Source organism: Camellia sinensis, chromosome 5, assembly GCF_055761805.1.
Source record: "Camellia sinensis isolate YWXY chromosome 5, ASM5576180v1, whole genome shotgun sequence".
Classification (NCBI taxonomy): Eukaryota; Viridiplantae; Streptophyta; class Magnoliopsida; order Ericales; family Theaceae; genus Camellia; species Camellia sinensis.
This window is the reverse complement of record NC_138965.1, coordinates 38,657,253-38,729,341: the sequence shown is the minus strand read 5'-3', so window position 1 is coordinate 38,729,341 and position 72,089 is coordinate 38,657,253. Positions and strand designations below refer to the sequence as shown.

At 38.2% G+C, this 72,089-nt stretch overlaps 4 protein-coding genes and 1 long non-coding RNA gene across 5 annotated transcripts; 2 read left to right on the top strand and 3 right to left on the bottom strand.

The window, feature by feature from the left end:
* The first annotated feature begins 14,358 nt into the window (after nt 1-14,358).
* LOC145791340 (uncharacterized) lies at nt 14,359-15,369 on the top strand. Its single transcript, XM_082871697.1, has one exon. The coding sequence runs from the start codon at nt 14,359-14,361 to the stop codon at nt 15,367-15,369; it is 1,011 nt and encodes a 336-aa protein (XP_082727823.1).
* LOC114305055 (uncharacterized) lies at nt 15,284-16,904 on the top strand. The gene is made up of 4 exons (XM_082867932.1): nt 15,284-15,502; nt 15,598-15,875; nt 15,987-16,391; nt 16,481-16,904. The coding sequence occupies exons 1-4, from the start codon at nt 15,429-15,431 to the stop codon at nt 16,726-16,728; spliced, it is 1,005 nt and encodes a 334-aa protein (XP_082724058.1). The 5' UTR covers nt 15,284-15,428; the 3' UTR covers nt 16,729-16,904.
* A 3,564-nt stretch (nt 16,905-20,468) lies between these two features.
* Nucleotides 20,469-23,891, bottom strand: LOC114284258 (disease resistance protein ADR2-like). Its single transcript, XM_082871696.1, has 5 exons — nt 23,808-23,891; nt 23,408-23,707; nt 22,391-23,311; nt 21,209-21,376; nt 20,469-20,705 (listed from the first exon to the last, which is right to left on the bottom strand). The coding sequence occupies exons 1-5, from the start codon at nt 23,889-23,891 to the stop codon at nt 20,469-20,471; spliced, it is 1,710 nt and encodes a 569-aa protein (XP_082727822.1).
* An 11,736-nt stretch (nt 23,892-35,627) lies between these two features.
* On the bottom strand, nt 35,628-45,017 carry LOC145791339 (disease resistance protein RUN1-like). The gene is made up of 2 exons (XM_082871695.1): nt 44,562-45,017; nt 35,628-35,705 (listed from the first exon to the last, which is right to left on the bottom strand). The coding sequence occupies exons 1-2, from the start codon at nt 45,015-45,017 to the stop codon at nt 35,628-35,630; spliced, it is 534 nt and encodes a 177-aa protein (XP_082727821.1).
* A 3,396-nt stretch (nt 45,018-48,413) lies between these two features.
* On the bottom strand, nt 48,414-55,443 carry LOC145790082 (uncharacterized). Its single transcript, XR_014328722.1, has 2 exons — nt 54,757-55,443; nt 48,414-48,697 (listed from the first exon to the last, which is right to left on the bottom strand). It is a non-coding gene; the product is annotated as an uncharacterized LOC145790082 (long non-coding RNA).
* Nucleotides 55,444-72,089: the final 16,646 nt, after the last annotated feature.

Here is a 72,089-nt window from a genome sequence, read left to right as displayed (position 1 = left end):
TAAGTAAGTAACATCGCTCGAGCAACCAAAACACAGCTCGAGTGCACAATGACCCCATCACAGAAGTTTTGCAAACTGTAGAAGACTGCTTGAGCGAATAAAGGATTGCTCGAGCGTAGATCACCCCACTCCCAGTAGTTTTGTAAACCTGTAAAAGTACTGAAAGAACTTAAAGGCGGCTCGAGCGACCAAACCACCACTCGAGCGAATAAGACAAGAAACAAACAACAATTCTTTTGAAAAACTAACTCCTAACTTGTTCAAGACACAACCAACAACTCCAAACAACAAAACCCCAATAATAACAAGACAAGAAATAGTATAAACAATGATAAGGAGTATCGGATCTCAAATCCAAGAACATAAAAGGGGTCAGGTCTAACCTGAGCCATTATAGAAAGAGAGAGATTGCCAAAGGAGGAGCCAAAGGTGGGAGGTGGTGGCGATGGTGGCCCTGCTACCGTTAGAGGTTCGATGACCACTACGAGCTCGGTAGAATGGCCATGAAAGAAGAAGAAAATAGAGAGAATAATTGTGGACATGAATGAGTAAGGAAGAAGCATTGAGATGAAGATAAAGAAAGAAAAAGGAAAAAGTAAAAAAAATAGAAAAAGGAAAAATCTTTATTTTTGCCAACTTTTGGAGTTCTGACGACACGCAAAAAGACGTAGAACAAGATGTATGAGGGATGGAATGAAAATTAGGCCATAAAGTGAATCCTACAATGCAAAAAATGAGGTGAAACGGAGTTACGACGAGGGAGATATAAAAGCTTGAGCATGTGGGTTTGAATCTGAAAATTTTGCTGCTGAAAATTCTGGGGCTTCTTTTGCTGGACTTGGTAGAAATGCTGCAAATGCCTTACCCTCTGCGTCTCTCCTCAAATCTCGTTCTCATTGACCTTTGTGTGGATTACGCTGATAACCCGTGGTCCATCTACCTATGGTGGCGGGGGTGGTGGTACTACTCCTGGTGCCTGGGCCAGCTTCGCTTGTTCTTCTCACGTCTTCACTTTGTCTATCAAGTCTCTTAGGTGTCCCTATTTGACCAGATCTTCCTGGTGTTGCTTCGGAGCCCCACATCCCTGAGTCATATGCCCATTCTCATCATGGTTTCCTTCCTATGTATGCCCTCAGGGTCTTCTGAAATGTCCTGAAGTATGGCTGATTTCTTATCATTTCTAAGACCTTGTAGATGGGGATTTTGAAAACCGTGCTCACGGCCTGCATAGCCTTCAATCCTGGTTTCGGTTTGTCGGCACCATTAATTTTTTGGCTACGTTTTGGCGAGCCATTTCTCTTCTCCTGCTTTACTGTACCTGTCTTCTTTGTTTTCCTGTCTTTCTCTGTCCTTGCGTACTTCTCAATCCTTACCATGAGATCCTTTATGTTCCTTAGAAGGGTCTTTACAAGGGATTGCTGAAGCAGTCAGTCATCTTCCAAGCCGTTCTTAAAAGACACAATTGTAATTTTTTGGTTACAAGCCGAGATCCGGTTGTAAACCTCGTAATACCTTTTGGCGTAAGCCCTAAGGCCTTCGCTATCGTTTATCTTTAAAACCAATAGGGAATCTACCCTTAGTAGCTATAATCTGTTTGTAACAAACCTGGCCACAAACATCTTGACCAGGCCTTCCTAGCTCTTTACACATCTCTTTGGCAATTTATGGGAACATCTTGCACAGTAACTATTCATTCTCATTCCACAAAGCCATCGCATTCAAATATAAACCATCATGGAAGTTTGGTTTAACTTACCATCATAGATTTGGAATCTCGGTATGCTAAATCTCTTCGGTGCCTCGAACGCATATAGCTCCACCGAGAATGGTGTCTTCGACAAGACGATAAATGTGTTTTCGGCATTCTACCACTTCCTCTAGAGGTAATCTTTCAAATCTTCCTTTGACTGTTTAGGAGCTCGACTATCGATCGACTTCAGCCTCTTCAGCGTGCTGATTCCTGTGTTGGGATGCGTCCTTTTAGATTTCTCCACATCTATCACGTCTTCAAAGAAGAGGCCTTGCCCATTGACCTGCCAAGATCCCCTGATCTGGGTTCCTTTGGTCCTTCGCCGTGATTCTGTTCACCCGGCGTTCTAGGATCAACGATGTGAATTCCCAAGTCTCTTCTCATATTGGGGGACTATTGGTACTGTAGCCAATCCTTCCTTCTAGGTGTTGGCATTTCCCGATGGAGTCGCCGTTTCCGATAAAGGCAATGCCGATTGCATCACCTTACTCTACATCATAAAGTTCACCACGATCTGCAGATTCGTAAACTTGTTTCCCAAGTCTTTCAGTTCATCATCTCTCTTCAAGCATCTTTCTTTCCATACCTGCCAATTGCTTTCGTTGTAGTATTCTTCCCTGTTGCCTCTTCTCGAGCCATTACGACCCCCTGTAGCATTGTCGGCCTCAAAAATCACTTCTTGCACTTCTTCTTCGTCATTTCTTACTCCAACGTTGGGATCTGTGTACTCATTTTCCTCACTGTACATGTCGTCTCCAACTCTCACCTCTCATTCGGCGTTGGTCATCTATTCTATACTAAGTTTCCACAGACGGAGCCAAATTGTGAGTATTGATTTTTGACCTCACAACAAAACTTGGAACTTAGCTGGAGAGCACGTGGCAAAATAGATTAAGCCAAGCACCTGCCAACACGAAGATAAGAATACCACAATGGCTCATCCACCCAGGGGCACTCCGATGATCAAGTTAGTCAACTTATCTCTCAAAGATATCAAACAAGTATTTAGTGCACAAGTAAAAACATACCTTAGACTCACGAGGGTGCCTTACTTTTATAGCCAATAGTGCCCTTGTCCCCTAGAAGCATTACTTCATAGGACTCAAGCACAATACTTATCTCGGACTCATAGTCAGATATGGATGAACTCGTCAAAAGTCTTATCCTTATCCAAACTAAGAGCATCCTTTATCTAGGACTCTTGTTCTCTATCCAAATATCTCAGATTCTATTATTATTGCACCATATCTCACCACTACCGCTATCAACTCAACAATCTGGCTCATCCACGTGGCATCTCGATCAACACCTCAGCCATATCTCAGCCACGTGGCACGACCTCGAAAATACATCCCCACAATATATATTGGTTTTTAGATTTAATTTTAAAGAAAATAAAGAATCAATCTATATCCCTCTTCTAATTAATGGTGTATCGAGTTTCATGAGAGAAGAAAGAGAAACATTTAAAGCATATATATAATTTTAAAGGGAGAAAATTGACAACATCAAACAATATACTAAAAAATATTTTTTTAAAAGCCACATGCCCCCCTACGTCTCATAGTGGCTCTGCTCCTCTACTAGATATACATAATGGAGTTTGCTCCTTTTCAGTTCGTCATTGGACTAGAGGGTTTTATTTGGACCATTTTGGGTCCTAATCGGGACCGTTAATGTTTAACGCCCGTGGAGTACTTTATTCTTGCCAACAATCACGGTAATCGGATATCGACAGCCACTTGATAAGATCACATTTATGTCACTATTTATTTTGAAAATTATACTTTTTGTTAATAGAAATGTTATTTATTGAAATCTCTATCAATATCCGATCAAATTAATCTTTTCCAGGGATAATATACACAGCGAGCTCTACATATTGAATGGTTTGAATTATAAAGATGTGCCCATATTAGGGCCCACAACAGCCTAATAAAACCTTCCAGTCTGATTATCGGACTGGAGAGGAGACAGATTCTATATATTAATGACACATGAGAGAGAGAAAGAGCTTTTGTTGGAAGTGTTAGGCAATGGGACAGTTCCACCTCAAGATTAATGCTACCATAATTTAAGCTGTTGATTTATGATTTATCCCAACTAGCAAATGCATACCTTGGGGTGATGAATCATAGGACGTAAGCCCTATTTCGGAAGGTTTGTTCGGACTGTAAGAACTTAGTCTGGTGCGCGTAAGCTGGTCCAAGATATCCTACATAACAAAAAAAAAATGGATGTTTTGAGTAAATATGATTGTTAGCTAATTAACAACGCTTGTTTGTACATAAAATTATATTTTGCAACAAATGTAAATGAGATTTCGTGGTAGACATTTTGGTCATGAAAGAAGATGCTAGGAATAGTTGGGGGAAATCAAAAAATAAATAATAAATAATAAATGAAAGGGAGTAGAAAAATGAGGGAAAAGTGCTGGGATGAGCATGGGAACAAAGATGCTGAGAAATGGGGGATTTTTATTTTTATTTTTTTACTAAAATCATAATATTTTACATAATTTTAAAATTTAATTGGGTCATTTTATAATATACACTTTTTTAGGTGGGATAACAAAATTACCCTATCCATTTATATTGATTCCAACTCGATTTTAATAAAATTTATTTGGGAAAGCATTAATAAGATAAAGTAAAGTATAGAGGTAAGTAGCTTAAAACTGTTAAGATTAAGGTAAAGTACGAAATAGCATTATTAAAATAATTAAAGTGAAAAATTCGTCCACAAAACCTGAAAAAATCCGGCCCTTTGCAAGTTATGAGCATTTGTGTTAATATCATAAATATCATAACTAAACCACTTTAAGTCATAATTAAAAAAAAAAAATTACAATGAATCATAACTAACGTCACTTGAGACATAATATTTTTTTCTCAATCATAATTAAAATAAGGGGAAATTATTAGAAAGTCCTATTTGCCAATCTATTACTCCATATGGTCTTACGTTCATTCTTTTGGATAGGCAAGTCCTGTTTGGCATGTTTTGTGGACAACTAGGTCCCGTTTTGAATTTATGTGATGTGTGTGTGGACAGGTTTGCCCCTTTTTTATTTTTTCTGTAGAGGTGTATATTGGGATTGAATGCAAATTTTGTAGGATACGTTTGCTGATCCACATTTGGTAATTTGGATCCCATGTTTTGGGGTGTGATACATTGGAGGGATGTGGGTGGAAGGAGTTTTGTGAGGTAGCAAACTAAGGTTTCGTTGTTCGGGTGATGCTGCTGAAAGTTGTTGCATACATCAACATTGGTCATCGATTGCAGGTCTGTAATACGCTTATATGTTTCGGGTATGTAATATGACGTTTCCCTATCAGGGACGTGTTGTAATGCCCCAAAAATTATAACGCCATTAAAATACATCAATCAACGCCCATTATCAGAAAAGAGTATTTCACCAATATTTGTGTTATATAGTTCATGAGATTTATACAAAATGATCCTACATGCGGGTATACATTCAATGATCCTTAATACATGAATCTATAGCATGTAGGATGCTCAATCCAAAAATAAATAATTAAATGCCCTCAAGGGCTTACAGATTCCAAGGCTTAAGCCCGGTTACACAAAAGATGGTTTCTTGAACCCATACACAATTAGCCCTTGGCTTGCAAAAAATACAATCACAACAAAAGGTAGAGCTTTGTGCTCTCATAACATACTTCCACACCCTAGTTCCGCAGGTTCACCACGTCTTTTCCTGCACCAAAATCCTATAGGGGTGAGCATAAAGCCCAATAGAGAAATCTTAACAAAGTATATACATTTATGCAAGATCTCCGATATGAAATGCACATGTCATGCTATGCCTTTTAAAATAAGATTACATTTACATCTTTTGAAAACCACCATACTCAATGTTAACTTGAAATTTCAACGATTCAGAAATTTACAATTTAATTCAATGGGGCAGTAAATACGACTCAGGTAATCCCTAGGTTGGTGTCTGTAAGTAGGCATAACTAGCACTACCAAAACCCCACTTTACCAGTTGCTAACCGGAAATGAAGTGGTACCTCCTCCGCGTGTGTTTTCGGTCTTTCACCCCGGACACTCAGACCAACTTAATCAATTTCATCTACACCTCCTATCCGGACTTACCAACGTATTTACCCCAAAACATTTCAATCAATTTATTTCACAACATTTCTTTCTCAATGTAAATGTTTTCAAATCTCAATCCAACCTTGCAACAATGCAATGTTAGAAATGCCAATACAAAATATGCCAAAGCTAAACAATAATCTTGTAATAATCAATTGAATGAATGTGCAACACATTAATCGTCATCACTACATAACATTTCTCCATTTTCAAGTATCTCAACAATGATACCATAACAATCACATTTCCCATTCTTCCTCCCTTCAATGTAATTACGCATAATAGCCACCTATGCATTTAATTTTTTCACTTAAATAGCAACGTTCCTGTAGCGATCCCAGTTTTGATCCTTCTTTCATGTTTTGCCACTTTGACTGGGCTGGTCGGGGGTCGAGCTGCCCGGTTAGCTCGCGGGAGTCCAGCGAGCAGCGCCCCTTGGTGGGTCCAAGGGCAGCGCCCTGGTGGGGGTCGAGCTGCCTGGTCAGTTCGCGGGGGTCCAGGGGGCAGCGCCCCTTGGTGGCTCCTAGGGCAGCGCCCTGGCGGGGTTGAGGGGCAGTGCCCAAAAAAAAAATACAAAATGCATTCGAAGTTGCTTGTCCGCTCGAGCGGAGAATGTTTGGTTTTAGAAGTTTGACCTACCTGCAAAAGTACTGGGTTAGTGTATTTGACGCTCGAGTGGGGGCATTCCACGCTCAGGCGGACCATGTTATATCACTTCGTGAATCTGATATTTCATATCACTTTTTTAGCCCTCTCTCTCTCTCTCTAAAACGCTTAATAATTCCAGATTGGGAGCTTCTCTCTCTAGAAGTCATCTTCTCTCTTTGATTTCTCCAAATCCATTGGGATTTAGACCTAAGTTCTTCACCAAAGTTGGTTATCATCTTGAGGGCTTCGTTGTGTGCGGTGAAGATCGAGTTTCGACACCGTTGATTTTGGGGGTTTCATCTCATTTCTTCTACAAAACTTGAGGTAGGGATTTTCTTATAGTTATATATATGTTTTTACAAGATCTAGATGATTTTCGAAATCATCCTTTGATTAGCTTTGAGAAATTGATTGTTGATTTCAAGAAGATGAGTGATTTTGAAAGAGTGTTTAATTTCTTTTCCTTTTAAAATAGAAATTGAAGGTTTTGAACCATATTGATTGAAGAAAGATGATTTTGGGGAGATTCTTCTAAATATTTTGGAGATGAATGTTTTTGGTGAGAAAACCTAGAAATTGGGTCTTTTCTTTGAAAGATGTTGAAAATCCTTCGAAGATGTTGTCATATTTATTTTGTGTACCAAAATAAATGGATGTTTTGAAAATTGTTTATTTATATATAAATGACGAATATTGTGAAAAAAATGAGAAATGTTGTTTATTTTGGAAATTGTTGTCAAAATGTTGATTTAGTCTTGAATTGACTAAATTGTTGAGATTGCTCGAAATGTGGGAATTACGTTATTCTCTTGAATGAATTGGATATAAAAGTATATATATATATATATTCATCTTGTGGAATTGTGTTGAAAAGAGGATCAGGAATTTTGATCACAATGGTATATTGTGTGGAACAATTGAATATGGAAGTAATGTTGCATTGCATTATTAAGCATACATTGGCATTTCAATTCATTGGACTATGTTAATCTTTGGAAATTTACATTGAGAAAAGAATGTTGGGAAATGAGTTTTCATGAAATGGTTTTGGAATAAATATAGTGGTAAGGCTTGATAGGCGGTGTAGATGAAATTGTTTAAGGTATCGAGCCTTCCTGTTAATACCGGTAAAAATGACAATTGGTAGTACTCGTATAGTCTACTTGCAGACACTGACCTAGGGATTACCAGAGTTGTATTCACCACCCCCTTTAATTAAATTGATAAATTTTGAACAGTTGAAGTTGCATAACATCATTGAGCATGATGGTTTTTAAAAGATAAAGATGTGTTTTATTTTCAAAAAGGCATGGCATGGCATGGCATGGCATGTGCATTCATCTCTTGAGACTTGTATGAAATGTATATACTTTGTTAAGGATTTCCTACTGGGCTTTATGCTCACCCTACCGGATTTTTGTGCAGGAAAAGATGTGGTGAATTCGCCTAATTGAGGGCGTGGAAATGTGTGTGTTGAGAGCACTAAAGTTCTCATTCGCTGTGATCCTATTTGTAAGCCAAGGGCTATGTATGTGTGTGTGTTTGAATAACCATTTTGTATACCGAGCTTAAGCCTTGGAAGATTGTAAACCCTTGGGGGTGCTTATTTGGTTATTTACTTGTTGTTGAATCAATGTAATATTGCATGAGGAACTATTATTATTATGTAATGCAAGCATGGAAATTTATATTTGGTTTTCCTTTAAGAGAGCCATGATTGTTGCATTATCATTTGGGCTAGAAATTTGGGCGTTACAGTTCCATATTCCGAACTTTTCCCAACAATTTATTCATTTCACAACCATATCAATATCTTGGCACAACAATTTCCAAAATTTTCACTTCTCATATTTCATGAAATCCATCATTTGTATATCAATTAATACACACACACACACACACACACACACACATATATATATATCGATGAGAAATTTTCCAATCATTAAGCATTTTGGCACAAATGGGATAATATAATGACAATGTTGTCTATGAGTTCTCAATAACCCTTCAAACCCTAAATCCCTAGATTTCCTCACCAAAACCAAGCACATTCAAAACTCTAGAAAGGGGTTTTCTTCAAAAGTTTCTTTTTCTCAAGCAATGTAGTTCAAATTTTCAAGAGATTGTTTTTAAAAGAAACTAGGAGGAAAACTATTCACAAAACACCCATATTCTTGAGCCAAAATCAAGTTTCAACATTTACAATGGAAAATTTTGAAATCTTCGCAAGATCTAGCAAAAATATATATATAACTCCAAGATTAAACCCTACCTCAAGTTTTTGGAGAAGAGAGATGAGAAATCCCCAAATTCGACGGTGTTGAAACGCGATCTTCACCATACACAACGAAGCCCTCGAGAAGTTATCCCACTTTGATGAAGGAACTCGGGTCAAAATATCAATGGGTTTGGAAGGATCAAAGATTTTGTGAGGTTTGGTGTAGGAAATGTAGAGAGATGGAAGAGAAAACGGTTTTTAGAGAGAGAGAGAGAGAGAGAGAGATGTGTATAATGATATACACTCAACCCAAGAAAAGAAGAAAATGCAACTTTTTGGACTACACACAGGCCCGCACGTGCGGCACCCTCTCCCGCACGTGTGGAGCGTCTCCCCGCGCATGCAGCAGTCCCTCCCTCGCATCTCACTCCGCACCTGCATATAATGCAGTGTGCAAGCTCAAAATTCCTCACTTCCCTGCATGTGTGGCCTCATCTCGCGCACGTGCGGCCCTCTCCTGCACGTGCGGTCCTAGTCCTTCGGCCCAAAATTTTCTCAGCTCAATTCTAGACATTTCGGACTTGATCTCACACCCTCTGGAATAAGTGGAATTCAACACCTGAATAAACACGAACAAAAATCCTACAGAAAAACTCCCGAACACAATAAACCCAAACGATTAACAAAGTCCTAAGTTAAGCCAACACCCCAACAAGACAAATCCAAAATTAAACGAGGGGAAAACAAACGAGTAGCACACCCAGTCATCACACATGTGTCCATGGTCACATGTGGGATTGATGTGATTCGACAATCACAACTCAATTTTTTTTGGTGTGTATGGTTCGTTCTGTTTGTCAAGGCCATCAACATAACGTTCTTGTGGGTGTTATACCTACATGTTTTGAATTTTTTTTTTTCCCTATTTTGTGTGGGGGGTGGGGGGGGGGATTCATTGTGTTTAATTTCATTATCATCCCGATTATGTTTGTTACGACTTTTGTTGTATTGTACAACATATGTTTTCCAGTGAATGTGCATGTGGTTGCAGGTATTGAGGGGAGTTTGATGTTGTTGTGTGCTTATGGTAATGTGAACGCATCATACAATATGCAAGATCATTGCACATTTACAGAATTAGTCGCATTTGTATGTTCAAAGTTTAGTGGGGTGGAGATTGAGAACTGGGACGAGAAGCGGCGGGATTGGCTGAAGCATCACCCGTCGTACACCGCCGGAGCAAGCGATCGGATTCTGCGTCAACCCAACAATGAACAACTTACGTTTGTGGGATTCGGTCACACCACAAGCATCACCCCAACCAACCCCAACACACCCACACCAAATTGATCTGAAAATTATTTCGAATGCAATCCCATAAATCACGTTTGTGGGATTCGGTCACAGGTATTTGAATTTCAAAACCCACGGCAACGGCAATCAAAAAAAAAAAGGATCAAGTTATGAGAAATCCGAAACAAAAATCCAAAACCAGTTCAGTGTGCCTTATTGCGCGTGTTCATGTTACGCGTGAAACAACACTTACGACGTAACCCACATCCCATTCTACGCGTGTTACAAACCTACTAAATTAAAAAATGTATTAGTGCGCTTTTCCAATCAACGTGACACAAAAAACACCCATTAACCTTCCCTATACAAACCCACGCCAACTGTCAACCAATAATACTAGCAGTGGCAAAACAGTCAACAAACAAATTAAAGGACCACCCAGCCACCAAGAAAACATTTAGGACCTTATGGATTACAAGTCCACAAAATGGGATTTACTAGTTAATTCCCCTTAAAATAATAATCACAATAGGTCATAATCAAAATGACAATGAGTCATAACCAATATCAAAATGGGTCATAACTAAATACCACTTTAGGAACCAAAGTGTTCGCCCATAGCAAAAATAACAGTAAGAATATGTCACAACTAAGTTATAACTAGGGATGCAAAATTGACCCACCGGCCCACGACCTACCAGAAACCTGTTCGTGGTTTGGAGCAGCCCGATCCGTCCAGGCCCCGGGCTCGAGCCTAGTCCGTGAACCTGGGCCTGGGCCATATGTTTTAGGGCCCAATTTGGCCTGAAGCCTGGCCACCAGCCAAACCCACTCGTCTCGCTCAAGGCCCAATATCATTTTCAAGCTATTTTGTGAAGGGGGGAAAAAAATGGTGAAAACAAATAAAAAAATAGTCAGACCCGACCCAAGCCCGCCAAAGTTCGAGCTCAGGCCCAGTAGCTCGACTCAAGGCATGAGTACCATATAAGCCTGGACTTGGGCTTAGGCCGATATTTTGTGCGAGTGGGCCGGCCTAGCCCGGCCTGATTTTTGGCGAAAGCTTGCTAATCCCAACAATGGGTCGGGCCAAATTTACACCTCTAATTATAACCAATGAAGTACAAATCATAACAAAAAAAAAACTATAAAAATTATAATTGCACATATGGTACGTTTCCCTTTTAAGATGCACGTATTGGTATTATAGAGTTTTTCCACTTAAAGTCATTTTGAATTTATTTTTATATATATTTTATTTTGTAAAATCATATTTTAAGAATATAATTTTAAATTTAAAGTAGTGTCTTTTACTTAAATTACTTTAGGAAAATTTTCAAAGAATGACATGGCGAATATGTTGATTTATGATTTATAAGAAAGTGGGAATTTTTATTTTTATTTTTTACCGAATTCATAATATTTTATGTATTTTTAAACCTTAAAATTGTTTTGAATTTATTTTTTAAACTCATACTATTTCATAAAATTGTAGTTCAAAAAAAAAAAACAACTTTAGAACTTGTGTTTTTTACTTCAATTAGTTTATTAAAAATATTTTGAAATTTTGTTTTATTGAATTTTGTTTTATTATTTTTTTAAATAGTGTTTTGAAATCAAATTAATTTTATATGGAATTGAAAATAAGTTAATTTTTTTTGTAAATTTTAAAAAAGAATTTTGAAATGTATTAGACTAATGATTCATCTCCCTAATTTTGCTTCGCCAATTCCACCCCCAATAATGTGGAATTAGAAACGTTAAAAATGAAAGGGAGAGAAGTGTGGGAGCGCTTCATATGAGGGTGAACCACGTTGAAATTAAGAGATAAAATTAAGAGATGTCACTCAAAGTATTAATATGATAAAAAAAATAAAAAATAAAAAATAAAAAAAGGTCAAAAGTGAGATTGGACAAAAGAGGTCGAGTGGAATATCATGACAACCAAAGGAAAATGAAAGGGAAATGGTCCCGGTTGCAATATATATCTTATGTAATTTTATTATAAAATTATATAAATTTTTACAAACTTACATAAATGATCTTATAAAAATACCTAAGTTAAATACAAATTCATATGAGTCTATTTATAAGAGTGAGTTTTCGCGAATTTACGTAAATTTGCATTCAATTTACATATTTTTTTGAGATTATTTAGGTGTATTCATAAAAATTTATATAATTTTATGATAAAATTATATATACGGTGCATTACACGCGGGAGAATTTTCCAAATGAAAGAAGTGCAAAGGGGGTTAAAGGGGTGGGCGCACATGATGCTGCTGAGAAAGTTGGAATGCACAAACACAAAAAGATAATAATAATAATAATATTAATAATAATAAAATTGGGTCAAGTCAAGTAACTATTTTTATTGTTGTTTCTTTAGGATAAATTATACTGTACCTGTACTGATAAATGAGATAAATATAACTGGTTCTGTTAAATTTGAAATTAAAAAAAAAAATTTGTTTGAGACTACTAAAATTTTTCACTTAATTTGATCCACAAAATATGTAGTATGAGATGTGTTAATCATATAATACCCAATTCCATTGCCATAGCATTGTGAGATGAATTTATGGGTTTAAACTATAGGTGTTTAATTTATTCCAAAAAAATAAAATAAAATAAAATAAGTGTCTAACATTTCTCATAAGAAAAATATATGTTAATGTACTGATTGCATATTATGAAGCAAAACTAATGCTGTACAAACTAATAATTTTTAGAAATTTTTTTTATTGATTACCGTGAAATTTAAGATATAATTAAATTGAGTCATGTTTTAGATTTAATTTTTTTTTTTTATTGCATGACATTTTAAGAAAAGTTGTACGGACATGGCAGTTGGCCTATTAATCTAAGTATCTGTCTTTTGGAACAATGAGAAGGTAGCAACTGCAACTCACACAAAATTAACAAAATATTTAACACACAAAATGATATCTTATTTTTATCATTTTTTGTTAATTAACACACGTTGAGATACAATGTTAATCATGCCATTAAAAATGCTCTAACAAGCAAGGTTGTTAAGATAGCGATCCGGATCGTAGGATCGTACGATCCTACGATCCATTTTTGGAGAATCGATCTGGATCGTATGATGAATCGCATTTTGTTCAGGATCGTAACAGGATCGGTGGGATCGTATGTGGGATCGTAGGATCGTATTTGGATCGCGATTCTATACGATCCTACTTTTGGCCCTTTTTTCTCTTATTTTAATACAGGTTTGATGCCTTCTCTCTTTTCTAAAGACCCACGACATAAGATTAGGGCAAAAGATTGGGGAAAGTTGGTCACGACGAGAGCTGATAGCAGACGAAAGCAGCAGTGAAGTGAGAAGAATCCATCCAGCCTCCGTATCCAGGTATGCTTCTACTTCTTCTTTTTCTTCTCTTCTTCCTCTTCTTCTTTGTTCGACTCATTCTTCTCTTCTTCTCTCTGGTTCGACGACTTCTCTTCTCCTCTGTTCGACTTCTTTTTATTCTTCTTCTTCTTCTTCTTCTTCTTCTTCTTCTTCTTCTTTCTTCTTTTTCTTGTCTTCCATTTTTTTCCCCTTTTCTGCTACTGCTTTTTTTTTCCCTCTTCTTCCATTTTTCTGTTTTCATTCCCCTTTTGTTTTTCTCCCTTTTCCCCTTCTTCTTTCGTTTTCCCCGTTTTTCCATTTTTCCATTTTTTTCCCCTTTTCTGTTACTGCTCTTGTTCCTATTTTTTTTTTTTTGTTATTTTTCTTTTTTGTTTTTTATTTTGTTCTATTTTTCATTTGGTTGCTTCCATTTTTTTCCCTCCTCTTCTTCTATGTGTTCTTTTTGTCTCACAAGTTTGTAAGGATGGATAAGAAGATGTTATGTACTAACCCTTTTGCTTTGCTAAAAGTTTATCCATGAATTTATTATGCCAGCATCTTGACTGTATCTGTAACTTGACTTTTTTCTCTCTGATATTTCACAACTATCAAATTGTAAATTGTGATCAATTGATTCAATGATATTCAATATATGATTGTAGGTTTGTGAATTTAGTTAACAACGTCTGCCTCTGGTTCTGGAGAGGGAGGAAGAGGAAAAATGTTGCGGGTAACTGAACGGATCCTGGTTGGGAACATGGAATTGAAATAGATGCAGCAACCAAAAAGGTACAATGCAAGTATTATAACGTGACTCGATCGGGAGGTATATTTAGATTAAAACATCATTTAGCTTGTACTCATCAAAATGTTGAGCCATGTCCTCAAGTCCCAGAAGATGTTAGAGAAAAGTTCATGAGTCTTTTAAGAACTCAAACATTAGAGTCTCAAAATAAAAAGAGAAAGATGTTTGATGTTGGTGATGATTCTGAAGAGGAGGTGGAACTATTATCATGTCATCATCAAAACAAACAACGGGTGGGTGCCATGGATAAATTTGTGATGAAGAAATCTGGACGTCAAAATCAAAAAACTCTCAATCAAATGTTTAACAAAGAAGAGAGAGATGATGTTTGTCAAACTATAGCTCGTTTTTTTTACACTAGAGCAATTCCTTTTAATTGTGTCAAGAACCCTATATTTCCACTCATGGTTAAGAAGATTGGGGATTATGGAAAAGGACTTGTGCCACCATCGTACCATGAAATTAGGGTGACATTTTTAAAAAAAGAAGTGCATGAGACAATACAATTGGTTGATGAGTTTAAGGAACAATGGAAGAAGACCGGATGTACAATTATGTCGGATGGATGGTCAGATAGAAAGAGAAGATCCATATGTAATTTTCTTGTGAATAGCCCTAATGGAACTATTTTTTTGTCATCACTAGATACATCCGACATTTCAAAAACGGGTGAAAAGGTTTTTGAGATGTTAGATGAGGTTGTTGAGAAGGTTGGAGAAGAAAATGTTATGCAAGTTGTAACTGACAATGCTTCTAATTATAAATTGGCGGGACGAATGTTAATGGATAAGAGAAAGGGCTTGTTTTGGACTCCTTGTGCCGCCCATTGGATAGATTTGATGTTAGAAGATTTTGAGAAGGAAATACAAGTTCATCGTGTTACAATTGGTAAAGGAAAAAAGATTGTGCCATACATTTATTCAAGGACAAATCTTATTCATTGGATGAAGGAGTTTACAAAAGACATTGAACTTATAAGGCCTGCGGTAACTCGGTTTGCTACCTCTTACTTGACATTGAGACGTCTTCATGAGCAAAAAGGTGCATTGTTCTCTCTATTTCATCAAAGAAGTGGAGGAATAGTAGATTTGCGAAGTCTGAAAAGGGGGAAAAAATTGAAAATATTGTTTTGGAAAATCGACATTTTTGGAAGGGTGTTTCTACCAGCTTGAAGGCTGCAGTACCTCTCATTAAGGTACTTAGGTTGGTGGATTCGGATGAGCATCCGGCAATGGGATTCATTTATGAAGCAATGGATCGTGCGAAAGAAGAAATTCAAAAGAATTTCAATAATGTCCTAACATGGTAAACGTTTTATTTAGTGTTGGCTATTTACTCTTTAATACTATTTCCCTAAACTTTTTATTTATTCATTAATAATGTTTATTAAATTGTGTCAGCTATGACCCTATATGGGCCATCATTGATAGAAGATGGGAAACCCAACTCCATCACCCATTGCATGCTGCAGCATACTTCTTGAACCCTCAGTTTCATTATAGTCCCAATTTTCAAGCTGATGCAGAGATTAAAATTGGGTTGTACAAATGTCTTGAAAAAATGGTCCCTGGCACTAATGAGAGGGTGAAGATAGATTTGCAAATTGATGCATTCAAGAATGCAAGAGGACTCTTTGGTATACAAAATGCAATCTTGACTAGAAAAAAGAAATCCCCACGTTATTTATTTTTACCCTAAGTTGATTTGTAAGTTGTATCAATCTTATGTTATGATTATTTGTTTTGAAGAACTTTAAATTTTGAACTACTTAATTAAAATTTCGATGTAGGGGATTGGTGGGACTCTTTTGGTGATGAATGTCCTGAGTTGAAGAGGTTTGCAATTAGGGTATTAAGTCTAACAGGCAGTTCATCGGCGTGTGAGCGCAATTGGAGTGCTTTTGAGATGGTACACTCAAAGCGGAGGAATCGTTTACACCAAAAGAGAATGAATGCCTTGGTCTTTGTCATGTACAATTTGAAACTGAGACAAAGGCACAAGAATAGACAAGCAATCATGAATCCATTATGTTTGGATGATGTTCCATCAGACGGTGAGTGGATAACAGAGAGAGAGAAGCCGACTCTTCCAAGAGAAGGAAATTGGTTGACTGTGCTTGATAGGAATGCTCGACATGGATGTCATTCAGAAGATGAGGAGGTAGATGCTCTTGCAAAGGATTTGGAACAAGCATGTAAGTCTAGGTACATGATACATCTTTTAGGTTTAATTAGAAGTTGCAATTTGGATTTAATTTGGATTTTTTTTTTCCCTCTAACTTAGGCCGTGACCATATTGGAGAAAATGTCGATGAAATTCATGAAGTAAGTGATGATGATGATATGGATGACAACATGAATGCTCCAAGGGATTTTGATCATGACTTTGATGATGCTACTATTGGTGATGATGACATTGAGGAGTTAGGTGACACTGTGGGTGATGATGAAGATGAGGGAGACAGTGAGATCAACAATGTTGTTGATTGTGGCAATGATGATTTCGGCGATGAAGATGATGACTTATTTTAGTCTCTTATTTATTTATTCTTCTCTTATTTTAGTTTGTTTTCTTAAGGATATCAATGTTGTGCAAGTGTTGTTAACTTGAAGACTTGAAGTTGAATTGCTATTTTCTTTTAGTATGTTCTTTTGTTAAGATTTGAGGAAAATGTTTGAATGACAACTTGAATTGCCACCTTCTTTTATTATGTTTTCTTTGTTTAAAAAAATGTGCAAAATGTATATTTGAATTGATTATTGTTAGTGAGCAAGGCACACAAGTGAGAATGCGAGGATTTGAACATCGATCTACTCATAAGTATGAGAGCTCTACCATTTGCGCTACATTCTCAAGTTTTGTTGGGTCATTTTATATGTATTTTTATCGTATTAGTTAGACATATAAGAATTGTTGCATTTTTTCATTGTTGTAGTAGGATCTTACGATCCCCGATCCGATCCTACGATCCGATCCTCCAGACCCCAAAAACGATCCTATGTAGGATCCCGATCTTAACAACCTTGCTAACAAGCACCGCCAGAAATGGTGAAAGCAACTACATAGAAACCCCAAACAAAAAATGCAAAATGTAAGGAGACTCCACTGATGTGTTCAGGCTCTTTCCAAATCCTTGAATAAATTCCACAATCACCACTGATGATCAGTAGTACCTACCTACATACCATTAATTTACAAGATGAGGACTTTAAGACTCTGCTTAACAAAATAGTCCCCTTTTGTCTTAGACATCTAACTCTGCAAACATCAATTTCTCATTCCTAAGGAATTATGAATGAATCTATCATGCGACTTGATCATATGAATCTATCATGCGACTTGATCATGTGATAGAATAGAATTTGAGATAGGGGAACAGTCCAAACAACCTTTAACATAAAATAAAGGATAAATTACACTCACCCTCCTGAGTAGGGATGGCCATTTTAATCCGATCTGCGTGGCCTGCCCATACCTGCCTAAATGTGGCGGATTTTACCTGCCCCAACACTTCTATGGGGCAGGGGTGGATTGTGTTTTGGTCACTTGCAATAGAGCGAGGGCCAAGACAGGTATCACCTCCATCGATCTAATGACATTGGCTTTTTTTTTTATAAGGTCAAATCAATTGAAACTAATGCAGATACTAGATAAACATTTAAATAAACGAAGATATATATACATTTTAGTACAGAAAAGATGAAACATCATTATTTTTACATTTTAGTAGAGAAGAGATGAAGCATCATTATTATTTTTTTATATGACTAGTGAATTATTAATAAAAAATAAGTTAACTGTTCTATAAATTAAAATCATAAGAAATGTTAGAATAATTATATCCAAAGTATAGGATTATTTGTATTTTTTATGAACTTTAAAGAAAGTGAGTGTTAAGTTACCTAAAATAAAAGGCATCATCATCAGAACATTTTCAGTTCCAAACTCCTCACTCTGTCTGCCCAACTTTGATGCATAATTAAATCCCTCGAAAATGTACATGAGGAAAGAACCACACTGAAAGTGCAAAAAAAAAAAAAAAAAAAAAAACAACCCAAGGACAGCTTCATATGGGAGGAAACTGATCCCAAGAGCTATCCTTAATTATTTCAAAAAAGCAAGTCCCCTTTTTTTCATTTTAACAATGCATCGTGACTTCCAACCTTCTAATCCCTTCTAAACTTCTCAATGGATCAACCGCTCAAAATTTGAAATTTGAAATTTTGGATTTCAAAATAAATATATAAGGATCAAAATAAAAAATAAAAAAAATAACCAAACGTAAAACGGTCAAGGCGTATTTTACTCAAATATCACCTAATAATATTAATTTTCCTCGGCACATATATGGACTTGATATTTAGGTAATGAAATGGGATACCCTATGTGCATGTTTGATTGATAAGATTAGAGTATGAGATTGGAATTATTAATTCATGAGCCAAATAATCCTGTGCTTATTTTGAAATTTTATTTCAGGATTATTAATCAAATGGATAATTAATCCAACAAATTTGAAGCATTATTAGTAATGGGTAGAAGTGGGATTATATATCCTGAGTTGGGAAATAAAATAAAAAGACTCCTTTACTTTTGACTAAAAATTAAAACACTTATTATTTTTATATAATTTTATATTTTAGAAGGCTAAAAATAACTTTTAAAAATTTAAAAATATTTTTTGATATTTATTTTATCAAATTAGTTTATATTTTTTAAAAATAAAAATAAAAAACAAACCAAACATGGCCTTTGTATTTTGTATTTTTATTTTGCTTTTATTTATTTATTTATTTATAATTTTTTTCAAAACCACGTTTATGAAGAAATTTTGATAAAGTAAAAATTGTGAAGAAACATTAATGGAGGAGAAGATTGGAGAAGAAGATAAATATAGTTGTAATCCTACATTCATATGTTTTCTTATCCACTGCAAATCAAACAATGGACAAGGAGATAATTTATCATACTAATCTAATTGGATAGTGAATACTACACTAATTTAATGGGATTATTAATACATTCACTATTAATCTTGTGAATCAAGCATAGCTTATAGGTGTACAACACATATATGGATTTGATATTGCCTTTGACAACTAAGTTAAAAGTCAGCTTATTAGCTTTTTAGTTCACATTATTTCTTTATTTTTTTTGCACATTTTTTAAAAGAGTCCAAAAAAAAAAAAAAAAAAAAAAAAACTTTTAATCTACTTCTCAAAATAAGCCAAAAAATGGGATCTTGTCCACTTGAAATGGCATCTGGTACTTTAGGACATATAGAATAAAAGTTGTTAATCCCTAGCACAGTGCCGTTTTTTTCACTAATACGGTACATAATGGTATCAAAAAATATTTTCGAATAGGTTTTAAATTTTTTACTATAAATAATTACATTTATTAAAAATATTGTCCAGTACCAAATAATTATCGTATAATATAAACAGTGCTAATAAAAAAAAGTGCTCATATTTCAAAAAGACTTATAAAATAACTAAAAACTTAAAACACAGATTCCAAATACCTTAAAATGACTTAAAATACAAACCCATAGAATGGGATTCTAAACTTAAAAGAACTAAATTCTTAAAACACAAAATCCAGATATCTTAAAATACAATATCGACAATATTGTCTAAAATGGGATCTTGAACGTGAGATCCTGACTTCCTCTGTAGGTGTACAACACTTGAACTTGAGATCTCCACCCAACAACCAACTAGGCTAGGCACCAAGTTGTCTTTCAATTTGTCATCTTGTTTCCACAACTTCTAAGATACCTAACAAACACACAAATAAATAAAATATAAAATAGTTTAACAAAGTATAAATTTAATATACAAAATATGTACTATAATGACCACATTAGAATGCATTGTAATTTCTCCAAATCTGAAAAAAAAAAAAAAAAATCAGTATGTTGTTTACCCTTTTACTAATTATATTTATCAAATGGAAAGATACTACTACCTGTTGTTTATAATTAGCAACATGGATGATGACGCTGATGATGGCATGGGAAATTATCATCTCGCATGTCCGAAAAATATTCTGATAAATCTCCAACATTCTCCTAAATATTGTGGTGTTGGCTACATATCGCAGGGTGCTCATCATACACAATTTGGAACCCAACTTCCTTTACCTTAAAACTCTCAACTAAATGCACTGAGAGATTCACATCATCGCCAACTTCCATTAACTGATGCGCAATCATCCAATGGCTTAACCATACTGGGCTATGATGCCATGTGTGACCCTTGGTCTTATTTCAAATAACCATACAATCGAAATCATAAACCCCCTCAGAATCTTCATCGGCCTCAGAATCTTCATCGACATATGCATAGAGAACATATACGTTCAAGGCTTGGATCTTGAGATCAGGCAATGAAGTCACTGAAGGCACAATGAAGGATATGGAAGGCGCACTTCTCTTATTGCTTGACCATCCAGGTACCTCACTCCCAGGAAGAAATATGTTGTATATACCACATTCATACAGCCCCTATGCCATGTTATTCATAACAATTTCAACTATGAATTATATTTTTTTTTTTTTTTGATCGGCAAAGAAAAATTTCATTTAACAACATGAAATTAAAGGTACAGGAAGACGACATGCATCGAGAGAGATTCGGAAAGTACAAAAGTACCCCTACTACTGCTACTCGCATCCATACAACCAACCCCTTGGCCTCTCAATTTTTTAAAAAAAGTTAAGAAGGACTTAACTAGAAAATAAAATACAAGAAATCCCACAAATTCAACCCACCAAAACAACCCACCAAAACTTGATTTTTCCAACACCGAAACAGCCCAAACCGCCCAAACTAAAATCTAATCAAACAACCCACACAGTCCCTACACGCCTGTGCAGCTACAACTCACAGGCCTCTGCAGCTACAACTCCCAAAGTCCTCACCACCCATGCCTATGCTGCTGCCCACGCCTCCCCTACGCTGCTGCAACTCCCTACTCCCAAAGCCTACACCAACCATTGCTGCCCACACCACACCTATTCTGCTGCAACTCCCAATACCCACCCTTATGCTGCTTATCCGGCCTAGAAGACTCCCCACAGCCACCACCAGAAAACTTCACTGCAGCTCCAACATAGCCAAACATTATCTGCCGAATACACCCACTGCAGTTCCAACTCCCCTGCATTTCCACCCACTGCAGATCAACACCCGCTACCACCACTAACTCACCCACAGATCCTCACCCAACAGTTCTTCTTACTCACTGCCACCGCTATCTTATTCACAGGTGAACACCCAAGAAAATGACCCACTTCAGTTCTTCTTCACCCCTCAAACTCTCACTCGGAGAGGAGTGCACGAACGAAAACCAGACAGAACTGGATCGCCTACGAAGCGAAGCATCGATACTTGTCCACCAAATCTGAACCAGAGTTCATCCCTCAAGCTCCTACTCGCAGAAGAGTGCTCGAATGAAGATCCTGGACGTCCCCTAATAAAGCAGCTAAACCGGGCCCCGAATCACCAAAAAACAGAGACTACCGCAGCAATGCAAACACACCAAGGAGGGGAAAATGGGGAAATCAAGTTTATTGAACGAAAAAACTACCAAAACAACACCGAAAAGAGCTAGGCCAGCCGACCACCATAGCCAAAGGCGGTGGCCGGCCGGCCCAAAGAGAGGCCTGGAGCGGAGGTTTTTAGAGAGAGAGAGAGAGAGAGTTTTGAGAGGAGGTCGTCTGCATGTGAATGTTCAACTATGAATTATATATACACACTACAGCATATAAAAGTTTTAGAGACTAAATATTTTAGTCTCTAAAAGTGAAAATTTTGTTACAAAAGACATTTAGGGATCAATTTTCATCGTCATGAGGATAGTCACTAAAAGGTCGTCTCGAAAAGTAAAAAACAAGACTTTTAGTGACAAAGTTTTGAAAATGTCCATAATAAATAGACTTTTAGGGACAAAATAATTTGGTCTCAAGATGGTTTATTTTTTTAGACAAAAAATTTGGTCTCTAAAGGATAATAATTCATCACTAACGTCCAATTTTTATTGCTAAAAATATAATAACAACACTTTTTGCAACAAAATTATTTGGTCTCTAAAAAATAATTTTGTCCCTAAATTTTGATCTCTAAAACCTTAATTTTTTGTAGTGACAACAACTATATGTATACTCACAATGATAGATAGAAAACATACTTGAAGTAGATATTTCTTGAATGTTTGTGTGATGTTGTTCATCAAGTACACCTCAAGGTTTCCCATAGATTCCAACTCAGTTAAGCCCAAGCTGTTAACTATTTTTGCATCAGCATTGCCAATGGGCTCTAACTTGAAAATCCCTTGAACCTCAACCAGTTTTTCACAAAAATGTGTCTTCAAAGCCAGATATGTAGTCCAGTTAGGAAGATTTGTTATCATCTCCAGTGAACTACATTCACCGACATCCAACACTTCTAAACCCATTGGAAGTTCCGGTAGTGATTGGAGTCTTGTGCAATGAGATAACCTAAGTGATCGAAGCCAAATAAGACCTTTGATGCTTTTTGGAAGACTAGAAATCGGATTTTTACTTAAATCCAAATCCTGTAACAGAGAAAACCTACCAAGAATTTTCGCAAGATCATCATATGACATAGTGTAGTTTGAAAGACTTAAGCTTACCATACAGCTCGCTAAAGATGCCAATGAAAAATAGATGGATTCGGGACATTTTCTTGGTTTCAATAAGAAAGGATTGAAAAGCCAGCTCCATGGTTTAACATCGCTAGTGGTACTTTGTATTTTATTTATGTCAATTCCATCTACATTGAACATTGTTAAAGTATTTATCTTCTCTAGCTCTGTAGGAAATTGATCAAGATTTGAACAACCAGAGAGATCAAGTTTTTCCAAGGATTTTAAATGACCAATTTTGCGTGGAAGCTTCTTAAGATTTTTGCAGCCTTTGAGATTCAAGAAAACAAGCCTCCCTAATTCACTTATTGATTCATGAACCTCAACCAAACGAATGCAATTCTCAAGGATCAAATCCTCAAGATTTGGGAGTTTGGTGAAGTTGGGAGTAGTGCGGAGACCATGGGAATGACTGAGATTCAGGACTTTCAATGATATAAGCAACTGCCACATTAAAAAGGAAAACAATTTTCAGAATTCATATGTTAATCTTCAAAAGAAAAGATAATGAAAATAAATATGGAATTTGTTTAATTGTACCCTGGTTCCCTTCCAAACTCGCACCAACTTGCTATTCCGCAGTTCAAGACCAACCAGACTCTCTAAAGAAAAATCACTTGGTATGGATTTTTGAGAATATCCATGCCAAGACAACCATCTTAATCTCTTAGGGAATTCCTTGTATCCTCCCTTGATTTCAACACCATTGAGCATGAGCAATATAAGATTTTCCATACTCGCAAATGCATCAATTTCCAAGTCACGGAAGGTTTTGTTGAACCAACTTTCTTTCTCTAAAACATGCATATCAAGGTGGAGGCCTTCAATTTTTTTTGTCCCCTGATAAGAGGAATCATTGATTAGGATAAGAAGAGAACATTAAACAAAACTCAATCAAGTATTGGAAAAGCATGTTTCTCACTATTTTTCTCCTCAATACATTAAAGGAATCCTCGTGGCGCCCCAACAACCTACATTTACCCAGCTCATTGGATGATTGTTGTTGAACAATGTATCTTCCCATGTCTTGAAGCAATTGATGCATCATCAAAATCTTCTGTGTAATCGTCAAGAGACATCTGTCAATGAGATTGTCGATGCCTCTTTCTGAGGAGAAATCACAAGCATCTAGAATTCTAACCGTGGAATCTTTGCCCCTTTTGATAAATAAACAAGCAATATAAAGGAATAAATTCTTGTCATGGTCATCCAAATTGTCATAACTTATTTTTAATATTTCTAGTATGTCTTTCTCAAGATTATTTTTTAGTTTTTGTAATGCACTTTTCCATATGTCTAAACTTTTGTCAGATAGAGAAGAACCCAAAACTACAAGAGCTAAAGGAAGCCCTTCGCAATGCCACACTGTAACGCCCTCAAAATAATAACATTAAACCCATCAAATAAGACATTCATTGACATAAGAAATAACCACATTCTTCTATTCAATAGAGTTTCATTACAAAAGTATTACATGTTAACAACAAAAGCAAATGCCCTATGGGCTTACAGCTTTCCAAGTTAACACTTGGTTACAACAAAAGAGTGCTAACTCATTTACACATTAGGCCTTTGGCTTGAATTTACATGTAATACATCAAAATAAATAAAACGACAAAAGTATGTCCGCCTCTAGCCTCCCAAGCTATGTCCTTGGAGGTGGCATGCTACCTGTACCTGAAAATGATATTCCCATATACGGTGAGCCACAGCCCAGTAGAAATACACTAAACCAACTATGATCAATGACTAAAAGATTAGCAATTGATAGATGGCCAACACTGATACATTCACATAAATCACATATTTATGTCATACGACTTATGAGTCCAAGTTACTTTTCATTTTCCCTTTTTCAACAGATAAGCATGTCAGCTCTATCGTTATTTCAAAAGATATGTATAAAAACTATATCCCACATTCACAGATAAGCATATAAGCTGTATCCACATTTCACAAAGATAAGCATATGAGCTGTATCTACGGAGTTCATCCCCTATCTTCTCCCAACACTATCCGGTTTAGAGGTACATCCCCTATCTTCCCCTAAACCGCGGAGTACATCCCCTATCTCCTCCTCTACACATAACGTATACAAACACATTGGTTCTATATACAATCACTCAATACATACAGTTAATGTATTCTACCCACCGTCAACTTCCATGACACATTTCATTGATTAGTGTCCATTTGCCTAATCATCATGCATTGTCTACAACAATCACGACTATCCTCCACCGATAGCCCAAAGCAATTATTTCTAAACAGAAAATAAATGCACAAATGGATATTCAATCAACATTTCAATTCGGTGTGTGATAAACAATTCAACTACACCCTTTAACTCCATACATTCCCAATCTCGACAATTCCATTTCATTTCCTCATTTCTCACAATTAACTATCTCAATTAATCAACAATGTAATTAGGTCATTTTTCATAATTACCATTTCAACCCTTAGGTCCCATTTTCATCAATGATTCAACATTTATTCCATTTCTCTATGCCAAACATGCATCTAGGTTTATCATGAATAAAACCCCAACTTTTATAAAATAACACAAAAGCCCCAAACTTTCACCAAATTACCAAACCAACCCCAACATCTCAAAATACCAAAATTTAAAGACAAAATCCATAGAGAGGAGTAGGATATCCCTACCTCAAATTTGGAGCTCCAAGGGAGAAGAAGACAAAACCCAACGCGCTCCAAATCTCGAAATTTTCAGATTAAAATGTAGCCCTCGACGATCAACAACTTTTTTGTAAAGGCCAAAGATGAGCAAATCACTCCTACTAGATCAAAACCTAGAGAGAAGGTAGAGTTCTAGAGTGAGAGGCTCAACAATGGTGTTCTTGGAAAAGTAGGAGAGAGAAGAGAAAGTGAAAAAAGTGATTTAAAAAGTCAAAACATGGAACTTAAACCCAGTCGACCCGCTTGAGTGTCAAACACCCCGCTCGAGCGTCACTCACAGACTCCCGCTCGAGCGTCAACAATCCCGCTCAAGCGGCGGATACACACTCCCAGAACTTTTACAGAACCAGGTCTTCGCTCGAGCTTCCAACTCCCCGCTCGAGCGGCACTCACACAACCCCGCTCGAGCGGCCAATACCACGCTCGAGCGTCCAACACTGCACAGAAAATACTGGATGGGTGCAATTCCCGCTCGAGCGCCAACACCCCCGCTCGAGCGGACAGGTCAAAATCTAGGCAACTAGTTTTGGTTTCTAAACTCAACCAACCTGTAACAAACCTGCCCAACAAATCCTATAACTCAAGTACGAAGTAAAAGGATATAAACAAGATAATAATCAACTACCAACATCCACAGACACATGCCCGGATCACTGTTCAACAAGGGTAAACCCGGGATCGCTATAACCTCCCCCCCTTAAAGAATTTCGTCCCTGAAATTAAGCACAAGTTTTCAAAAACAAGTTTTCCTCCATTTTAAACAATGTTACATTTTAACATTCAACAATTCGACCCATTACCGGTCATCCCATCCCTTTAACAAGGGGCATTTCACAATATGTAAACAACATATGTACCTTCAACATGCATCAACATTACGAATTTCCTTTTCAATTTCAACAATATATTCAACATATATAATGTTACATTCAACTTCAATATGAGGCAAGTTCCCAAAACATACTTCCAATAAACCAAACATTTTCAATGTTTCACGACTTAAGACATATATAAAAGCTCTTAAGTTCAACAATAGTTCAAAATTTAAATACAAGATTACACATCAACAAACAAGTCCGGATATTTCTCACGGACTTCCAACTCACGTTCCCAAGTGGCTTCCTCCACTCCGTGATGTTTCCACAAGACTTTCACCAAAGGAATGGTCTTGCCACGCAGGACCTGATCCCGCCTATCCAAGACCCGAACTGGTTTCTCCTCATACGAGGCATCCTCATCTACCTCTAAATCGGTCCAATCCAACACATGTGATGGATCTGGCTCATACTTCCGAAGCATACTCACATGAAACACGTCATGCACTCCGGACAACTGCGGCGGTAAGGCTAACCGATAAGCAACCTCGCCAATCCTCTCAAGGATCTCAAAAGGACCAATAAACCGAGGGGATAACTTCCCACTCTTCCCAAACCTCATCAAGCCTCGCCTAGGTGATATCTTCAAAAAGACATGATCACCTACCTCAAACGCCAAAGGCCTCCTTCTACAGTCAGCATAAGATTTCTGACGACTCTGGGCTGTAACAAGCCTCCTACGGATAAGTTCAACCTTTTCCGTCGTCTCCCTAACCAACTCCGGACCCAACAAAGGTGCATCACCCACCTCGGCCCAACAAACTGGAGACCTACACGGTCGGCCATACAAGGCCTCAAACGGTGCCATACCGATGCTAGACTGAAAACTGTTGTTGTAGGCAAATTCTACCAAGGGTAAGTGCCTCTCCCACGTCCCACTGAAGTCCAGGACACAACCCCGAAGCATATCCTCGAGGATCTGGATAGTACGCTCGGACTGCCCGTCAGTCTGAGGATGATAGGCCATACTAAAGGTCAACTTAGTGCCCAAGGCACTCTGCAAACTCTGCCACAACCTAGCAGTAAAACGAGGATCTCTATCTGAGACGATCGTCACTAGGACCCCGTGCAATCTCACTACGTCCCGAATATACAAGTCGGCAAGATGATCCACCGAATCTCTCACGCGCATAGGAATAAAGTGCGCCGACTTAGTCAACCGGTCTACAACCACCCAAATAGCATCACTACCCCGCTGAGTCCTCGGAAGACCTACAACGAAGTCCATAGTGACGTGTTCCCACTTCCACTCGGCAATAGGCAAGGGTTGCAACAAACCCGCTGGCCTCTGATGCTCGGCCTTCACTTGCTGGCAAGTAAGGCACTTCGATACGAAAACAGCCACATCTCTCTTCATACCTCGCCACCAAAACTGGCGACCCAAATCCTGATACATCTTAGTACCTCCCGGATGCACCGCAAGGCGCGAATGGTGAAACTCTCGGAGTACCTCCTCTCGGTAAGACTCCGGTACAAACAAACGGTCTCGGTATCTCACACTCAGGTCGGGATACACCGTCAAACCCTTCTCAACCTTCCCACTGGAGATCTTCTCTCGGAGGGATTCTACCTCAAGGTCACCTCTTTGTGCCTCTAACACTCGTGTCACAAGTGTAGGTTGCGCAACAACAGAAAACAAGGCCGCAGCCTCAACGGATTCACTCAGAAGTAAATCAAACTCCCCAAGTGCTCCCAACATCTCCCATTCTCGGATGGCTATACTAGCTACATCACTAATGGATTTCCTACTAAAGGCATCGGCCACAACATTGGCCTTTCCCGGATGATAATGTAACTCAAAATCATAATCCTCGATGAACTCCATCCACCTCCTCTGCCTCAAATTCAAGTCTCTCTGTGTAAACAGATACTTCAAACTCTTGTGGTCCGAGAATACCTCGAACCTCTCACCATAAAGGTAGTGCCTCCAAATCTTCAAGGCAAAGATCGCTGCTGCTAACTCTAGGTCGTGTGTGGGGTAATTCTTCTCGTGTATTTTCAACTGACGTGAGCCATAAGCTACCACTTTCCCCTCTTGCATCAACACACAACCCAAACCCTCTCGTGAGGCATCACAATAAACCGCATAACCCAACCCTCTCTCCGGAATAATCAACACCGGAGCGGTGGTCAATCTAACTTTCAGCTCTTGGAACGACTTTTCACAAGTCTCACTCCACACAAACTTGACTCCCTTCCGAGTCAGTCTAGTCAACGGTGACGCTAACCTGGAGAAATCTTTCACAAACCGACGATAATACCCAGCTAATCCCAGAAAACTGCGGATCTCAAACACACTCTTAGGCTGTGCCCAATCTTGCACTGCCTCAACCTTGGATGTATCAACAGACACCCCTTCCCCGGATACCACGTGGCCTAAGAATTTGACTTCCCTCAGCCAGAACTCACACTTCCCAAACTTGGCATACAGCCTATGGGCTCTAAGTAACTCAAGCACCACTCTCAAGTGTGCCTCATGCTCCTCCTCAGAAGGCGAATAGATAAGGATGTCGTCCACAAAAACGACTACAAACCGATCCAAGAATTCCCGGAAGATCCGGTTCATCAAGTCCATAAAGACTGCCGGTGCATTGATAAGCCCGAATGGCATCACCAAAAACTCGTAATGGCCATACCGCGTACGGAATGACGTCTTAGGAATATCCTCCTCCCTGACCCTCAACTGGTGGTAACCCGATCTCAAGTCTATCTTAGAGAAACAACGGGAACCCTTCAACTGGTCAAACAGGTCATCTATACGGGGCATAGGATACTTATTCTTAACCGTAGCCCGATTCAACTTCCGGTAGTCAATACACAATCTCAAGGCACCATCTTTCTTTTTAACAAAGAGGGCCGGTGCTCCCCACGGCGAAACACTAGGGCGAACAAAGCCCTTATCTAGCAATTCCTAGAGCTGAACGTTCAACTCAACCAACTCTGCTGGAGCAAAACAGTAAGGTGCCATAGAAATCGGCGCCGTGCCGGGCACTAAATCAATAGAGAACTCTATCTCTCGGTGAGGTGGCAAACTAACAAGATCTTCGGGGAGGACATCCGAATACTCACAAACCACTCTTGGCAACACAAGCTGGGTCTCACCACTCTCACCACTCTCAAAGCTGGCAAGTAGACTACTAAGCTCACTTTGCCCTCGCGAATCATACCCCGGTGGCAACACACAACCAACCCGGTCTCCCAAGAAATGGAACCACTCCCCGCTCAAGGTACATAACGTGACCCTCTGGCGGTAGCAATCGATAACAGCCCGGTATGACGATAGCCAGTCCATACCCAAAATAACATCAAAGCCCTTCATGGGCATGACAACAAACAGAAAAGGAAGCCTATAGTCGGCGACCTCTATATCACAACCTCTAACACCTTGTTTCAGAATCAACTCACCACCAAGAGGTGACACCACACAAATAGGAGATGCTAACTGTGCTAACTCCAATTCCAAAACAGATGCAAATGCAGCAGATACAAAAGAATGAGATACACCCGTGTCTATCAACACATTAGCAACCGAGTTGCAAAACAGAAAAGTACCTCTCACTACTGATGGAGCCGGTACTAAATCCTGCGCGGTAACAGCATACACGCGCCCCGTAGGCCCCTGGTCTACCTGCTCACCTCTCGGAGCAAAAGACTGCTGCACAGACTGGGATGACGAAGCTCCCGGATTGGCCCTCGAGGCCTGCACAGACTGAGCTGGCTGAAAACCCTGCGTCTACCTAGAACCAGACGCTCCCGAAGTGGCACTCAACTGCGGGCAAAACCTCTTCAGGTGCCCAGGCTGTCCACACTGATAACAAGACAAGGGCTGCCCCCTGCCCAAACTCTGACTCTGCGGTCTAGCTGAAGAAGAAGCAGCTCTCTAACCCCCACCCTTCTGCGGGCAAACCGAAACCTTGTGACCCAACTGGCCACACTTGTAACAAGCAAAATCCCCCGGATTGCCTCTCCCCGAGCCTGCACTCGACACTGGAAAGGTTGATCTAGAAACTGCTCCCTGAGGCTGCTGAGGGTTATAACCCCTCTGCCTCCTACCATCACTCTGACCATCCTGGCCCCTCTTGGAGCCCCTCTATTCTTCCTCCTCTTCCTGCATCATAATTTCCATATGATCAGCAGCATCTACCAGGTGTCTATACTCTCGGATATAAGACCCACCAACTCTTAACTTGAGGCCCCGCCTCAACTTCCGCTCAAACTCATAGCAACGGCGTTCCTCAGACGCCACCAGTTCCGGTGCAAACCTGGACAGACTGGTAAAAGTAGCCTCAAACTCGGCCACTGACAAGCCCTGCTGTTTAAGCCGGCTGAACTGATCCCTCAGCTTCTCCCTAGCTGCTGCAGACAAAAACCTCTCCTGAAAAGCATTCACAAACGCCTCCCAAGTACCACCAACACGAGCCTTCTCGTACTTCCACCATTGACCTGCATCTCCCTTCAGTTGGAAGGATGCCAAGGTCACTCTCACTGCTCCGTCCTTGATGCCAAGCATCTCGAACGTCTTACTCATTTGCTCTAGCCACTCATCAGCCTTCAGTGGCTCCTTCGGATCCCCGATAAACTCATCCGGATTAGACCGGAAAAACTCCCTCTTCAAGAAAGAAGGCCCTGCCTCAGTTGCCTGATTCCCAGCTCTAAGAATACCCAATGCTCCTGCTATCTCTCTGGCCAAGGCACCCATAGCCTGCTGACCTGCTGGCTCGGCCACATTGGCCTGGCCAACTCCCTCCTGCACTGCCGGAATCTCACCCGGTAACGGTACTTCCTGCCTCGCAGGTCTACCACGCCTAGCACCTCTTCCTCGTCCTGACATCCTAATAAAGGTAACACAGAACATTAGCACATTCACAAATGTGCCGAAACTAAACACCCACGTCCTAATGCATGGACAACTGTAATTCACTCCACGTAAGCACATAAACACATAAACACTTACGAATTTCATTTCCGGATAATGATAGTCACGAGGCGTTACTAGAGTTCTGGTTAGAAACAGCATTGATCAAGTGCTTTTCCAACAAGACTCCCAGAAACCCAAGGATCCAATCAACATCCTAGAAATTAAATCCCATACCCACATAGCCACATAAGCATGTTATCAATTAAGCACAAAGCATAAGACACTACTTCTAAGTCTCTATCAAGCGAGACAAACCCATTGTGATACTAATCACTTCCCACGTACCCAAAGTATTCGAACCCGGTACGCTCTGATACCAAGTTGCAACGCCCTCAAAATAATGACATTAAACCCATCAAATAAGACATTCATTGACATAAGAAATAACCACATTCTTCTATTCAACAGAGTTTCATTACAAAAGTATTACATGTTAACAACAAAAGCAAATGCCCTATGGGCTTACAGCTTTCCAAGTTAACACTTGGTTACAACAAAAGAGTGCTAACTCATTTACACAATAGGCCCTTGGCTTGAATTTACATGTAATACATCAAAATAAACAAAACGACAAAAGTATGTCCGCCTCTAGCCTCCCAAGCTATGTCCTTGGAGGTGGCATGCTACTTGTACCTGAAAATGATATTCCCATATAGGGTGAGCCACAGCCCAGTAGAAATACACTAAACCAACTATGAACAATGACTAAAAGATTAGCAATTGATAGATGGCCAACACTGATACATTCACATAAATCACATATTTATGTCATACAACTTATGAGTCCAAGTTGAAAATCCTACGTGATTTGTGATTAGATCAAGATTAACTTATTCCAAAACCCAATTAATTCAAAAACTCTCAACCTAAAATCATCAAACACTTACGAGAGTGATTTTAGTTTGTTTGTTTTTTGAGAATAAACAATAAATCGACACAAACGATTTTTTACGTGGAAAAAACCACAATTGAAGAACCTTCAATTGTAATCAAAAACCACGGGCGAAACGCCACTATCAATCCATTACTGAAGAACAAAAAGATTACAAAGATACAATACAAATTACCCAACCCAGTCAATTTGTCTCTGAATCTTCTGTAACTCTTTTCACCACACCTTCGTCACGGAATTGATCCTGAAGTTGACTCCACACCACAACTCCACTTTGTCGAATTAACGACTACGTAGAATCAAACGCCTTTTGAATTCTACACTTTAATCTTCGGAATCCACCGAAGAGAACTTTCTTGTACTTTAAGAAGCAACCTCCTTGATGTATAAATCTCAATGCATAAGTTCAGAACTCTCTCAAGAACATCAAGGAAAAACTATCAAAAATCTCCAAAGAAAACTTTAAACATAACCCTAGTTTGTTTAGATCAGATCTAGGAAAATGTCCTTCACAAAAACACCCTTAACAGCTTTAAATAGAAATCTGGATCCACGATCTCCGCTCGAGCTCACCACAGCCCGCTCGAGCGGACTGACCAAAAACGGCGTGTGAATAAGCTGAGATGCGCTCGAGCGTATGATAATCCGCTCGAGCGTAAAATCACACCCACCAGTGTCTGTGCTTGCCCTGTCAAAATACTGAGACCTGCTAATCTACGCTCGAGCTCAAAAGTCTCCGCTCGAGCAGACAGTACAAAAACACAAAAAAAATACTTTTGGATCAACACAAGGTTTTGTCTCCGGATTTGACAACATAGGGACCTAACAATCTCCCCCTTTGTCAATTCCCGGACAAAACCATTCTAAACATTATTCCTCACACACACGCACTAAAACAGTTTCAAAACAAATAAACAAAACAATCTTTTAAAACCCGCAAACACACAACTAGAAAAAGACTTCATTCATTCAACTTCATCCACTTAGGCGCGTGTTCCATGAGCCTGAAAAAAAACATCCAAACACAAACCAACCAAAAACAGGTGGAACTGGATTAAATAACCATTAAGCCAAGCATAAGCAACCAGTATCCATCCATCCATAAACATATATCCATCCATAAACATATATCCATAGTATAACCAGAAAAAAGAAAAAAAACTATATAAAATCCAACTGTACCAAGGAAGGATAACCAGAGAACAACTGTACCAACAAAAAATGGAATCATAAAAAGCTGTGTAATCAAAAAATCAACTGTACCCATCAAAAGACCAGAAACCCATCAAAAGACCAGCAACATCACTCCCCCTTTTTGGCCGGGAATGAAGAAAGCAAGAAATCAAGCAGCAGGTGGAGGAGGGGCCGGCTGAAGCGTCAGTAAGGAAATGATGTGGTCCAGCTGCGAAGTAATGTGAGCGGCAGTCTGCTCCAGTTGACCAAGACGACCATCAAAGGCGTCAAAACGAGCATCAAGAAAGTCCAACCTCCGGGTCATAGCCTCCTCAAAGTGCCGATGCTGATCAGAAAAAGAGCTAGGGGGAACAGGAGCCCCATCATCATCACCGGCTGCGGCGGCATCAAACTCAGCCTCTTCAGCAAGACCAGCAGCAACTCCTGCAGAAGGACCAACCCGGGATGACTCCCCCTTAATATGGGCCCGACTTTGAGACACAGTTTTCTTGGTAAAAGGGCGAGAAGGAGAGGCAAACTCATCATCTTCTAGAATAGGGGTCCCAAGGTCAGACAAAATTCGGTTGATCAAGCAACCGTAGGGAAGGCCAAGTTTTTTATGCCCATGAGCACTGATCATCTTTCTGATAATAAGAGAGGCGAGATCAATAGACCGGTGACGGGCAATACAGGACAAAATGAATCCTTGGTCTTGTTTGACCTCGGAGGAGTGTGTAGTGACAATGATGTTGGCACAGACAATCAGATTAAGCAGTCGGAACTCCGGAAGAAGTTCAAACTGTTTAATCAAACCGCCTTTAGGCCAATGACGGGCAACACCACACAGTTCCAAAGCCACATCATCAAAGTTACAAGTAGGACGATCAGGAACAGGGAAAGGATAGTATTGGGGAAAGACTTGCTCAATCTGAAGGAGTTGGCGAATCAAAGCAGGGGTGACAGAAATGGATTTTGACCTAACCCATGTAGTGAAAGATGGCTCATAATCCCGAATACCCTCCATATTACAATAGAATTCTCGAACCCAATCGAGATTCTAAGGCCCAGAAAACAATAAAACAAGGTCACCACCTAGAGGGTCGAACAATGGACGAATTTGGATGGACTCAAATGTATCAGGTTGAACATTCCGTTCTAAATGAACTGTGCGAGTCACAAAAGATTTGTGGAAGGACTTGGATTGTGTGGCCGACTGAAACCTATCAGGGTTATAGGTAGGGTGAGAAACGGTGGCCTTTCGGCGTTTAGGAGCAGGAGCAGACATACCGAAGAAGACACTATTACGCCCAACAAACCAACAAACCCAAAACCCAAACCACACCAAAACAAAACCAAAACAAATCATTAGTTCAATAATCAAATTAAAAAACAGGGCATGAAATCCTCAGTGTACAATGCAAAAGATCAAGCATGAACAAATAGGAGCATGGTATTGAAGAACTCATAACTAATACACTCAATATGAGAGAAATTGCTAAGTATAAGTATGAATCATGAGAAAAGCAATGCCAAGAATTCAAGACCAGATCCATACGCACGCACAGTGACCTCAACAGAGATAAACATACATGAAAGCAGCCCATACAGCGACAAGACAGCAGAAACACAGATAAACCCGAATACCACAGACACAATAAAGAAAACACCCATAAAAAAATTAGACAAGAGGACGAGGAAAAAATGTGGGAGAGAGAGGATCACAAACGACACACACAACCCACAAAATCACAAACCCAACAACCACTAGAACCAAATAGAACAAAAAAACAACGAAAATAAAAGAGGGTAAAACTTACCAAGGAGCAAATCGGTGGGTAGGATGATGGATGTGAGGGAAAAACGACCACAATGCAGCCACAAAACAAACCCTAGATCGAGAAAAAGAAACAGGGAAAAAAAAAAAAACTAACTTGAAAAGTCGAGAGAGGGAGTTAAGTATGAAACTGGTCCGCTCGAGCGTACTAATTACCGCTCGAGCGTAAAACAAAGCAAGCAGACTCCTGCGCGAGCGTGCAAAGGGACGCTCGAGCTAAAAAAACCATCTCTCAGAACTGCCAAAACACGAACAAACTGCTGCAAGAGTGAAAAACGCGCTCGAGCGTAAAACATTCCGCTCGAGCGTAAAGAACCCCCCCCCCCTTTTTTTTTTTTTGTTTTTTTTTTTTTAATAACAAAACACACCTAGAAAGTCCTGTAACAAGCAAGGAGAACAAGTGAGACTAAACCACAAAGACAAGAAAATCCATCAAATGATGAGTCCTGCAAATTTTGAGAAAAGAGATGAAACACCAGCTCATGAACAACACAGATAGTATGAAATCAAAGCCACACGCATCATGAGAATGCATAACTCAAAAACACACATGAGAGCTCATGTAAAAATGTGTGTGTGTGCAATCCTTGAGAGCCACAAAGCTAGAGTTAATCCTAGTAGTGATCGGATGGCTGGACCTCCGACACGAGTAACTAACTATCACAGAGAAAAGTCAAACCACTAGGAATCACGGGGTATTTGTTAAGTAAATGTGGAAGCTCCCCCTCAGATTTTTTTTTTTTTTTTTTTTTTTTTTTTTGTGTGCACTCACTGGTGGCATGCACGCTCAAGAGTATGGATTCCAACCAGAGAAGAATGAAGTCAAAATGATGGCCTGGTTGGTGCCTCTGAGGTAGCGTTTTCCTAATGCCCGGAGATCATGTACTGAGGGAGAAACCATGGAAGTGAACTAAGGCGGTAGATGGTTAAGAGACTTAACATCACCCATGATGTACTAGTACGGGTCAATTTCTCCGTAAAAGTACAAGAAATACTGTCAGTGGTCCATAGAGAACTTTGATCACTTATGCGGAAACCCCTGCAACAGTTTAGCTCAAGAATGTGTACAGAATGAGATCACGAAGTAAATGAGTATGGGCATTCAGCATGAGCTATGAACTAAGATGTGAAACAAATCTTGTAAGAAACATGAGCAGTGTTCATTTAATATTTTGAAGCAAAAGATACCAGGACTCAATCACAATGAGATTAACACATCTAAGAATAGTAAGTCAGCCACTCACACTCACCTCACGACCACAGGAACCAATCTAGTTACTGAGCATTACACCTAAGGTCTTTCTAAGAAACTCAAATCGAAGAAGATCAAGGGGTTTTGTAAAAATATCAGCTTTTTGATGCTCAGTAGGGATATGTTCCAAAACAATAATGCCTTCATCCACTAACTCTCGAATAAAATGATGACGGATGTCAATATGTTTGGTGCGAGAGTGTTGGACTGGATTTTTTGAAATGTTTATGGCACTTGTGTTATCACAAAAAAGAGTGAGGGTATTCAGTTCTATTCCATAATCATGAAGCATTTGCTTCATCCACAACATTTGTGCACAACAACTCCCTGCAGCAATGTACTCAGCCTCAGCAGTGGAAAGAGAGATGGCATTCTGCTTTTTACTATGCCAAGAAACCAAATTATTCCCAAGGTAAAAACACCCCCCGGAGGTACTTTTCCTATCATCAGCACACCCTGCCCAGTCGGCATCAGAAAAACCAGTAATTTCGGCTGTAGTATCAGTCGAAAACCAAACCCCATACCCCAAGGTCCCATTAACATACTTGATGATGCGTTTTACCGCAAGAAGGTGCGACTCTTTAGGACTGGCTTGGTAACGAGCACAAACACCGACACTGAAAGAAATATCAGGACGACTGGCTGTGAGATACAAAAGACTCCCTATCATACTCCTATAAAGGGTAGGATCAACATCAATACCAGAGGAATCTTTGGAGAGGTGAAGACTGGTGCTCATGGGAGTGCGTGCATGTTTGGCAGACTCAAGACCAAACTTAGACACAAGATTTTTCGCATACTTAGACTGAGATACAAATATACCCGTAGGAGACCGTTTAATTTGAAGACCCAAAAAATAAGACAACTCTCCCATCATGCTCATCTCAAACTCATGTGTCATGCAATCCGAAAAATATTTCACAAGATGTTCAGCAGTGGATCCAAACACAATATCATCAACATAAATTTGAGCAACAAGAATATGAGACTTAGTATGTTTCACAAATAAAGTCTTATCCACACTACCCCTTTGAAAATCATTGTCAAGAAGAAATGTAGTAAGTCTATCATACCAAGCTCGAGGGGCTTGTTTCAATCCATACAAAGCCTTGTCTAATTTGTAGACATGATTAGGACATTTAGGGTCCTCAAACCCTTTTGGTTGCTCAACATATGCCTCTTCTCTCAAGTACCCATTCAAAAAGGCACTTTTCACATCCATTTGGAACAATTTAAAGCCAAGAAAACATGCAACACCAAGCAAAATACGAATAGATTCGAGACGTGCAACTGGGGCAAACGTCTCATCATAGTCAACACCCTCTACTTGTGTGTAGCCTTGAGCAACCAACCTAGCTTTGTTCCTAACAACTGTACCATTCTCATCAGATTTATTTTTAAAGATCCACTTGGTACCTATCACATTCATGTCTCTAGGTCTGGGAACTAGAGTCCAAACTTTGTTATGTTCAAATTGACCTAATTCTTCATGCATAGCATTGACCCAACTATCATCTAGCAAGGCTTCTTTAAAATTCTTAGGTTCAATTAATGAAACATAACACATATGTGATACCTCATCCCGAATCTGTCTTCGGGTTTTCATTCGATCCGAGACACTTCCAATCACCTGTTGAGCTGGATGATTCAGTTTCACCCTAGCTGATGGTTTAAGCTCAAGACTTGCGGTGACAGGGGCAACAGGAGTGATGTCCCTTGGAGCACTCTTTGGGCTTGACCTTACCTGTGAAGATGGTTCTGTAACCATTTCTTGTGATGGGTCCGCACCTTCTCCTTGATTTTGTGATTCCGTGTCCAAGATTGGAGACTCATCATTATCATCCTTATTTGTTGCTGGAGTAGGTGCACCTGTGTCATCTATAACCACATTGATAGATTCCATTAAAGATGAAGTTCGCAGGTTATAGACTCTAAAAGCTCTACTAGTGGTTGAATACCCTAGAAAAATACCTTCATCACTTCGGGAGTCAAATTTGCCCAAAGGCTCTCTATCTTTGAAGATGTAACACTTACTCCCAAAAGTTTTGAAGTATTTTACATTAGGTTTCAAACCCTTCCACAATTCATATGGAGTTTGTAAAGTGCCGGGCCTTAGATACACGCGATTTATGACATAAACAGCAGTATTTAAGGCTTCAGCCCAAAACTTAGGAGGAAGTTTCTTACTAAGGAGCATGACCCTAGCCATTTCTTGAACACCCCTGTTCTTCCTCTCAACAACTCCATTTTGTTGTGGAGTAATAGGAGCAGAAAATTCATGCTTGATTCCATGCATATCACAAAAATCCGAAAACGAACTATTTTCAAATTCACAACCATGATCAGTTCGGATTCTTATGATACGCCCAATGGAAACACCCTGTTCATTTTGGATTTTAGGGACTAAGGCTTGGAAAGCATCAAACGTATCAGATTTTTCCCTTAAAAAATTTACCCACGAAAATCGAGTAAAATCATCAACAGTTAAAAAAATGTATCTTTTACCTCCGATGCTTTCAGTGCGAGTAGGACCCATTAAATCCATGTGAACCAATTCAAGAGGACGTTTGGTTGTAAAGTTGTTCACCTTTTTATGAGGAGCACGGGTTTGCTTGCCAAGCTGACATGGTCCACACACATGGCTCAAATTCTTACCTAGTTTAGGTATTCCCCTCACAAGCTCTTTGTTGGCTATCTTAGTTAGGTCATTGAAATTCATGTGACCTAATCTTTGATGCCACAAATCAATGTTACTAATGATGGCAGAGTGACAAGTGAGATCATTAGTAGTAACAATCCCATAGCAGTTATCAGATGTGCGAACCCCATGTAAGACAGTATTTCCCTTTTTATCCAAAATTTCACATTTATTTTTTGAAAACAATACTTCATGATGGGAATCACACATTTGACTAATGCTTAAAAGATTTGCTTTAAGACCATCAACTAGTAGAACATTATCTAGCTTGGGAAGACCAGTAACACTGATAGAGCCCTTACCAATGACTCTCGAAGTGCCGCCATCTCCAAACGTAACAATTCCTCCTTCATATTTTTCAAGGGAGGTGAAGTAGGATTTGTTACCGGACATATGACGAGAACACCCACTATCAAGATACCACATGTGTGAATCACGTGCTTTTAGAGCAGTGTGAGCAACAAAACAAGTCAAATCCTTTTTTCTAATCCAAATCTTTTTAGTCTTGGTGTTCAGCCTAGACATGTAAGGTTGTCTCCTAACCCAAAAAGTATTAGAATTTCTACCCTTTTGAGACACCTTACCAAACAGTTCAAAACAGTAAGGACGAATGTGGCCATACCTACCACAGTGATGACAAATAAAAACCGGTTTTACCTCCTTTTTGTTGATTTTACCAGCTTTAGGTAGACGGAGAGAGAGATCAGTCTGGTCTACCTTCAATTTTCCCTTTGCTTGAATCTTCTTGTCATGTGAAGTAGAGGCCTGACCCTTGTGAGCTGTTGCACCATAGCCTAACCCGCTTTTGTCGCAACCCATTTGTTGAGACCCGAGGATGTCTTCTAAAGATTTGGAACCTTTGTTCCACATGGCAATAGTGGCTCTAGCAACCCGAAGCTCTTCATCCTTTTGACCGACTATCTCTTCCAATCTGGCTTGTGACAGCTCAAGACTTTTAAGCTTTTCTTCATATGTGGAATACACCTTCAGAAGTTCATTCCTTTCAGTTTCACAGGATAGTAATTTACCACATAAGTCTTGCCTGTCGCTCGAGATCTTGACGATATTCTGCTTTGCTGCTACAAGTTCTTCTTTCAGCCTGACATTCTCACTCTCACATGTCTTGAGCTTGAGGGAGAGTTTGTCGTTGAGTTTGGACAAATTCAAAGATTCCTCGTACAGCTTTTCGTAGGCTTGTTGTAGTTCATCGCCATTGATCTCATCATTATCCTCAGATGTTTCATCATCCTCTTTTTGCTCTTCATTCTCCTTGACCTCATCCAGTCTAGCAACTAAGACAGGAAGGTTGCTGGATGGTAGTGAAGGCAAATTTCCTCTTTCATGGAATTGGCTCAGAATTTCCCATGCCTCTTTAGCCTTTGTGCAATGAACAACCCGTTGCTGTTCTTCAGGAGAGATTGCTCCACGAATAATGATTAGGGCTCTCAGATTGCCCGGATTATCTGCACTTTCTGTATCTTCTTCAATGGCTTGCCAACCTTCTGGTTCAAAAGCTCTGAGAAACGCCCTCATTCTGATTTTCCAATACAGATAGTTAGCCCCATCAAAGGTGGGAGCATGATGCAGGTTTTGGCCACGAGCTGATTCCAAAGGCTTTGGAAGAGGTTGAGAAACCGTGGCCCAAAATGCCATGAATGCACTATCCCCATCTTCACCGGATTCAGGTTCTTCGGGTTCTTGCTCTGACCCACTTTCATCATCCCAAGTTACGGTGTAGACTTTCTTCCGATTCTTTTTCGTAGGGCATTCAAGAGACATATGGCCAAACCCTTGACATTCATAACACTTGACCCCTGATCCCCTTACAATCTTTTTTTCAGTAGTTTGAGCAAATTTTGGTGGAACAGTTTTGGGTTTGTCATTACTCTTATCTTTTGAAATAGGGGCTCTGAAATTCGGCTTCTTTTTCAAAAATTTTTTAAACTGTTTTGTAAGCATAGCCGTCATCTCAGACTCTAAATCAAATTCAGTCTCTGGAGGTTTTGCAGTCTCATGGGCACTCGTAAAAGCCATATTTTCTTTTTGCTTTTTCTTAGAAATTTGGTGGGCTTCATAAGTCTGCAAATTTCCAACCAGTTGATCGAGCTTGAGGGTATCAACATTCTGAGCCTCCTCAATGGCTGTCACCTTTGGTTGGAACCTCTCGGGAAGGGACCTCAAAATTTTTCCAACAACTTTTGCTTCCGGGATTTTTTCACCGAGAGTGAAACAAGAATTCACGATATCACTGAGTTTTGCATAAAATTCATCGAACGTCTCATCGTCGCGCATAAAAAGGGTTTCAAAGGCAGACGTGAGACGTTGAAGTTTTGACCTTTTAACAGAGGTAGTACCTTCGTGAATCGTTTCAAGAATATCCCACGCCTCTTTTGCTATTTCACACGTGCAAATTCGACGGAATTCTTCAGGTGTGACAGAGCAGAAGAGGGAGTTGAGAGCTTTGCTGTTCCAACTCGAATTCTGGTAATCGGTTGTGTCCCATTTATCAAGGGGTTTAGGAATATCAATCCCATCAACGGTGATTGTAGGTTCACTCCACCCAAAGATTACGGAGTGCCAAACTTTCTCATCGATGGATTTTAAAAATGCTCTCATACGAGCTTTCCAATAAGAATAGTTTGTTCCGTCAAGTAATGGGGGTCTATGAGTCGAGTTACCTTCACGAATAGAATCCATGATACTAATCACACAAAATCACACTCCTATAGTTTTGAAAAAACAAAGAGTGACCTGCTCTGATACCAATTGAAAATCCTACGTGATTTGTGATTAGATCAAGATTAACTTATTCCAAAACCCAATTAATTCAAAAACTCTCAACCTAAAATCATCAAACACTTACGAGAGTGATTTTAGTTTGTTTGTTTTTTGAGAATAAACAATAAATCGACACAAACGATTTTTTACGTGGAAAAAACCACAATTGAAGAACCTTCAATTGTAATCAAAAACCACGGGCGAAACGCCACTATCAATCCATTACTGAAGAACAAAAAGATTACAAAGATACAATACAAATTACCCAACCCAGTCAATTTGTCTCTGAATCTTCTGTAACTCTTTTCACCACACCTTCGTCACGGAATTGATCCTGAAGTTGACTCCACACCACAACTCCACTTTGTCGAATTAACGACTACGTAGAATCAAACGCCTTTTGAATTCTACGCTTTAATCTTCGGAATCCACCGAAGAGAACTTTCTTGTACTTTAAGAAGCAACCTCCTTGATGTATAAATCTCAATGCATAAGTTCAGAACTCTCTCAAGAACATCAAGGAAAAACTATCAAAAATCTCCAAAGAAAACTTTAAACACAACCCTAATTTGTTTAGATCAGATCTAGGAAAACGTCCTTCACAAAAACACCCTTAACAGCTTTAAATAGAAATCTGGATCCGCGATCTCCGCTCGAGCTCACCACAGCCCGCTCGAGCGGACTGACCAAAAACGGCGTGTGAATAAGCTGAGATGCGCTCGAGCGTATGATAATCCGCTCGAGCGTAAAATCACACCCACCAGTATCTGTGCTTGCCCTGTCAAAATACTGAGACCTGCTAATCTACGCTCGAGCTTAAAAGTCTCCGCTCGAGCGGACAGTACAAAAACACAAAAAAAATACTTTTGAATAAACACAAGGTTTTGTCTCCGGATTTGACAACATAGGGACCTAACACAAGTTACTTTTCATTTTCCCTTTTTCAACAGATATCAGCTCTATCGTTATTTCAAAAGATATGTATAAAAGCTATATCCCACATTCACAGATAAGCATATAGGCTGTATCCACATTTCACAAAGATAAGCATATGAGTTGTATCTACGGAGTTCATCCCCTATCTTCTCCCAACACTATCCGGTTTAGAGGTACATCCCCTATCTTCCCCTAAACCGCGGAGTACATCCCCTATCTCCTCCTCTACACATAACGTATACAAACACATTGGTTCTATATACAATCACTCAATACATACAGTTAATGTATTCTATCCACCGTCAACTTCCATGACACATTTCATTGATTAGTTTCCATTTGCCTAATCATCATGCATTGTCTAAAACAATCACGACTATCCTCCACCGATAGCCCAAAGCAATTATTTCTAAACAGAAAATAAATGCACAAATGGATATTCAATCAACATTTCAATTCGGTGTGTGATAAACAATTCAACTACACCCTTTAACTCCATACATTCCCAATCTCGACAATTCCATTTCATTTCCTCATTTCTCACAATTAATTATCTCAATTAATCAACAATGTAATTAGGTCATTTTTCATAATTACCATTTCAACCCTTAGGTCCCATTTTCATCAATGATTCAACATTCATTCCATTTCTCTATGCCAAACATGCATCTAGGTTTATCATGAATAAAACCCCAACTTTTATAAAATAACACAAAAGCCCCAAACTTTCACCAAATTACCAAACCAACCCCAACATCTCAAAATACCAAAATTTAAAGACAAAATCCATAGAGTGGAGTAGGATGTCCCTACCTCAAATTTGGAGCTCCAAGGGAGAAGAAGACAAAACCCAACGCGATCCAAATCTCGAAATTTTCAGATTAAAATGTAGCCCTCGACGATCAACAACTTTTTTGTAAAGGCCAAAGATGAGCAAATCACTCCTACTAGATCAAAACCTAGAGAGAAGGTAGAGTTCTAGAGTGAGAGGCTCAACAATGGTGTTCTTGGAAAAGTAGGAGAGAGAAGAGAAAGTGAAAAAAGTGATTTAAAAAGTCAAAACACGGAACTTAAACCCAGTCGACCCGCTTGAGCGTCAAACACCCCGCTCGAGCGTCACTCACAGACTCCCGCTCGAGCGTCAACAATCCCGCTCGAGCGGCGGATACACACTCCCAGAACTTTTACAAAACCAGGTCTTCGCTCGAGCTTCCAACTCCTCGCTCGAGCGGCACTCACACAACCCCGCTCGAGCGGCCAATACCACGCTCGAGCGTCCAACACTGCACAGAAAATACTGGATGGGTGCAATTCCCGCTCGAGCGCCAACACCCCCGCTCGAGCGGACAGGTCAAAATCTGGGCAACTAGTTTTGGTTTCTAAACTCAACCAACCTGTAACAAACCTGCCCAACACATCCTATAACTCAAGTACGAAGTAAAAGGATATAAACAAGATAATAATCAACTACCAACATCCACAGACACATGCCCGGATCACTGTTCAACAAGGGTAAACCAGGATCGCTATACACACTACCCTTTGTGAATAAGCAAAGTATCTTTCAATGGGATGGTCTTGTCCAAAGGCATGCCAACTAAAAAGCTCCAATGATTTATTAGAATCAAGCGCCTTTACCTCAAAAATATAAACGTCATTAGCCTTTAACAAATGCTTGTTCCTAGTGGTTAAGATAACTTTACTTCTTCGATGAATCAAATCAAGCTTTCCAATAAGATTATCAAACTGTTGTCGCTCATCCACATCATCAAGTACTGCAAGAATCCTTTTGCAACCCATGACATTTTCAATCATTTCTCTTCCTTCAAGCTCATTGTTTATTTTTCTCTCTTTCTTATTTGAAATGGCTGATAAAAGTTGCTTTTGTAAACCAACTAAACCGCTAGGTCGTTTTGATTCTTCTCTAACATGTAGAAAAAAGCTGGCAGCTTCAAATCTCCGAAAGTGTAAATTATAGACATATTTGGCAAGGGTGGTCTTCCCTATTCCACCCATTCCACAAATCACTGCTATGCTAACATCACATGACTTATCCCTTAACCACAAATCAATTTTTTTAGCTTGAGATTCCATTCCAATTGGATGGTCCGCAACATGCAAGATTCCGCAATTCAACTTATCCCCAAGTTTTTTGACGATTTTCTGAATAAATTTTGACTCATGCCTACAAGTTGCAATTAAATGAAAAGTAATTAAAGAACACTACATGAGTGGTCCGAATAAACTAAAAAGACTTATATATTATCCCGATAATGGCCCCGTTTGGTAGAACTGTGAAAAAGTGATTATAGATTATAACTTAACAAATTATTATGACTTCAAACTGTGAACATAAGCTGTTAACCTGTTTGGTGCAACGGTTGGATTATGGATTTAAGCAGCAGAGTAGTGTTTGGTTAATAAGCTGTAAAATAGCTTTTTACTGTATAATTGTCCTTTCTATCCTTATATGATATAAAAATGATTATTTTGTCATTTTTTTCAGTTTTAATTTTTTTAAAAAAATATTTCATTAATAAAAGTTAATATAAGTAGTATTAATTAGTATCAATTAATATAAAAATTGATACATTTGCTAAAAATATAATGGAAGTATTATTGTCACAATTATTTTCCATTATAAATTAATTAGTATCAATTAATTGCTTAATTAGTATCAATTAATACTAAAATTATTAATTAGTATAAATTAATGGCTTAGTTAGTCTCAATTAATATTAAAATTATTAATTAGTATAAATTAATATTAATATTTAATTTTCATTAGTATCAATTAATATTAATATTAATAATCAACAATTGTTATTAATTAGTATCAATTAATAATTAATTCATTACAAAAGTATACAATATTAATTTATTAATAATTAATACCAATTAATATTGATTTTTTTCTTTTTCTTCAGAAATATACAATGTTTTAATTTTTAGTTAATATAAAAACATACAATATGAATTTATTAATAATTAATACCAATTAATATTTATTTTTCAATTAATATTTATTTTTTTTCTTTTTCTTCAAAAATATACAATTTTTTTTTATTTTTTAATTAATATTAATTAATAATATTAATATTTGGGTATTGACGAGGACATTTAAGTAATTTCAGCCCCCCATCACCAATTGTGCGCTTAAGTAAAAAATTTAAGCACCCCTGACCAGCTTTTGAGATAAACTGAAAAATAGCTTGATTTAAGCTATAAGCTGGTTAACTTAAGCTGCACCAAACACAATATTTTAGTTTAAATTAAGCTAAGAGGTGAAATAAGTAGCTTATAAGCTCTACCAAACAGGCCTAATAGCCTGTGCAAAGGTGCAATGCACGGGCACAGAAATTTAAAAAAAAAAATTAAATACGAAAGTCTTTATAAAAAATAAATTAATTCATTATATCATTTTAAACTGTACATCAAAGTTTGTATAAAAAAAAAAAATAGGAAAAAATTCATTATACTTTCCTTTTGTATGTCTTGATGGCATTTTATCTACTATCTTTAAAAATAGTCATGTCTCCCAATTAGTTTTGGACAAAAATGTAACCGTTAACACCGTTAATTATAAATGTGAAATTACTATAATACTCTCAAATCTTATGGGTATGTTTGGTTTGAGTTTGAGAGATGAGTTTTAGAAAAAAATTTCTAAAACATTGTTTGGTTTGAGATTTTTCTCAAAAAATTTCGAAAATCACTTTCTCTCTCTTACACATCAATCAATCACTTTTTCTCTCTCCTCTTTCCTTCTCAATCACTTTTTCTCTCACACACATCTACTCAATTACAACAAAATATCAAATCACCCCAAACTCCTACAAAAAATTTTTCTCTCAAAATATACAACCAAACAAACCAAAAAAATTTCTAAAACAACTCTCCCAAATTTTTTTCAAAAACAACTCTCCCAAAAACAAACCAAACAAATTTTTTTGTTATTTTGTTTCTCTCTCATCTCTCATAGACAATATATAATGTATAGTATTAATTTAATTAAATCAAACTTAATTATAAATTCTTAATTATTTATTATTATAATTTCTAACATGTTAATCTAATAATTTTAATTTAATTACATTTTAGATTAATTCTTAATTATTCTTTACTTTATATTTCATTTAATTATATTTTAATAAATTCTTAATTGTATTTTATATTTTATGTCAATTATTAATTATATTTTAATTAACATATTAATCTAATTTTAGGTTTCGAGAATATGGGAGTAAAATTGTCCTTTCATTGTATTAATTTCATTCTAATTTATCAAGAAAACAAAACTCACACTAAAAAAGAGTGTGTATAATATCCCTTCCGTTAGCTTGGATGAAAAAAGTAATGGTAGCACTTTACTCCAAAACTACATGGGGGTTTTCTGATTATATTTTAACCGTAACAGGATAAAATGTTCCAGCCCCAAATCACAAGGGGTAAAATGAATTTAAACTAAAAAAATATTATATTGCTTTTAAATTAACTCCTAAAAAGTTGAATGTTTACATCTAAAAAAAAAAGTTTATTGCTCCACAAATACGTATTGAAAAAAAGAGAGAGGAAATTACAATGACTTTCCGTGAGATTTAGAAAAAATACAATAAATTTTACAGTTTTGATATAATTACATTAAGTTTAGTTAAATTTTTAATTCATATAATAATTATTCACATTTTTATCAATTATTTGTTAGTCATATAAGTGAAGAAATTATATTGTTATCTCTTTTGCACTGGTATGTTTTTTCTATTTATATTTGTGCCTTTGCACTATTTGCTTTAATTTTAGTCTGTTTAGTTTATTGAAAGGGAGAGAGATTAGTGTTATGTCAAAACTATAATGCTACTTGCATTTTCTCTAAATTTCAAAAGAGGTCAACATAATTTATTCAGATAAAAAACAGTTTTAGTCCCTAAAGTATGCGCTGTTTTTCAATTTAGTCTCTTAAGTTTCAATTTTGTCATTTTGGTTCTCAAAGTTGTCAATTTGAGTCAATTTTGTCCTAGATTTAACGTTCGTTAACAGATAGTTTTAGTCCCTAAAGTATGCATTTCTTGTCATTTTAGTCTCTCAATGTTTAAATTTTGTCATTTTGGCCCTCTTAAGCATGTACTTAATGATCAAAATGACAAAATTGAAACTTAAGTGACTAACAAAGAGCATATACTTTAGTAGCTAAACTTGTCTTTTATCCTAATTTATGGAGATCAAAATTTTATCCTAATCAAAAAATAAAAAATAAGAAAGCCACAAATTTTAATTACGAATATTAAAAAATTTCTATCAACATTCTAAAATTATATTCTTACAATTAGTCCTACTTATATTGATTTGAGGCCGGTTTAACAAATAGAGCAACTCCAAGTGTAAGAGATAAAATGCCTTACAAAAGTATATAGACAAATACTTTTTTTTTATTTTGCCTAACTAGTTTAGTTAGTGTACACTCCAATCATGTAACGCCCTCAAAAAAAAGCATTAAACCCATTAAATAAGAAATGCATTGATATTCAAGAGTTCTACATTCTTCCATTACATCAGAATTCTATTACATAAGTATTACATGTTAACGACAAAAGCAAATGCCCTAAGGGCTTACAGCTTTCCAAGTTAACACTTGGTTACAACAAACGAGTACTAACTCATACACATTAAGCCCTTGGCCTGAATTTACATGTAATACATCAAAAAGTAAAACGACAAAAGTATGTCTGCCTCTATCCTCCCAAGCTATGTCCTTGGAGGTGGCATGCTTCCTGTACCTGAAAATGATATTCCCATATAGGGTGAGCCACAGCCCAGTAGAAATATATTAAACCAACCATGAACAATGACTAAAATATTAGCAATTGATAGATGGCCAACACTGATACATTCACATAAATCACATATTTATGTCACACGACTTTTGAGTCCAAGTTTCCTTTCATTTTCCCTTTTTCAACGGATAGGCATATAAGCACTACCCACATTCTCAACAGATATGTATAACCACAATATCCACAGATAAGCATATAAGCTATATCCACATTCTACAACAGATATGTATAACAACAATATCCACAGATAAGCATATAAGCTATATCCACATTCCACAACAGATATGTATAACAACAATATCCACACTTCTCAAAGATAAGCATATAAGCTCTATCTTCACTTTTCTAGATAAGCATATGAGCTGTATCTACGGAGTTCATCCCCTATCTTCTCCCAATACTATCCGGTTTAGAGGCACATCCCCCATCTTCCCCTAAACCGCGGAGTACATCCCCCATCTCCTCCTCTACACATAACGTATACAAACACATTGGTTCTATATACAACCACACAATATATATAATTAATGTATTCTATCAACCGTCAAATTCTATGACACATTCCATTGATTAGTTTCCGTTTGCCTAATCATCATGCATTGTCTACAACAATCACGACTATCCTCCACCGATAGCCCAAAGCAGTTATTTCTAAACAGAAAATAAATGCACAATGGATATTCAATCAACATTTCATTTCCTCATTTCTCACAATTAATTATCCCAATTAATCAAACAATGTAATTAGGTCATTATCCATAATTACCATTTCAACCCTTAGGTCCCATTTTCATCAATGATTCAACAATTATTCCATTTCTCTATGCCAAACATGCATCTAGGTTTATTATGAATAAAACCCCAACTTTTGTAAATTTACACAAAAGCCCCTAACTTTCACAAAATTACCAAACCAACCCCAACATCTCAAATACTAAAATTTAAAGACAAAATCCATAGAGAGGAGTAGGATATCCCTACCTCAAATTCGGAGTCCCAAAGGACAAGATGACAAAACCCAACGTGCTCCAAAACTCGAAATTTTCAGATTAAAATGAAGCCCTCGACGATCAACAACTTTTTTGTAAAGGCCAAAGGCGAGCAAATCACTCCTACTAGATCAAAACCTAGAGAGAAGGTAGTATCTAGAGTGAGAGGCTCAACAATGTTGTTTTTGGAAAAGTAGGAGAGAGAAGAGAAAGTGAAAAAGTGACTTGAAAAGTCAAGACACGGAGTTAAAACCCAGCCGGTCTGCTCGAGCGTAAAACACTCCGCTCGAGCGTAACTCACAGACTCCCGCTCGAGCGGCCAAACTCCCGCTCGAGCGCCGGATGCACTCTCCCAGCATCTCGACACAGCAGGTCCCCGCTCGAGTGCTCAAGCCCCGCTCGAGCGTCACTCACAACCTCACGCTCGAGCGGCCAAACCTACGCTCGAGCGTCCAACACTGCACAGGAAATACTGAACGGGTGTAATCCCCGCTTGAGCGTCCAAACCTCCGCTCGAGCGGACAAGCCAAAATCTGGGCAACTAGTTTTGGGTTTCTAAACTCAACCAACCTGAAACAAACCCACCCAACACATCCTATAACTCAAATACGAAGTAAGAAGGATGCAAACAAGATAATAAACAACTACCAACATCCACGGACACATGTCCGGATTACTGTACAACAAGGGTAAACCCGGGATCGCTATAAATCATATTATTTATTTCAGCTAATCACACTACAAGAAAAGTCACTTTTGGCGACTAAATTTTTAGTCGCCAAAAGTCTGTTTTTAGTCGCCGAAAGCCGAAATTTGACTTTCCCCGACAAAATTCTTTAGTCGCCACATTTGTCGCGTATACGTTGTCAGTAGGCATTGGCGACTAATATTTTTTTAGTCGCCAAAAGACAGGTCTTTCGCGACTAAAATGTTAGTCGCCAATAGTGTTTTAGCCTTTTGAAAATCATACATTTACCGCCTAATAATTTAGTCGCCAATACTCAATCAATCGCCGACTAAACGGCTTAGTCGCCAAAATCAAGACTTTTGGCGACTAAAATAGTGTTCCGTCGGAAAAAAAAAAAAAACACTTTTTTTTGGTTTTTCTGAGTTTCGAACCGTGCCGAACCATCCCACATTGCAACCTTTTTTGCAACACACTCCCTCCACTATGCCACTACAACATCACATGAATATATTTGCAATATATATTATTTATATAATATATTGACAGTATTAATACAAAACAATATATATAAATATAATTATTTTAATTCAATATAATTTATGTAAAAAATAAATTATTTATTAAAAAAAATTTAGGCCACTTTTGGTGACTAAATCCATTATTTAGTCGCCAATTCTATGATTTTTGGGCTACTAATTATTTTTTTGTCGGTAAAAAAACAAGTTGAAATTAAAAATAGTAGTTTTGGCGACTAAATCTGTTTTTAGTCGCCAAAAACGTGTCCTTTTGGCTACTAAACTGAATTTTAGTCGCCAATTCACTGTTTTTAGCTACTAATTTTTTTTTTTGTAGCCAAAAACCTTCATTTCAGCGACTAATCTTTTTTCAGTCGGAAAAACACCTATAATCGGCGACTAAAATGTTTTTTAGTCGCCAAAACCATCACTTTTGGCTACTAAATTATTTTAGTCGCAAAAAACCGTCACTTTTGGCTACCAAAAAACCTTTAGTCGCTAAAACTCCTACATTCTGCGACTAAACTGCCTTTTAGTCGCTAAAAGCCTGGTATTCGGCGACTAAACTATTTTAGTCAGCAAAAGGGTTCAATTTTGGCGACTAAATCCATTTTAGTCGCCAATTATACAACTTTCAGCGACGAAAAATGAATTTTTAGTCGCCAAAAACGTTTTTTCTTGTAGTGTCAATCAAACTAATTTATTTAATTTTTAAAAGAAAAATATTATAAACATAGATAAATGAATAAAGAATCTTTTTATGACATAATGCATATGTTGACGTGTTATTTGCTAATTTTTAAAATATATATATAATGAAATTATTTTTCTTAAAATATTAAATTATTTTAAAAAAAAATGTTTTCAAACGATCATATTTTCAAATGGTAATATGCAAATACAAAACCAAATCAATTAGATGCAATATACAAATACAAAGCCAACCAAAAGAAGAGTACTTGATCAGATAGAGGGAGCAATTTCAGCGAGAAACCCTTTTGTCTCTCAATGAAGGCTAACTAGTTATGTAGAGCCCAAATTAAAATGGGCATTTTGCCTCTTACGATGGAGAGCCCCTTGGAGAAGGAGAAAAGCAATTGTACTAGCAAAAATGCCTCAAGATGCTCTTTTGCCTCTTCCTTTAGAGATGCTCCAAGTCCACATGTATGAGGTAAATATATTTAAAATTAGAAGATAAATTTATTGTAAAAATTTTTAACATTAAAAATTAATTAAGTATTGATAGTTGTAAGTATTAAACATTTAAAACTTTAATTAGTTTTCGTTTTATCAAGTACCTCTAAGTTCAGCCACCATCTTACTATTAAGAAAATGTTAGTTCCTCCAAATTTTAACAAATGCCAATTAGGAAAATATCTTTCCCTATATTCGTATAGTTATATTATAAATTATTATTTTTTTACAAAATGGTCAAATACTTGATATTTGTTTTACTTTTTAGAGTGTAAAACTATATTTAGTATTTCGAAAAAAAATTAAAATTCTAATTCATTTTTTGTCTAGTGAAATCATTTTTTGTATAATACTTTTTTTGGGCTCCTTATTTTTGTTTTTTTGACCAGCAAAAAAACCCTTTTTGGGCCCCTTATTAACAGATAGGATAACCCTTTTTGGGCCTCTTATTAACAGATAGGATAACGATGTTGAAATAATATAAATGGGTAGATCTAAGAACTTAGATTGAAATAATTGTTACTACTTTTAGTTAATTAATGGGAAATTTTTAGAAAATTTGAAAGAAACAGCGTAAGTTAGAAAAATAATAATTTGATTTTTTTTTTTTTTGAACTTTTTTATAAGGGCATGAAAGCTATTTGCATGATCATTGGCAAGTAAATTTGATTTTATAGAAAAATTAACATAGTTCTTATACTTTCTAACATGTTTCATATAATTTAAAATTTTTAAAAATTTGCGATATTAGTCTTTGAGAGGAGAACAATTAGAAGAATTTGAAATGCTTAATGTGGAAAGAAGTAATAACATCGTAACATGAGTATTTTATATTTTCAAAATTAAAAAATTTTGAAAAAAAAAAATTTGAATTTTAATATTAAACACCTTGTTATTTTTTGCAATATTATGAATAATATAATACTTTATTTTTTATTTTTTGAGGATGTTATTATTGTATTTGAAACTATTGTCATACTTATTACTTAATAAGTATAATTTTATTTGGATATCTCTTAATATTTTCAACTTTTGTATTTAAAACAAAATAATAATAATGAAAAGTAACAGTATTTTTGAATTTTAAAATATGATTTTGAAAATATTGTCATAAATTCCCATGTGATAATGAACATGACCAAGTTATTTCTATTCGGGTAAATTATATTTTACCCTTTTTATGTTTAGTCATTTTCTTATTTTGATCCTTAAAGTTTATTTTTTTCTCATTTTAACCATTCATGTTTCAAGTTTTTCCTACTTTACTCTTAAAATTAATTTATGTTAAAAATTAAATAAAAAATGACACAATAATAGTCACATGATATAAAAATATTTTATTATATATGACTCACACTCTGACATACACTTAAACTCTAATATAATAATATATTTTTATGTTATGTGACAGTTATTGTGACATTTTCTGTATAATTTTAAATAGAAATTAGCATTGAAAATAAATTATAAAAAACCTAAAACATGAAAAGCCAAAATGAAAAAAAAATAAATTTTAAAGGCTAAAGTAAGAAAGCGATCAAACTTGAAGAGGAGAAACTGTAATTTACCCTTTTTGTTATTGAAACAATTGGTAAAGTTTCATATGAAAAAAAAAATGTGTTTTCACATTCATGGATTGGACCATTTGTTCTATGGTAATTAAGGCAAATGTTAGAACTTACGAAAAATATGCCATATATATATATATATATATATTTGCCTAAATCAAACTAGTTTTAGTTTTTGAGAGAGAGAGAGAGAGAGAGAGAGAGAGAGTGATTTTTAAAAAAAAAAAATTGGGGAGAGAGTTTAGAAATTTTTTTAGTTTGTTTGGTTATATATTTTGAAAGTAGTTTTAGAGTTTGAGAGTTTGAAATGATTTGATATTTTGTTGTAATTGAGTAGATGTGTATAAGAGAACAAGTGATTGAAAAGGGGAGAGGAGAGAGAAAAAGTGATTGATTGATGTGCAAGAAAGAAAAAGTGATTTTGAAATTTTTTTGAGAAAAACCACAAACCAAACAAAATTTACCACAAATCAAACAAAATTTTGAAATTTTTTTTCAAAAACAACTCTCCCAAAAACAAACCAAACAAGCCCTATATTTGAAAACTCAGCCAAAGAGGATAAATCTTGTGATTTGAAATGAATAACTGCACATGCAATAGTTGAAAATAACTTAAAAGGCAAGATCATCTTTAAAATAATAATAACAATAAATAAATTGTAAATTAATTAATTAATATATATATATATATATATATTTTCTGGGTTGTTGTTGTTAAGAACATTTTTGTTGGGATGCCCCTCAAGGGCAATTTAACTGCTTTGTAATCTTTTGAAATTAAAAGATCTAAATCTCTTAACCAAAAAAAAACTAATCACAGTATTTGAACAACTAATTCTTAATCCAAAAAAAAAAAAAAAAAAAAAACCCCTTAACTTTTGTTTGGAGGAATTAGAATAAGGGATTAGACAAGGGGACATTTGCAGCTACATGGCCTTTTATAAACATCCCTCAAAGGACAGTTTACATGGCCTTTTATAAACATTTCACAAAGAGTGACGCTTGTAATTAAAACCTTGCCAAATAAACTACTTGGTAAGAAAATTACCCGTTCTCTAAATTCATCCCTGCTATTTCTGAAGCTTCTCTGAGTGTTGCCCTCCATTCTTCCATCTTTTTCTTTCAGTTATTCTTTCTTTCACCCACTTCTTCCTGTAATCCCTCTTCTGCCTGGAATCTCTCTTCATGCTTCTTGAATGCTTCCTCGAAACTTTCCGTTTGATTCCTCACGTGAGACGGATCCACGTGATAGAAGACAGGTAGGACTACATGTCCCGAGATCCTCCTGTGCTTGAGGATCATTACAAGTTCATCAAGGCACCAACTTGAAGATGCATAGTGTTTTGAGAAGACAACTATTGAAATTCTTGACCCTTGAATCGCTTTCTGCAACTCAAACTTAATATCTTCCCCTCTTTCAATCCCATCGTCATCTCTGAAGGTGCGAAATCCAGCTTGTACTACAGCTGTGTAGAGGTGGTCAATGAACGCCTTACGAGTGTCTTCACCTCTGAAGCTCAAGAACACCTGATAACTACACTGAGAAGTGGAAGAGAAGGCTTTTTGGTTTCTTACAATCTCCATTGGCTATTAAAGTTCAAGAGAGACCAACTAAGGACAGAAGGGCTAAGAGATGAGATGAATTTTATCTGTCAAGGCAACCATGATTATATATATTAATTAGAGAGGCTTCTTGGGTCTGGTCCTGGAAGGGGTGGATGAGTCAGCATCAGACAGTGAGGAAAATGAAATGAAGCTGCTGAGAACAAAGTGGGAAATGCACAAAAGTCCACAAAATGAATTGACTAATCAATGGGTTGATTGTTGCATCATGTAACTCACCAAGATATTAGGTGATCCTTCATCTTCTAATTGTTTATATTCTTTCTCAAAGACCGTGAGAATGTCATGTCCTATTTATGAGCCGAATTAATAGTTATGAGATTAATAATCTATAAAATTAGGCGTTGAGATCCTCTAGAGTGTTAATGGTAGAGTGATCTCCTAGAGTGAATTATGAGGGCGCGACACCTGTCCCACTAATGAAACCAAGGGTTGAGATCAATCCCTCACCAAAACGACGTCGTTTTGGTGGGGAAATTTAAAATAAAAATAAATAAATAAATAAAAACAGAGTGAAATGTGAAACAAAGAAGAGAGAGAGGGGACACAGCCGCCGGAGTTTTTCTCCATCTCTGGCGCACTCTCCTTCCCTCCCGGCGACCCCACCGCACCCCTCCACTCTCTCCTCCTCTCTTCTTCTTCTCCTTCTTCTGCTGGAGAGAGAGAAGCAGGGTGCCTAGTCAAACATTATTTTCCTTTTGGATTTTGAATTATTATCATTAACAGATATGTATATGTATAGTTTATATATGCGAACAATGATGCATACATACATACATATACATAGATACTTTTTGTAAGAACCCACATTTTTCATCTTAATCATGTTCATGAGCATTTGTATGATTATGGTTTGTTAAGTTTGCATGTGTATGTTGTGACTTGTTTCGCTTGAGTTAATGTAATCCATGCCTTGATTTGATACCCTTGTGATTTGTCTAAGTGTTATGTGCTTGCCGAAGTTACATTTAGCCGACGTTTTGCCTAGATCAATCCTAGCCGAAGTCATTCTCAGTCTGGAAGTGTCTTGGAACCCCTTGTCGACCTCCGTTCTTGCCTTGGCCACATTAGCCGAGATGTCACCTTGCACCCTAGTGATCTCGTCCTGGAGTGGTACGACCTAGGCCGGGATGTGGCGCATCTAGGCCAAGATGTGGCACAGCTTAGTCAAGTGTTGTCCTTCCTAGCCGAGGTCATTGTCACCTTAGTTGCCGAAGTCCTCTTGTTAGCCGATGTCATCCCTTGCCGGAGTGCCATTCCGTGTAGCGTGTTAGATACGCCTCGTTATTAGCCAATGTCATTGCCTCGTCAGAATGCCCATACCGCTTTGCTTATTGAACACCCTTTCCACCATGCTTTGTCTGGTCTGTCAGCCACCTTTTCAGAGTGAACCCAACCAGTCGCCGCCACGTGTCCCAACAGAGGGAATTAAGCCCAGAACCGAGTAAGAACACTTATCATTTTAGTGTCATAACCTTGCCTTTTAGAGAGAGAAGCTCTAGGAAGAAAAGAGAAGTTCTAGAGTGAGAAGTAAGTCTTCAAGCTTGTTTCCTTAAGATCGAACCGTTAGATCCGTGTTCTAAGGTTAGATTCTTGATTCGCTCATGATGTTCTTTATGTTTTATGTTATTGCATTGCATGATTGAAAATGATTTGTAAGCCATGCATCGTTTTGAAGCTCGATTCTAGAAAGAGAAAATGACATTCATGTGTTCTTCAAGAAAGTCTTGTTTTGATCCGAAAGCTTTTCGCCTAGACTCATGTTTTGTGTTTGATTCTTGCATGATTTTCAACTATGGGTACCCAGGTCCACGTTTTCAAACTCGTGGCATGAAAAATCCCAGATTTGTGATAACAGATTTTAATTGAACATTCATATTTTCATGTTTTCACGCTCATGTTCTTCATGTTCATCAGTAGAGAGAAACCCAGAGTTTCCCCTACCTCCTTTCCTTGCATGTGGCCCTCGGGAACACACCTCGGCAAGGAGGTGTGGAACCTCGGCTTAGACCTGAATGGTGCCCAGTATGTTTTCCAAAATCATTTGCATGCATGTTAGACTTGTTTTGAGGAATATGTTCAAGTACGCTTTGCCATGTGATTGTAGGACTTGGACCTTGCTTGACCCCGACGTTTGAAGAATTAAGTGAGTGGTATTTTTAATAAAGCTATGTTACACTTGCTTTCATAAATCTCGTCTTGCCTTGTTTTGAAAAGTACTTGATCTAGCATGAATGACTATCCCTATTTTGTATATCAAATGCTATCTTGTTTTGATGACTCGTCTTGACAGTCCTTAGTGCTAGAGGACTCTAAACTTTTGCAGCACAGCTTGTCTTGACAGTCCTTAGTGCTAGAGGACTCTAAACTTTTGCAGCACAGCTTGTCTTGACAGTCCTTAGTGCTAGAGGACTCTAAACTTTTGCAGCACAGCTTGTCTTGACAGTCCTTAGTGCTAGAGGACTCTAAACTTTTGCAGCACAGCTTGTCTTGACAGTCCTTAGTGCTAGAGGACTCTAAACTTTTGCAGCACAGCTTGTCTTGACAGTCCTTAGTGCTTCGCAGCACAGCTTGTCTTGAAACTCTTGTCTTGATATGTCATCACCCCTTGAAATAAGTAGATGTTATTAACATCCAAGGAACTTGAAAGCCGGCAAATGAACTTGATTTCCCTCTTGATCGTAAAGTATGCTATGTATTGTTTTGAAAGAAATCTTGGATATCAATCATGAAAAACCTTTATTTTCAATATCATTCACTGAGTATCCAAGCTCACCCTCTCTATATATATGTAGGTGATGAACAAGAAGGCATTGAGGCCTAGACGTGATGCCGATGTATTTTTGGGTGCATTGCCGACATGTTTTGGATTTGCGTTTTGCATCGTCTTGAAGATTATGCTTCTCGGCTTATGTTTCTTTTGTTTGTTTTAGCATATGTCGGCTTGAGAAGCCTTTTGGTCAGGATGTATTTTGTACCTCATTCTTGTTGTATCTGAATTGTAAGACTTGTAAAGATGTTTGATGTATGACATTCCATTGGACTTATGCACGACTCTCATGGACTACTCAGTTTATATATGTATATTTTGCTTCCGCACTTGTAGCCCCATATTTTATACTCTGATTGTGTGTGATTTTTGTAAGACGGCCTTCGGTAACCTCGGGTTACTGGCCATCACGGCACCAAACTACTAGGGGCGGTTTGGGGGCGTGACAGAATGGTATCAGAGCACAAGATCCTTGTAGTACGTTAATCACACACCTTGAGTCCTAGAGAGCCTAGGATTTCCCTCAGAAAGATGTTAGGAGTTGCATCATATTGCTTGCTACTTGACTATGTGTGCATCATTTTGGCATAGACGTTTGTTACATATATATGTGTTATCTGTTTAGTTGTTTTAAAGTCTCATCTTGCATTTCCCCTAGCATCATGAGGAGAGGTAGACCCCCAGTTGGCCGAGATCGTTCCGAAGACAGGTTGGAGAGATTGGAAAGGCTAGTCGAAGGTTTGGTTCGTGAGCAGAGACAACATAGGCCGCAGGATACTGGTACCACTTCTACGCATGCCGAACAGACGAATGGCCGGTATGCAGCTCCACCCCCTCCAGTGCCACAAGTGCCCCCGCAGCAAGCTTTGTACGGGAACGACACGATAACTCTAATCAGAGAGTTCAAGAAGATGAAACCGCCGAGATTTCAGGGAGGCATAGAACCAATGAAAGCCGAGGCATGGGTTTTAGAGATGGAGAAGTTGTTTGAAGTTTTCCCCAGTACAGACGCTCAGAAGGTATCTCTGGCAGCATTCACATTAGACGACGATGCTCGTAGGTGGTGGATGATGGTCCGAGAAGGCAATCCGGGTTTAACTTGGGCAAAATTTTTGGAGTTGTTCTACAACAAGCATTTCCCCCTCAGCGTCCGAGACCGAAAGACCACGGAGTTTCAGAATCTGATCCAAGGGAACAAGACGGTCGCAGAATACGATCGTGCCTTTACTGAACTAGCGAGATATGCGCCTCATATGGTTGATGACGAGTATCGAAAGGCGAGGAAGTTCGAAAGTGGGTTGCGTGGGCCGATACAAGATCGGGTCAATATGCTCAATATGCCGACGTACGCCGGAGTACTGGACAAGGCCATCCTGGCTGAAGCTAATTTAAACCGATACCAGAGTTCAAGTGAGGGTCAGAGGAAGAGACAGAATTATGATAGTCGCCGAGTTCCGTTCAATGTCAAGAAGAGAATGAGCACGGACAGTTCCAGCAACTCAAATCAGGAAGGTAACGCCAGGCCGATGTGCGCGAGTTGTGGAAAGCAACATTTCGGGGTTTGTCGTTGGGCAACAGGAGCTTGTTATGAGTGTGGTGAGATAGGCCATCGCGTGAAGGACTGCCCGAAAGCAAGGACCGATGATGGGAAGAGGAATGGAAGCACCTCGGGCTCTGCACAGAAGAATAGCATCGGGGGAATACAGGCGAGGCAGGGCAGAGTTTTTGCATTAGTACCAGGAGACGCCCAGAATGCCGAGGCAGTAGTGTCAGGTACCCTCTCAATTTGTTCTCAAGATGCATACGTACTGATTGATTCGGGTTCTACGCATTCATTTGTGTCCACTATATTCGCCGAGAAGTTGGATAGAGAACTAGAACCCCTTGATTATGTATTATCTGTGTCTACCCCATCTGGGAGAAATATGATTGTTACATCCATTTATAGGGCGTGTATTGCTATGATTGAGAGTGTAGAATTGTTAGTTGATTTGATGCCATTAAACATGACTCACTTCGATGTTATATTGGGAATGGACTGGTTAGCGGCGAATCATGCATCCATTAATTGTGTTACTAAGGACGTCACATTGAAGACCCCAAGTCAAGCCGAGGTCATTTTCCAGGGTAAAGGAGTTGTACCCCCGCCTTACTTAATCTCATCCATGAAGGCCTACAAGTTGATCCAAAAAGGATGTAAGGGTTACTTATGCAGTATACTAAGTGATCTGAATGGAAATGTTGAGTTAGCCGACATACCCGTTGTTGAGGAATTCTCCGACGTCTTTCCGACTGAGTTGCCTGGCCACCTTGTCGACAGAGAAATAGAGTTTACCGTGGACATCCTGTCAGGAACACAACCCATCTCCAAAACGCCCTACAGAATGGCCCCAGCAGAACTTAGAGAACTGAAATCGCAATTACAAGAATTGTTGGATAAGGGATTCGTCAGGCCGAGCACTTCACCGTGGGGAGCACCCGTTTTATTTGTTAAGAAAAAGGACGGCACCCTTCGTCTTTGCATTGACTACAGAGAACTTAATAAGGTGACCATTAAGAACAAATACCCATTGCCAAGAATCGATGATTTGCTTGATCAGCTGCGAGGAGCACGAGTCTTTTCCAAGATTGACCTTAGGTCGGGCTACCACCAGTTGAAGGTTAAAGCCGAGGATATCGAGAAGACTGCTTTTCGGACAAGATATGGCCACTACGAATTTTTGGTGATGCCCTTCGGAGTAACCAACGCCCCAGCAGCATTCATGGACTTGATGAACAGAGTCTTTAAGCCGTACCTAGATGAGTTTGTCATTATTTTTATCGACGACATATTGATTTATTCCGGGAGTACGAGCCAGCACGAGGATCATCTGTGACTTGCCCTGCAGACCTTGAGGGATAAGAAGTTGTACGCCAAGTTGAGTAAATGCGAGTTTTGGCTTCCCAGCATTTCATTCCTAGGGCATGTAATTAATGAAGATGGTATATCAGTTGACCCCAGCAAGATTGAAGCTGTTGTAAGTTGGCCGACGCCGACCAACGTGTCCGAGGTTCGTAGTTTCCTGGGTTTGGCAGGTTATTACAGGAAGTTTGTGAAGGATTTCTCGAGGATTGCAGTGCCATTAACACAACTAACGAAGAAGGGAGCAGCTTATGAATGGACCGACGAAAGAGAATCAGCTTTCCAGGAGCTGAAGACGAGGTTAGTTACAGCACCAGTTCTGGTACTACCATCAGCTAATGAAGAATTTCAGATTTACAGTGATGCTTCACATAAGGGTTTGGGTTGCGTGTTAATGCAAGAAGGTAAAGTCATAGCGTACGCGTCTCGCCAGTTGAAGCCCAATGAAAAGAATTATCCTACCCATGACCTGGAGTTAGCTGCCGTGGTTTTTGCTTTGAAGATATGGCGTCATTACTTGTATGGAACATCCTGTCAAGTTTTCACCGACCACAAGAGTCTGAAGTACTTATTCACCCAGAAAGAGTTAACTATGAGGCAGAGAAGATGGCTCGAGCTGTTGAAGGACTATGACATGCAGATCCAGTATCACCCAGGTAAGGCAAATTCCGTAGCCGACGCTTTGAGCAGGAAGTTAGTTGGAAGTTTGGCGTGTCTGGCAACGATCTCAGCGGAACCGACCATCGTTGAGGAAGTGAAGACCAGGCAGATGGAAGATAAGTTCCTAAAAAGGGTAATTGATGAATTCGTCTCCAAGCCGAGGCCAGGATACACAGTGGAAAACCAGGTGCTTAAGTTTGAAGGAAGATTGTGTGTAGCCGACGTACCAGAGTTGAAAAGGAAGATTTTGCAAGAGGCCCATGGTTCCAAGTTTGCCGTTCATCCAGGGAGCACCAAGATGTATCAGGACGTAAAACGGACCTTTTGGTGGCCCAACATGAAAAGAGAGATAGCCGAGTTTGTATTTCAGTGTCTGAATTGCCAGCAAGTGAAGGCAGAACACCAGAGACCGGCAGGACTTCTTCAACCCTTGTCAATTCCTGAGTGGAAATGGGAGCACATCTCCATGGATTTCGTAGTAGGTTTGCCGAGGACGCAAAGAGGTATGGATTCCATTTGGGTTATAGTCGACAGACTTACTAAGTCAGCTCACTTCTTGCCTGTCAAGACCACATTCAATGCCGACCGACTTGCCGAATTGTACGTGAATGAGATCGTTAGACTTCATGGTGTGCCGATGTCCATTGTGTCAGACCGAGATCCGAAGTTCGTTTCCAGATTTTGGCAGAGTCTACAAGGAGCCTTGGGAACAGAGTTGAGATTTAGCACAGCCTTTCACCCTCAGACCGACGGGCAGACAGAAAGAATGATTCAGACACTCGAAGACATGCTCAGATTGTGCGTGCTGGATTTTTCAGGGAAGCTGGGAATCGCATTTGCCATTAGTGGAGTTCGCGTACAACAACAGTTATCAAGCCAGCATAGGCATGGCGCCGTATGAAGCTTTGTATGGAAGGGAGTGCAGATCGCCGATATGTTGGACTGAAGTAGGAGACAAAGCTCTAATTGGCCCCGAATTGGTTCGGATGACAACGGAAAAGATCAAACTCATTCAGCAGAGGATTAAGACTGCACAGAGTCGACAGAAGTGTTATGCCGACCAAAGAAGGAGGGAGTTAGAATTTGAAATTGGGGATCATGTATTTTTGAAGGTCTCGCCGATGACAGGAGTTACGAGATTTGGGAAGAAGGGCAAACTTGCACCCCGATACGTTGGGCCATTTGAAATTCTTGAAAGGATTAACACCGTTGCTTACAGGCTTGCTTTGCCACCAGATTTGAGTCGAGTCCACAGTGTGTTCCATGTTTCGATGCTGAGAAAATATATCCGAGACCCACTGCATGTAATAGATTACTCCGGGGTTGTAGTTAATGAAGACTTGGGCTACGAAGAGAAACCGATGAGGATTATCGACAGACAAGTGAGACAGCTGAGAAACAAATCGATATCAATGGTGAAAATCGAATGGGAGAGGCATTATGGCGGGGAGGCCACATGGAAAAAGGAAGAGGAGATGAAAATCTGTTACCCGGAGTTATTCGTAGGTCAAGGTAACTTAAGTTTGGGGACCAAACTTCCTTAAGGAGGGTAGACTGTAAGAACCCACATTTTTCATCTTAATCATGTTCATGAGCATTTGTATGATTATGGTTTGTTAAGTTTGCATGTGTATGTTGTGACTTGTTTCGCTTGAGTTAATGTAATCCATGCCTTGATTTGATACCCTTGTGATTTGTCTAAGTGTTATGTGCTTGCCGAAGTTACATTTAGCCGACGTTTTGCCTAGATCAATCCTAGCCGAAGTCATTCTCAGTCTGGAAGTGTCTTGGAACCCCTTGTCGACCTCCGTTCTTGCCTTGGCCACATTAGCCGAGATGTCACCTTGCACCCTAGTGATCTCGTCCTGGAGTGGTACGACCTAGGCCGGGATGTGGCGCATCTAGGCCAAGATGTGGCACAGCTTAGTCAAGTGTTGTCCTTCCTAGCCGAGGTCATTGTCACCTTAGTTGCCGAAGTCCTCTTGTTAGCCGATGTCATCCCTTGCCGGAGTGCCATTCCGTGTAGCGTGTTAGATACGCCTCGTTATTAGCCAATGTCATTGCCTCGTCAGAATGCCCATACCGCTTTGCTTATTGAACACCCTTTCCACCATGCTTTGTCTGGTCTGTCAGCCACCCTTTCAGAGTGAACCCAACCAGTCGCCACCACGTGTCCCAACAGAGGGAATTAAGCCCAGAACCGAGTAAGAACACTTATCATTTTAGTGTCATAACCTTGCCTTTTAGAGAGAGAAGCTCTAGGAAGAAAAGAGAAGTTCTAGAGTGAGAAGTAAGTCTTCAAGCTTGTTTCCTTAAGATCGAACCGTTAGATCCGTGTTCTAAGGTTAGATTCTTGATTCGCTCATGATGTTCTTTATGTTTTATGTTATTGCATTGCATGATTGAAAATGATTTGTAAGCCATGCATCGTTTTGAAGCTCGATTCTAGAAAGAGAAAATGACATTCATGTGTTCTTCAAGAAAGTCTTGTTTTGATCCGAAAGCTTTTCGCCTAGACTCATGTTTTGTGTTTGATTCTTGCATGATTTTCAACTATGGGTACCCAGGTCCACGTTTTCAAACTCGTGGCATGAAAAATCCCAGATTTGTGATAACAGATTTTAATTGAGCATTCATATTTTCATGTTTTCACGCTCATGTTCTTCATGTTCATCAGTAGAGAGAAACCCAGAGTTTCCCCTACCTCCTTTCCTTGCATGTGGCCCTCGGGAACACACCTCGGCAAGGAGGTGTGGAACCTCGGCTTAGACCTGAATGGTGCCCAGTATGTTTTCCAAAATCATTTGCATGCATGTTAGACTTGTTTTGAGGAATATGTTCAAGTACGCTTTGCCATGTGATTGTAGGACTTGGACCTTGCTTGACCCCGACGTTTGAAGAATTAAGTGAGTGGTATTTTTAATAAAGCTATGTTACACTTGCTTTCATAAATCTCGTCTTGCCTTGTTTTGAAAAGTACTTGATCTAGCATGAATGACTATCCCTATTTTGTATATCAAATGCTATCTTGTTTTGATGACTCGTCTTGACAGTCCTTAGTGCTAGAGGACTCTAAACTTTTGCAGCACAGCTTGTCTTGACAGTCCTTAGTGCTAGAGGACTCTAAACTTTTGCAGCACAGCTTGTCTTGACAGTCCTTAGTGCTAGAGGACTCTAAACTTTTGCAGCACAGCTTGTCTTGACAGTCCTTAGTGCTAGAGGACTCTAAACTTTTGCAGCACAGCTTGTCTTGACAGTCCTTAGTGCTAGAGGACTCTAAACTTTTGCAGCACAGCTTGTCTTGACAGTCCTTAGTGCTTCGCAGCACAGCTTGTCTTGAAACTCTTGTCTTGATATGTCATCACCCCTTGAAATAAGTAGATGTTATTAACATCCAAGGAACTTGAAAGCCGGCAAATGAACTTGATTTCCCTCTTGATCGTAAAGTATGCTATGTATTGTTTTGAAAGAAATCTTGGATATCAATCATGAAAAACCTTTATTTTCAATATCATTCACTGAGTATCCAAGCTCACCCTCTCTATATATATGTAGGTGATGAACAAGAAGGCATTGAGGCCTAGACGTGATGCCGATGTATTTTTGGGTGCATTGCCGACATGTTTTGGATTTGCGTTTTGCATCGTCTTGAAGATTATGCTTCTCGGCTTATGTTTCTTTTGTTTGTTTTAGCATATGTCGGCTTGAGAAGCCTTTTGGTCAGGATGTATTTTGTACCTCATTCTTGTTGTATCTGAATTGTAAGACTTGTAAAGATGTTTGATGTATGACATTCCATTGGACTTATGCACGGCTCTCATGGACTACTCAGTTTATATATGTATATTTTGCTTCCGCACTTGTAGCCCCATATTTTATACTCTGATTGTGTGTGATTTTTGTAAGACGGCCTTCGGTAACCTCGGGTTACTGGCCATCACGGCACCAAACTACTAGGGGCGGTTTGGGGGCGTGACACTTTTGTTCTTAATCGTGATCCCTTTTTGATCAGGTGGATCTACTTGACTTCGTAGATTGGTCCGGAATTGAATGCCTCAATCAAAGCCCACTCAATCCATTGCCAATGCTCTGATATATGGGTTTAATTTAATAAACATTAGGGTTTGTATTAGTGATTCAATTGGGGCCTTTCCTTCATATAAATTATTGGCTATTGATTCATGTTTTTGTGCTGGAACAGAAACGTTTTGCAGAGATTGGTACTTAGGGTTTTGCTTAGATTTCTGTATGTAATTTACATTTTTTTTTGGGTAAGTAAATTAAATTATTACTAAAAGGAGATATTACAATGAAGCTCGAGGATGGAGAAAGGGAGGGTAGGGTGGGGTCGTCGGGTGGGAAGGAGAGTGTGCTGGAGATGGAGAAAAACTCTGGCAGCTGTGTCCCCTCTCTCTCTCTTCTTCGTTTCTCATTTCATTTTGTTTTTTTTTTTTTAAATTTCCCCACCAAAACGACGTCGTTTTGGTGAGGAATTGATCTCAACCCTTGGTTCCATTAGTGGGATAGGTGTCGCACCCTCATAATTCACTCTAGGAGATCACTCTACCATTAACACTCTAGAGGAAGTGCATAACTAGTTATTCAGGATTAGTGGTCTAAACAATCCCTAATTCACATATGGTTTGCAACGGGTATAAAAATATATAATTTCAATTATATATTTATTTTGCATTATTAGTTCGAAGATTTAAAATTTATCAATTTTGTTGATAAAATATTTATCAAAATCTAATGTGAATAACAAAAATTAATCAAACACTAGAATGTAAATCCCAATAATTAATAATCTCAAACTTATACTATAATTTGCCCACTAAAATAAGCTTTTAATGTACTAAAATTTAGAAATTTAATGACTTTGAGTGGTTTGATGGAGGACATTATTATTTGAAACAGGATATTAAGATTTTGAGATCTCCCTTTGTGTATTATGCATATTAAGGAGAGGTTATGGATTTAACTCTCTTTAAGGAAGAATTGAATTAAAGAGGCAAAACACTTGACCCTTTGCAAATAATGAAGAGGCCAACTCGCATATGTACAGGCCCATCCCAAAGATTTCTAGGGCCCAAAGTCAATAATCAACTAATAAATTTTTTGGGCCCTTCACAGTTTTTTTTCATTGAATGAAAAAAATGAAAAAAAAAGTGAAGATAAAAGACAAAAAAATTGTGTCAAAATCACAAAAAATACGTAGTAATCACAAAAAATACTATTACAACAATTAATAAGTGTCATTTAATCCTCGCTCTTCTTGTATTTTTAGAAGCAAATAAATCAATCATACTTGCATAATCTAGTTTTTTTTGCAAAATCATTTTCAATGGATAACAATGCTAATTATTTTAAATGGGCCTTTCAATTTTTTAATGGGTAAATTTATTTTAAGTTAGTTTGGGTCTTCCTTAATTTTTTTTTTTGGCATTTAAAATATACCTAATATATTACAATAAACTATAATAGGACGACCCTTTTTTGGGTCTATTTTTAATGGATAACAATGTTAATTTTTTTGAATGGGCCTTTCAATTTTTTAATGAGTAAATTTATTTTAAATTAGTTTGGGCCTTCTTTAATTTTTTTTTAACCTTAAAATATACATAATATATTACACTAAATCATAATAAAAGGGAGCCCCTTTTTGGGTCTATTTTGAGGGGCCCTAGGCCATGCCTGGTTGGCCCATGCCGAGGGCCGGCACTGTATATGTAAGTATAAATCTAACAAATTACAACTAACTTTTATCAATTGAAAAAATGATTTTAACTAACCATTTAAACATCACAGTTGCTATGAGAGTTGCATAAAAACAAGTAACAACCTACTCTGTTGAATGTGTCAGATAAATGTTAGTTTACTTGAATTGAGTATGTTGTTACAATTTTGCCAATTAAGTGGCATAATTACTTGTCTGACAACATACATTTTATATATGTCTGTTGGTTGAAAGGATCAATCAATTTTGTATACAATTTTTTAAGAATTCAAGATTCTTATTTTTAAAGAGTTGTGAGGTATTATGTACATTATAAAATGATATTTTTTTTGTCGATTGTTACTTGTTGATTATAACGAAATCTAATTTTATTAATTGTGCTATGGTCTCAAACTATCTTTAACACTACAAAAAATTTGTTTTTTTGCGACGGTAAAATACCGTCGCCAATACCCCAAAAGCCGTCTCAAAAGCTTTTTTGTGACGGTAATAGGGGGGTCGCAAAAAAAGGGGTAGCTAAAGGTCTTTAGCGACGGTAAGACGCCGTCGCAAAATATTGGCGACGGCAAAAATGCCTTTTAGTAACGGCAAAATACTGTCGCAATTAATGTGTAAAAATCTGAAGTTTTTGAGACGGCCCTAAAATACCGTCGCTAATATGGTTATTTGCGATGGTAAAATACCGTCGCAAAAGGGTTTATTTGAGACGGTAAAAATACCGTCACTAAAATGGTTATTTGCGACGGGTTTAATACCGTCGTTAATACTGTTATTTGCGACAGAAAAATGTGCCGTCTCTAAAAATATTATTTGCGACGGTGAAAATACCGTCGCTAAAGGCCTTTTGTTAATATTGCCAATATCATTGGCGACGGCTACGCTACCGTCGCAAAAACCTGGTTCTAACAAAAAATGCTACAATAAAATTATTAAAAATATGCAAATTACCTGTATTAAATAAAAATAGCTAAAAAAAATCGATAATTATATAATAATATAAAAATTCCTGTATATAAATAAAATTTCATCCATAATTAAAATACTCTTCCATTCATAACAACACATCATCAAAATTATCCAACCACATAATTTTGCATAATACATACATAATGTTGTTCACAAATCTAAATAATGTAAATCAAAAATAAAAGTTTTCTTCATAATTCTTCTGTGGGTTAAAAAAACAAAAGTTCGTCGCAATCTTCACACGACTGCATTCCACAAGAAGCAAACTGCTACTCAGGAAATATCTGAAAATAAAAAATGAAAATAATTAATGACAATAGAATTATGTGTTAATATTTTAATTACAAAAAAACATAAAAAATTAATTACTATATAATTACGAAGATAGTTAAGTAAATAATTTTAGCTAGATAGAAATCCGACCATAACTCCCAAACCGGAAACCCGATTCGAGTCTCGTCTTCTCCCACAAGTCTCTCGTGTCTAGGCGATCATGTGTGCCAAGTTTCATACTAAACCGACCCCTTTTGGTGATTTTGGAGCGTCAACACCTCGAATTCAAATTTCTTAAGGAACTAGTTTGCCTAGACCGAAATACGGCTCTAACTCCCAAATCGGGAAACCGATTGGAGTCCCGTCTTCTCCCACAAGTCTCTCATGCCTAGGCGGTCGTGTGTGCCAAGTTTCGTGCCAATCCGACCCCGTTTGGTGATTTTGGGGCGTCAACACCTCGAATTCAAGTTTCTTAAAGAACTAGTTTGCCTAGAGTGAAATTCGTCTCTAACTCCTAATCCGGGAACCCGATTGGAGTCCCGTCTTCTCCCACAAGTCTCTCGTGCCTAGGCGGTCGTGTGTGCCAAGTTTCGTGCCAATCCGACCCCGTTTGGTGATTTTGGGGCGTCAACACCTCGAATTTAAGTTTCTTAAGGAACTAGTTTGCCTAAACCGAAATACGGCTCTAACTCCCAAACCAGGAACCCGATTGTTGTTCCGTCTTCTCCCACAAGTCTCTCGTGCCTAGGCGGTCGTGTGTGCCAAGTTCCGTGGCAATCCGACCCCGTTTGGTGATTTTGGGGCGTCAACACCTCGAATTTAAGTTTCTTAAGAAACTAGTTTGCCTAAACCGAAATACGGCTCTAACTCCCAAACCGGGAACCCGATTGTTCTTCCGTCTTCTCCCACAAGTCTCTCGTGCCTAGGCAGTCGTGTGTGCCACGTTTCGTGCCAATCCGACCCCGTTTGGTGATTTTGGGGCGTCAACACCTCGAATTTAAGTTTCTTAAGGAACTAGTTTGCCTAAACTGAAATACGGCTCTAACTTCCAAACCAGGAACCCGATTGTTGTTCCATCTTCTCCCACAAGTCTCTCGTGCCTAGGCGGTCGTGTGTGCCAAGTTCCATGCTAAACCGACCCCTTTTGGTGATTTTGAGGCATTAACACCTCGAATTCAAGTTTCTTAAAGAACTAGTTTGCCTAGAGTGAAATCCGTCTCTAACTCCTAATCTGGGAACCCGATTGGAGTCCCGTCTTCTCCCACAAGTCTCTCGTGCCTAGGCGGTCGTGTGTGCCAAGTTTCGTGCCAATCCGACCCCATTTGATTTGTTGATGCATCAAATGTGGAGACATCGTCATTCCATAGTTCTTTCAACTCCTCAATCAACGGTTGCATATACACATCAATCTTGTCACCAGATCCTTTCAGGCCGTCAATAAGCATAGATAAAATTAGAAATGGTTGTTTCATGCACATCCATGGCGGCAAGTTGTATGGAATGAGTACAACAGGCCAAGTGCTATGAACTATGTTCATCGTCCTGAATGGGTTAAAACCATCAGACGCTAAGCCAAGCCTTAAACTTCGGCAATCATTACTAAAGTCAATATTTCGACGATCAAAATCTTTCCATGCAAGGGAGTCTGCAGGATGCCTAAAGACACCGTCATTAGTTCGTTCCTCTGCATGCCATCTCATTAACTTAGCCATCTTGGATGACATAAACAGCCTCTGCAACCTTGGCTTTAAAGGAAAATACCTCATTTGTTTTGTAGCTATTTGTTTGCCACCGTTGTGAGGACCATTTGAACCACCATCACCATTTGATTTCCATCTTGAACTGTTGCATATGACACATTTATCAAGATTGGCGTCCTCGTTTCGAAACAACATGCAACTGTTGGGACATGCATCCCATGTCTCATATGTGAAGCCCAAATCTGTTGTGACCTTTTGAGCTTTATAATATGAGTCCGGGAGTTTCACACCCAACGGGAACGCCTCATTCAATAACTCAAGCAACATGTCAACAGACTTGTTTGTCCACTGATTAAGCACTTTCAAATGTAGAAGCCGAACAATGAATGACAAAGATGTGAACTTCTGACAACTTGGATACAATTCACTTTGTGCATCTTGAAGAAGTTTGAAATAGTTTGCAGTCTCCGCATTTCGACCGAGCTGGGGTTCAGATGCATGGGGATCAGTGCTCTGTGCTTCATTACCGTCAACACTTGTACCGGCATGTGGATTTCCGACAACCCCTTGTATCATTCCAACCATATCGTCGCCAATGTCTAAATTAGCCAATGTTTCATTCCCTCGATTAGCATGCAGAGATATGTAAGATTCCCCATGATTAATCCAATGTTTGTACTTTTTAAAAAAACCATTCAAAATCAGATGCTTCTGTATACCCTCTCGCACAAGATGGTATCGATTCTCACATTTTCTACACGGACAACTAATCATCGAACCTTCAACCCTATTGGTGTAGGCAAACACAAGGAATTGATCAATCCCATTAATGTATTCCCTCGACATCTTATTTGGCAAATCAATCCAACTCTTATCCATCATCTGTACTTCCCTTATATGTGTTTCCCACTATTAATTTGCTTCAGGCAAACTTATTGGGAGATATACATCTCACATACAAAACAAATATGTCCTAGAAAAAAATATAATTACAACAAATGTAAGAGTCATAATGAGATGTAAGGGTAAAAATATAATTACAAGACATAATATCACATATTAATTATCGTAAGGGAAGAGGGGATTGGTGGGCTTCGAATCCCGATTAGTGAGGAAACAACCAAGGGCATGCGCTATTGGGCCAAATGCTATCCTCAAATGCATTGATAAATATAATAATGGGTTATAAAGCTTTTCTATGTTAATTCAATTGCCCCATTCTGTTTTCATATAAAATGCTTGCATTTCAATTCTATTGTGCAAGTGCTTCAGTTCTAGATTTATTTATGTAAGGTGATTAATCATGGACTTTCTAGACTGAAAAAGTGATAAGGGTGGTAGTAAATAAGAGTACTGGTTGAATTATTCAATGGGGGCTTGTTGCCAGAGTTATTACAGGTATCCCCTAATACTTGGTTCAAAAAAATCCAAGCATCATTTTAGTAAGATGAAGGATCTTAACTTCTCCCCCTTTCATCTTCACCAAACATAAAAAGAGTAAATATATATATATATATATATATAGGGGGAGGGAAGGGGATAAAAGATTATATTCCTCCTACTAGTTCTTCAACAGAAGTGAATACTCAACTTGCCTTTGGAACAACAGTGAGACGGGGAACTTTTCCTCCACCCCCAAAACATAAAAAAATATAAAACCCCCCAAGTACCCCCTGCCAAGGGAAGCAAGAAACTTGAGTAAAATTTTTCCTTAAGGCATGTTGCCTTAGGGTTTCAAACTAAAATGTAA

Coding starts and splice junctions, on each gene's coding strand:
- LOC114305055 (XM_082867932.1), top strand. CDS start 15,429: ATGGGATTCATTTATGAAGCAATGGATCGTGCGAAAGAAGAAATTCAA. Junction 15,503..15,597: donor TTCAATAATGTCCTAACATG/GTAAACGTTTTA, acceptor AAATTGTGTCAG/CTATGACCCTATATGGGCCA. Junction 16,392..16,480: donor AAAGGATTTGGAACAAGCAT/GTAAGTCTAGGT, acceptor CCTCTAACTTAG/GCCGTGACCATATTGGAGAA.
- LOC145791340 (XM_082871697.1), top strand. CDS start 14,359: ATGTTTGATGTTGGTGATGATTCTGAAGAGGAGGTGGAACTATTATCA.
- LOC114284258 (XM_082871696.1), bottom strand. CDS start 23,891: ATGGGAAGATACATTGTTCAACAACAATCATCCAATGAGCTGGGTAAA. Junction 23,312..23,407: donor GAGTTTGGAAGGGAACCAGG/GTACAATTAAAC, acceptor TTAATGTGGCAG/TTGCTTATATCATTGAAAGT. Junction 20,706..21,208: donor TGCAGCAGAATAGGTGTGGT/GTGGGCAGCAAT, acceptor AACATGGCATAG/GGGCTGTATGAATGTGGTAT.
- LOC145791339 (XM_082871695.1), bottom strand. CDS start 45,017: ATGGAATCTCAAGCTAAAAAAATTGATTTGTGGTTAAGGGATAAGTCA. Junction 35,706..44,561: donor ATGACGTTTATATTTTTGAG/GTAAAGGCGCTT, acceptor CAAAATTTGCAG/GACTCATCATTTGATGGATT.